Source organism: Ixodes scapularis, unplaced genomic scaffold, assembly GCF_016920785.2.
Source record: "Ixodes scapularis isolate PalLabHiFi unplaced genomic scaffold, ASM1692078v2 PGA_scaffold11__112_contigs__length_91849675, whole genome shotgun sequence".
Classification (NCBI taxonomy): domain Eukaryota; kingdom Metazoa; phylum Arthropoda; class Arachnida; order Ixodida; family Ixodidae; genus Ixodes; species Ixodes scapularis.
The window spans coordinates 74,842,991-74,915,079 of record NW_024609837.1 but is presented as its reverse complement, the minus strand read 5'-3'; the positions used below and the strand labels follow the sequence as shown (position 1 = coordinate 74,915,079).

General features: G+C 46.6%; 1 pseudogene; it reads right to left on the bottom strand.

Annotated features, from left to right (window-relative positions):
* Positions 1-25,469: 25,469 nt before the first annotated feature.
* LOC121046377 lies at positions 25,470-57,265 on the bottom strand (annotated as a pseudogene).
* Between the last annotated feature and the right edge of the window lie 14,824 nt (positions 57,266-72,089).

The window sequence follows — 72,089 nt, the reverse complement described above, 5'->3', positions numbered from 1 at the left end:
TTCCTAATTATGGTATAAGTTGGTGGTGTAATTTCACTCTCTAAAATATTGCAATGTAGCCACGTCTTTGAAATTACCATAGCGTAGGGTTCGTGTTCAAGAACAATGCTTTAAATTAGGTCAACTGGATTTACAATACTTCTGGCATTTATGTAAATTAGATTGAAGCATGCTTTGGTGTGACATCATTGATCCTTATTATGCGCACTCAAATATAATGCGCACCATTATCTTTCGTTTCTAACCTCGTCCCAGGCATAGGGAACGTTGTTCATTCCGACCTCATTCAAAACCAATCTAGTTTCTTCGCCTTCCTTTCTTTATCTCCAGTGGAGTTCCACAGCTTCTTTCATATTTGACAACCCTTTCTGTGAAATCCTCGTTATTGCTCATTTGGGCACACTTTAGTTTGGAGCAATTGTTACGAATTTTCATTTTATCCCGAACGTCAGTGAATTTCACAATAACAGGCCGAATTCTACCGGGTATGTGCCTCCCAAGTCTGTGAATTATTGCACTGTAATCAACCTAAAGTTTCAATATACCATCAAATATCTCACGGGTTACGCTTCTCACAAGGACTTCTTCTGTTTCTGGTGTTGCTTCACTGATAATTCTAATTATCAAATTATTTCTGTGGGATCGATTCTAGATATCGTCGATTTGTTTGTAGAAAGAAGTAATTTTGTAATCGTGACAAGTAAGCATGGTTTCAATTTGATCAAGCCTGCCACTGGTTTCGTCGACGATTTGTAATTTTTCGTCATTCGTGTCCAGCCTGTTTTGCAGCTTCTGCATATTAATTATTGAAGTGTCTTCTTTTACCTGAATTTCATTGACCTTTAAAACTAGTTGTTGGCCTAGTTGGTTCATGATGCAGTATAGAGGTTTTTTTGCGCCACACATGGGACAATTACAAGCGAGTAGACATGGACAAGCGCAAAAAACTTTTGCGCTTGTTCGTGTCTACTCGCTTGTAATTGTCGCCTGTGTCGCGCAAAAAACCTCTTATACTGTTTCATAGACCTTCTTAAGGATTACTTTATGGGTCCGAAACATCTCAGAAAACATCTTTTGAGTTATAGTCCAGGGGCTGTCTTCAACGTTGCCGCTTAGCTATTAAAACCTGAATAATTAATTAACAACTAAAATAATCGTAATATCGAGACAGAAGCCCCCATGTTACGAATAAAAAAAAAAAAAAGAAACCAAGGCGGGATGGCACAAAAAAAAAAAGAAACACTTTTGGAGTAAGGCTCGTTAAATTATGAGGCGCTGGACAAAAACATCCTTCTGCGTTATGTCCTTATTTTCAACTCCTTTGTTCCCGCTCGGCCTATTGCAAAGCATGCGGGAAGGGCCTCCGAACGCACCTGGTATCGATGCGCCGCAGCATTCTTCCGCAACATAAAGTCCGTCTGCTTTCATCGCCGTCACCATGGCAACGAACGCCATATGAATGGAAGCACGCACGGTACAGCCGCGTGAAGCCGCCAACAGCTGACGCCGTTTTACGAGCGCTGTCTGCAAGCCGAAACCGAACGCGGTGTGTCAAATCGGCCGCGTTCGCCGGTGCGCCGCTGGCAAAGACGACGAAGCTGAGACACGTCGACGGCGATTGAGCAAGCAAGAGCACAGCGGTACAACAACAATGGAGCATTTATTTAGATTAAAGGCGCGAAATACGCAAGATATTTTTTTATTTGAATCATATTATTCGAATAAACATTTATCTTGCTTATTTTGCGCCCTTGTTGGTCCCCAACTAGGATATCGCGACTTATAACCTGCGATGTCCTAGTTGAGGACCACACAACTTTGCTGGTTCTTTAATGTAAGCATTTTACAGAGACCCGGGATGCCGCTTTCAGAAAGTAGCTCCGTTTGCAAAATATGGGGTCCCTAAAAAGGATAGTTTAGACCGCTACCAGAACCTAACTGACGTAACGAGCACTTGACAAGCGGATGGCGCATAAGTCGTCTCTATGTACGCAGGCGTGCGACGGGCTCAGCGCAGCGGATCACTCGAAGTCACCGGGGCCGTCAGAATCCTCGTCGTCCGCACTATATGGAAGGTCCCTGTCTGCGTCGGGGCTGTAGATTTTGGCGGCAGCGGCGACGAACGACAGGAATCTATCAGTGTTTCCGCGCGCCTTCTCTCTCCTTCAAAACATGAACTTTGAAAGGTGACCAGTGAAATGGTGGCTCTCGTGCCGTCCGGATGGAAGAGTTTTTGACGTGTGCCGAGGTGCCTTCAGTCGTATTGGTGTGCGCACCAGTATTCGGGTCGACCAAGTTCAGCTTGTGGTTGACGGTGAAGTGCATGAAGCCACCGTCATTCGCAAGCTTGCGATAGCCAGCAAAACAGTCAGTGATAATTCTTGTTCCAGGGCGGACCCACTCGGCTAGTAGCCCTTCCAGTGTTTTAGCGTCACGGGTATGCACGGGTAAAAGAAGGCAGCACCCTCTGCAACACTCGCACAGTCGAAAACCCACTGGCCAGGCCTTAAAACCCGCGATGGTACTCTCGCCACCCGAACGTACTCTCGTCTAGTCCTACAGTCACACTTCACCTCGAATGATGTCTGGTTGCTTAGAGACAGTATTTACCATAAGCTCCCGACAGACTCGTCCAGTCAGCTATTGTCTTGCTTGCGACGTCAGTCGACATCAGTCTTTGGCTTAATCACGGCGCATGGTAGGTTCTGGCACCGGAGGTAGATGATGTTAAGGAAGCCTCAGGTACGATCCCTCGAAAAAGGAACCGCTCTGCACTGAGACCTCGCCCCGGCACTAAACCTTGACCGGCTTCATTTTGGGCACCTCACGAGTCATACACACACCGCAACTCCATGAGTAACCATCCGCAGATCTAGCGACAGTTGCAGCGTCATCGCAGCTTCGCACTCTGGACACATATAAGAACCCAGGAGCAGGCCCATGCCCTGATGCAAATTAATTGCTTCAAGAGGGTGTTTCATGGCGTCATGAAGATGGCACCGGTTAAATGCCATGGCACTGTGATGCTCGTCTCTGGAGGGAGAAAGCGCCGAGCGGGCTGAACGAGCAGAGCTGCGGGCTCCTTTGCATTTATTCTTTTCCTTTGATCTGCATTTTATACCTCGTGACACAATTCTAAAATACTTATTGCATGATCGGGTCGGACCACACCGTCACGTGAAAAAACAAACGCAAAACGTATGATCATAGACGGCATCGTCACAAAGAAGCGAGCAGTCGAACCCAAAAACAAAACAAAGTAACAAAGTTAAGAAAAATAAAAAAAAATAAGAAGGGAGCCGCTGGATTTTCCGACGGCGTCTTATTTGATGAGAGGAGAAGCAGACGTGGTGCCCTGCTCGCAATGTTCCCTTTTTTTTTTTTTTTTTTTTTTTTTTTTTTGTTCTAGAGCAGTGGTTGTCAAAGGGGGTACCGCGGACCCGCTTGGGTCCGCGAGGTCAATTTTGGGGTCAGTGAAACCCTCGCATCAACCTTCAACCTTCCCCTCTTTTCATGAAAAAAAAGGCTTTTTTTTGTTTGTTGAGCCTGGCAAGGTGTCGCAAGCTACTGCCCGTAATAATTACCATCTTTCTATCCATTCATCCTTTTACGTGATATTCCTCACTGGTCCTGTCTAAAACACTAAAGCATGCCCTTTTCACACTGAAATTAGTTGTATTTTTTTATATCTGCAACCCTGTCCTTTTCCCCCGCTGGCTCTTTGGCGGTCCCCAAAGGGCCTACTGCTACAGAGGATGTTACGACCCTTAATTGAAGCTGATATGTTAATTTAATACTCAACCACGGGTTGGAAAGATGGAGGGAGGGAGTCTTGACGTCAGAATTCGACGTGGTATGAAAATATAAAAAAGAGAGAGTGCACAATATTGCAAGACTTATACTTTGCACCCGGCGAGGTCTCATGACGCCGCCGACGACCGTTAGGATATTTATTTTCTTTTTTTAGATTTTTTGTAGTGATGACTACTCCAGTGTGTTTCGGTGTCTCCAGCGGAGATCCGGCAGGTTTTAGTAAATATTATGACTGCCGTTTGAAGGGCACTCTTACTATGCTGCTTTGCTCCTGATGCCACAAAAATGTGGGACTGGAATACGTAGCGCCAGGTATAATGCCTCCCGAACCACATTCCTCTGTTTCACGCCTAATTTGGACTTGCGAATAATGGACAAGGGAGTTTTTACCTCATTGATATCACGCACACAAGTCGATATACTGTCGACGCGAACACGACAACAAAGCACTTAAAACGTCATCCGTCGAGTTTTGATTTTTGCGAGCTGTTTTAGCGTGCAAATATTTTTTTGTTTTTGAGGGGGTGGCGGGTTAGGCTGTGCTTCATTGACAGAAAAAGTGACCCTACCCTGCACATATGTTTAAAAACTAAAAGGTTTCGTGATGAATTCTTAGCCTATTCCTTCACATCCCCCCCCCCCCCCCCCGCAACCAGCCTGCCCCAACGCCACCAACATAAGAACAAACGCACCTAATTTGAGCGACTTTTTCAGCATTAAACCAGATAGGAAGGTAGTTGGACGAAGTTATCCGCACGGGCTTGGGCAACACCCCCTAGATAGTACCATTACTTGACTAGTCTCCCCCAGGACGTGACACTGCTTGACCGAACAGCACAGTCCGGCTGTTCATTAGCTCCCTGCTGATTTCACGCCGCCATATTTGGCGCGAAATCAATGCAGATGCTCGGCCACCATCTACGTGCGGTTATTCAGACCCTAGTCCATGTGGATTTTTCGCGCTCATAATCGTCCCCACGTTTCTTGTGGGCTAAAAGACAGCCTCAGCTCACCAAATATCGAGATTGACAACGGTTTCAAACTTAATCGGTGTTAATTTTACCAAGAATGTGTTTTGTCACCGTCATATTACCTTATTTATTTCTAAGTTATCAAAATTGGTAAGTATGGTACACCGCCACCTCTATACATGTGAGCAACAAAAGTTATATCATTCTTATTATAAAATTCGTTATACTACTCTCAAATAAGTTGTAATTTAGTATGGAGTACAATAACATCTCCAAATTTAGAAAAGATACCTGATGCACACCATTTCAATCCCACACACATATTTTAAGTTAGGAGTTTCGCTCTATCAATGTGCACTCTAACGGAAGATTTTTCTCTAATCGAACAACAGGACAGACGCCTAATTTTTGATACTTGGGCAACTTTTCAGAAACGGTCACAGGTATTCTAACCGTATATCAAAATGCTGGGGCGTGTTCACTGCGAAAACGAGGAAGCACTTACTTGATCCAATGACGTTTTAGCGAACGCCAACGTTTCACCGATTGACACCTTAACGAATAGTCGGCCACCATGAAGCGGTGCTCATGGGTGGGCCAAGTGGGTTAACATTTTTGTAATGAGCCGCCGCAAACTGCCACCCCGAAGCGGTGTAAACACAGCGCGGGAAAGGGGGGGGGGGGGTGTTGTAAAATGCGCCCTCATTACTTGCTGAAACGTCGATTGGTAAAAACGTCGCTGTTCACTAAAACGTCATTCGCTCATGTGATATAGACCTGCAAAAAAGAGCTGTGACACGCCAAGTGCTCGGACCCTCCATTCTACAAAGAAATACTACAAAGAACTGCGAGTCTCTTGGCGGCCTACTGACGACGTTAAGTTTAAAATAAGCGTTTGCTATCAAAGCGTTTTGTTGCATGTTACCTAATTTGGTTTCTGGCTTCTTCGTTCGTGTAGTAGGGGTAGAGCCTCGTGAAGAAGGCAATCGAATAAAAGGAACGAAAGCAGAAGACAAGGTTGCTTATAAACGAAAGCTATAACCAATCGCGTGCTTCGTCATTCACAGTTCCCGCAAGTTATCTAGCATTTCACTGGTAGAAGTTTACTTTTATAAAAATGACACGTTCATTGATTTGTTATTTAAATGAAGAAAAGCACCGAGAAGCGGACACTAAACCACCTTCTGCGATTGTCCATTTATGGTCATAACTCAGTCTCCGGGTTCGAAACGTCTGAAGAAAAAGTTACGTTATTCCTTATTCGATTTTTTTTAAAATTAAAATTGGTATTCAAAGATCCACACCAGATGGCGTCATGGGACGAGGAGGGCTACAGTTTCTGAACAGCAAACTAAGGTAGCAGGATTGCACGTTCATCCTCGGGTCGTAGCGCCGTCTTTTCTGCATAACCCTGGATTCTTTGCTCGTCACGTGACTGAATTCGGCGAATAGCGGCAACGCGCGCGCCGCTGCTCATAAAAAGCAGGAAAGGAGAAGGAGTCAAAAGCAGAAGAACATGCCATGGTGCGCCTGCAACGTCGGCGAAACAACCATATCGGTGGCTTTCCTGCACGGCGCTGCATTCTTTGCTCTTCACGTGATCAATCTCGGTGAAAAGCGGCGCGGCGGCACATGGCAAACAGACGCGCAACTCTGGCTACCGTATAGGGAGCCTATACAAGAACTGTAAGGAGCGGAGAACTCTTCTTTTCCTCGTACAACGCCGCCACCATCTGGTGTCAGGGATAGTTCCAACGTCAACGATATTTCAACACAAATTTTAACAGAGAAATCCCATATGTAGAGTTATGACCCTAACTAGACCATGGCGGAAAGGTGGCTTAGTGCTCCTTCAAGAACCCAGACCCATAGAGCGGACCAGGACGTTGAAAACATAAAAATAATATTGCATGAATGTTCAGACATAGCCCAGGCAGCACCGAGTTCTGGACCAAAACTTGGCTTGCGTCTGGCAGTTTAGGGCATTAAAAAGCCCGAAGAAGTCAAGGTAGTGCCAAACTTGACCTCCCTTGGCAACAGTCTGGATATATTGGTCCTAATTCGCCAAGCAAACGCCAAACTTAGGCTTCGCTGCCGGGTATTTCGGCTGTCGTCTGGCATCTTCGGGCCTAAATCGCCTAACAAATGCCAGATTTAGGCTTACTGCCCGGTAGTTCGGCAGATCTTTGGCATTTTTGGGCCAAAATCGCCAAACTGATGCCAAAGTTAGGCTTCACATTTTGATAGTTCAACTATCACCTGGCACATTCGTGCCCAAATCGCCACAGATGTGCCAGAGTTAGGCTTACTACCTTGTAGTTCGGCAGAGCTTTGGCATTTTTGGGCCCAAATCGCCAAACTAATGCCAAAGTTAGGCTTCACTTTTTGACAGTTCGGCTGTCACCTGGCACATTCGGGCCAATATCGCCACAAATGTGCCAGAGTTAGGCTTACTACCATGTAGTTCGGTTGAGATCTGGCATCTTTGGGCCCAAGTCGCCAAACGAGCGCCCAAGTTAGGCTTCGCTTCCCGATAGTTTGGCTGCGATCTGGCAGCTGCGAGCCAAAGTTGCCAAACAAGTGCCAGAACTAGGCTTACTGCCTTGGAGTTCGGCTGATGAGGTATTTGATGTACGCGGGTGGTCTTCATCTTAATTAAATAGAAATCAAGTTTTATTCGGCTGGCAACTTTATCTTATTTTGGGTGTCTCTTGACTTCTGCAGTCCAAAGGTTGGCTGAATGTTTCGACGCGGCTGGAGCAGGCTTTTCAAACGCAAATTGTGCCAGATGTTGCACTCGCGCGTAGGTACACAAGCCAATATCGGGACGCGCCGTGAGACTGGTTCGACATTATGGCGCGTTCACACCGGCGATGCGATCTAGTCGCGCCATAACTTTCATCGCAAAAGCAACCGTCGCGGGCAAAAAGTGACGGGTTTTGAGCAGTTGCTTCCTGACCCGACTTTTTACGATGCACTCTAGTCGCGGAGAGGCCGAGCCAACCAACGGCGTTCGGAGCGAGAGTTCTTGAGGAGCGACTCGCCAACGAAGGCGTTGGACTCGCTCATCACGCACGCCAAATTGACCTACTAATTACTTTTTTTTTTTGCGATGCGATTTAGTTGGATCGCGCAACTGTTACATTCCCGGTGTGAATCCGCCTTTACAGAAAGTGCTGCCATTGAGCTAACACTGCGCAAGACGGATGTACGAACGTTTCGACAAGAGATATTATTATTAGGCGGCGCATTGCAAAAGCGAGCGTGGCTCTGTGCGTGTCTTGCATGTGATTGAGCACTGTCAAATCCTAGCGATAACAAAGAGCGGAAACGACCGGGGCTCCGTGGCGCGGCTCCCGCATAACACTTGGAGAATGAAAATAAAATCTCGGAAATTGTACTATTTTAGCGTGTTGATACTTTTTAAACATTAAAAAGTGGAGACACAAAAGGGACGATACAGACAGGACAATCTGAACTTTAAAGGCCGCTGTACAAACGGGACGTCCTGCAGAGAAGAACCTTCTCTGCCTAATCTCGGGGACGGGGAGGGAGAGGGCCAGCGTTTGATGGAAAGAGCGTCTAGAGAATGGGATTAGATTCCGGGCGAGCCATCCTCTCGAGAGGGAGTGGGGACGGAACAAAGCTGCCGTGGGGGTTCCGGCTAAAAGGTGGAAGAAAGTTAAGCTTGTCAAACGGCGACCTCGGATCCGAAAACGGGCAGGTCAGAGAATTTGAAAAAAGCTGCTTGATTAGCCGGACGACCCAGTGCGGTCTACTGGTTCTGGAAGGTGACTCGGAAGAAGAAAACTCGTTTTGCTCGAAAACTCTAAAAGCAGTCTGGACGCGAACTCTTGCCACAAATAAAAATAACACATGCATGAAAAACTACGAAGGCAACAAAGCTTTTTCCTATGATGGGAGAATGCGTGACCATTACAGGCAGAGTTATGTTGGCGCAACTTGCAATAAAGAAAGAAAAGTTATGTTGGCGCAAACGCGATAGGTATAGTAAGTGGGGTGAGTGGGAGTTGTCTATATTTACGCGCGCCACCGTCTGTAACATCTTTTAATTGCAAAAATTTGGTATGTGCTTCTAATCTTGGCGTGCGCGCGTTTAAATGTGCAAAAGCTGCACCGCGTTTTTGCTGAGTTCATCTGGCGGTCTGGATGGGAAAGGATTTGTCGGGACAATTTGTTTCGTCACGTCAAGAACGGCGGGTTGTCATTGTCACACATTTTTGTCAAGTTGTGTCACGCTCCATGTTTCTTAGGGACCAATCAAATCCATTTCTTCGAGCTGTAATACAGACCAGACTGCCAGAGGAAATTCCTTTGTTTGTCGTTTCATCGTGTTGTCGGAAACAGTGCCACATTGGTAGTTTTCTTAGAGAAGTGGTAGAGGCGTTCCATTTTCTGTCTGTTCATTTTTCTCTTGAATACATGTCGGGTGTCACGCGTAAGCGCTTAACGCGTGATATCATTGAAACTGTTTTCCCCGTCCCTTTGTACCGGTCCATTTTCCAGGCAAGTCCTGGGCAAGACGTGTTATCCCGGGTTAAAAAGATGCCAATCCCACCTGGTATAAAACCTTTTTTCTTTTACTTACACAAAAACACCCTCCCTGTGAAAGTTTGGCTTAAGCAGAAAAATATTTTTGTTCCATGAGGTGTTCATTGTTTTCTGTGCAAGAAATCTGAGACCATAGAGCATGTATTTTTAGACTGCTGGGACGCTTTGCTGTTCTGGGATGCCCTTTAGAGGACTATCAAAAAAGAGTTAACGTTAACGCCCCAAGGCATTAGATTCCTTCCTGATGACAAAGATGGTGAAACTCCTGTTGATTTTATTTTGGTTTCGGGCTTGCACGCGATGTGGCAAAGCAGAATGGCTGTGCGGCATGCGGATGTTGATGCACGTCCTGTGTGGATGTATTTCGTGGAAACGGTCCGCAGACTGAACTCAGTTTATGCCACGCTGAAGTGTCCACCTGACTGTGTGTCAGCTCTGAATGTGCTAGAAAATATGAGAAATTTTTAACCCTCATGCACGTCGGCCATCCGTCGTGCATGTGTTTTATCATGTGACTGTTTGTGTTCTTGTCTAAGCAGGCAATAAAAAAAAAAGCTATGTTGGCGCAACGGACAGCGCGCTAGTTTCACGATCAAGAGGGACTAGCTTCGAAACCGGGCAAGGGATGTTGTTTTTTTTTTTTTCTCGTGTTCTTTTTTTTTATTTTGTTATTTATTTTTTTGTTTGGTCACGTGACAAGAAAAATCACATGAACAGAATTTTTTTTTTGGCCACGTCACCAGAGATTTTTTTCTTATTTCTCCCTTCCTTCAGTCTTTCTTTCTTTCTTTTTTCCTTTTTTTTTGGTTTACGCTTTCTATCGCAAAACTCTTTGTACCTATTTCGCGTTACATTGGCGTTAGCCAAATCATTTTATTTATGGCAGGGAATTTTGCCGTACGTACCTTATGTTACTATTACCAACCCTGGCTTGGAATGTCCGCTATCCAAAGGACTGAACTATGCCCTTGCTCCACGGTACGTTCCAAAACGTGACTTCATAATTGAAATTGAAGAGAAACTCAGACATGTGCACGATGTCACAGGGGTAAATCTCGCGAGAAGCCGCGTTGTCAGTGTTTTGAACAATGCAAAACCGGCCGGGTCAAATTTAGATCAACAAGAACGCATTGCTCTTAATGAGTTGAAGTCAGATAGCTCCATCATGATTTTAAAGGCTGACAAAGGAAAAGGAACCGTTGTGCTTGATGGGGATGACTACATGAAGAAGATGTATGAAGTTATAAATGACAGTCGCTATTTCGTGAGGCTATCAAGAGATCCCGCTGCTAAGTCCGAAAGAGAGTTAGTTGACCACCTTCGAGAGCTGAAAAAGAAAGGACGCACCAGTGACGACCTATACCGTCGTCTCCTCTCCTTTGACGCCGCGACACCCAAGATGTGTGGACTCCCCAAAATTCACAAACCGGGTTGCCCCCTACGCCCGATTGTATATGTTATTGGTTCATCCACTTACAGCCTTTCCAAATATCTGGTTATAATTCTGAGCCCTCATCCGGGAAACAATGAGTTTAGCGTCCGGAATTCCCGTGACTTTGTTGAACTTATACGCGCTCAGACCCTGCTACCGCACGAGGCTATATGGTATCCTTTGATGTGATTTCATTATTTACGAATGTCCCCAACGCCCTGGCGGTTGATGTCGCCCGTGACCGGTTGTTGGCAGACCAGTCGTTGTCCACTCGCGCAACCCTCCTTGTTGATGACGTTATACTCCTTTTGCGTTTTTGTCTTAACCAGTGTAATTTTAGTTTTAATGGGGGCATATATCAACAGGTCAGCGGATGCCCCATGAGGAGTCCAGTTTCCGTAACCGTCTCGAATCTCGTCATGGAATATGTTGAGGAAAAGGTAATGTCTGGCGTTGATTTCCCCGTGAAGTTCTACCGTCGATATATGTCGATGACACTTTTGTAATAGTTAACAGAGAGAACGTAACCGATTTTCACCGCAATTTGAATAGTGTCCACGCCTCAATTCAGTTCGCCTGCGAACATGAAACCGATAGTACCTTGCCGTTCTTATATGTACGTGTCCATAGAACTAGTGAATCTTGCTTTAAGATGGAGACATCCGTATATGGTAAACCATGTGACAGACAAAACTTTTTTGACTACCACTCTCATCACCTTACTCAACACAAAAGCTCAGTTGTAAGATCGTTTCCTTCATCGTTCAGAAACAGTCCCATCTAACTCAACACTTAGCGATCAAGAACTTAGCCATGTGCGGAAGGCTTTGAAGAAATGTAACTACCCCGACCGGTTTTTCAATTGCGTTAAGAAACAAATGTCCCGTCTGCGCCCGGATCGAGCCGAACGAAGACGTGGCGTCGTGTGCATCCCGTACGTTAAGGGGGTTTCGGAGGCATTGGGACGCGCCCTTAGGCCGTTGGGAGTACGAACTGTATACAGACCCTACAGAACAATTGCCAATGTTATCTCCAAGCCAAAAGACCCGACCCCGCCAGAGGCAGAAAGGGTCGTGATCTACCAGGTTATAAAGGAATGTGACGTTTCCTACATTGAAGAGACGGAACGAAAAAGAAAAACAAGACTAAAAGAACACGCACGGGATGTCGCCAATTCCACGAACGCCACCCGCTTCAAGTCCGAACTCGTCGACCACGCATGGACGTCAAGACACCAATTTGACTTTGACAAGGCGAGGGATAAAAGGTGGGGACGGAGGAAGCTGCTGGAATCTTGATTCATCCAGAACGACAAACGCGGAAGTGATTCATCGCTGGTAAACAAGAACCGTGGCCCCCTGCCGGACGTGTGCACAAACTTTATGCCTGAATAGCCGAACTTTTTCGTGCGACTCTCACTCGCTCTGAGCTCTACTGAAGATGCCTCCCGCATGGGAAGTGAAACGTTTAATTAAATTGTTATTTTTGTTATGTCAAGCCGTTTTTGTTATTACATTTATCATGTCTTAGCCCGGCTTCTGGAGTATTTTTGCGCTCCTAATTTCACCGGCACGACAGCCATGGGAGGCCACTGCGAGCGAGTGAGGACAGAAATAATTGAGGCCTATCGGATGGCGACAAGCCCGAAAAACATAACCACCCCGTCCATTTCGCTCTCAAGAAAGGAGATTATCTTTCTGAAGCCCTCAATGGAAGCCGAACGCTGACAGACTAGGCAAGGCGACAAGGTCACCGGTAGAAGCGGCCTTTCCTTTTATGCGTTGTTGATTTCCCTTCGACCTCGCCTTTTGCAAATCCTTCCCACCTGCTTTTGTGTCTCCGTGTGGCTGCCAGCGAGCGCGACAGCCGCTTTAAGCAAATCAAAAGGGTTAAGCGAAACGCGTGACCCTGCGTGACCTCTCTACGTAGGACGCGTAGGACAAAAACGTTTGGACGAAAATTTTTCACGTGACTTTCTCTGTCGCGCTGATGGGATCTCTGGGGCTGTCGTTTTCGCCGTTTGCCTAGTTATAGAAATAAGCGGGCCACGTAGGTCCGGTTTTCGAACTGCTCTTCAGTGTTCTGTTGCTTTCGTGCGTTGCAGACGCGGCTGTGTTTTTTCGTCGTAAACGGTCGGAATACGTCCATGCCAATTTTTCGGTAACAGCCATTTTTTGCACCGGAGTTCGTGAAATACTTGTGATGTGTTTGTTGGACACGCTTCGACAAAAACTGCTCTTCGTCGACGACGAGACGTCAGTTCTCGAATCCTCGAATGTGTTTGTGGGGTGCCTGAGTTGGATTATGCATCTATCAAGGATTACATGATATCGCTCTTTTATTAGTAAGTGCACTGCAAGCATGATTCTGATAGTCGTCCTGCTTTCCTCTCAACCTCCGCGGTTTTTGTGTGATGTGTTTTGCTTGGCATGAGGACAGTGTTAATTGTATTTTATAATTTGCTTTTCGTTTGACAGAGAAGTGTGACCTTTGTAAATATGTTGAGAATACACTGTGTGTAATGATAGTTGTTTAATAAACTTCTGGGAGCGATCGAAAAATTTGTTTGTCCGTATAAGTGATTGGATATGCAACAAATGACATGCAACGTACACATACTTGCACGACGTTCGGCCAATAGGAAGCAGACGCATCGTAGACATTTCGCACAATATTGCGGCGGTGGTGGTGAAAAACTTTTATTTTATAAATGGAGAGTTTGCAGGCCAAAATGGCCCTTTACCTAGGTGGAGTCCTTAGTCCGGGACCCCGCTGGACAAAGCCGCTACCCGCGCCCTTTGGACTAGAGCCCTTTGAGACTCCAGCCCCGAGCAGTTGAGTAGGGCTGCCTCCCATGCCTCTCTAGTGGGGGAAGGATTAGGGGGAAGGGAAGGGTTCATCTGACATGCCCACACCATGTGAAAGTTATCGGAAACTTCCCCACAGTGAGGGCATCGCCCATCAACTTTGGAGTCAAAATGTTTTACTATTGCAGGACACAACAGGGTGTTGGTCTGCAGGCGCCTCAACGTTCGTTTATCGGCCCCACTCAGGCCCTTGGCTGAGACCGGGTAAAGCCGATGGCGTTCGCAATAGTCTGCCAGGATTTCCCTGAACCGCAGAAGCGGTTGTCTAATCTCCGAGCCGGAAGAGCCTGGATGAGGTACCCGGTGGGAAAGCGCTCGGGCGGCCGCGTCCGCAGCCTCGTTACCTCGAAGGCCCTGGTGGCCCGGAGTCCAAACGATGCGTTTAGGTGAGGGGTCCGAATTCATCACGGCTCGCTTTAAAATGCGGTAGGCTAAAGGTGAAACCACGCCTGCCAGGTAGTGCTCACAGGCTCTACGCGAATCTGTGATGATTATCTTCGAATTCGGGGCCGAGGCGGCAAGTGCTATAGCTACCTCCTCGGCCTGCGCGGAGTTGAAAGCTCTATAGGAGAGTCCGTCGACGCGTCGGCCATGGTGAACTACGGCGGCCGTATAGAAACCAGTAGGCGACGGCCCTGCCACATCAACGTGGTACACGCCCTGCTTAGATCCGTATTGGTGTTCGAGAGCCCGAACGCGCGCCTCTCGTCTGCCTTCGTGTGTCTGCGTACCCATGTTGCGCGGGAGTGGAGAAACCCAAAGCTTGTGACGCCACACTTCCGGGAGCCTGCATGTCTCCTCTGGAATGCATTCGTGTTGGATGTGCAAGCGGTCTAGCAGGCGGCGCCCGGAAACCGTTTGCGAGAGTCGCGTGTATTGGTTCACGAGGTTGGCCTCTTTCAGCTCCTGGTAGGTGTTGAGTACCCCCAGCGCCAACAACTTAGCGTTGGATGTAGTCACCGGGAGGTCTAAAGCTCGTTTAGTAGCCTTCCTAATAATGGCGTTGATGCGTTCGTCGTGTTGCTTCGTAGTGCGAAGATAGGGTACGGAGTAGAGGATTCTGCTGGTTACGAAGGCATGGACGAGCCGAAGCGCGTCCCCGCCCCGTAACCCCCCGCGTTTGTTAGAAACGCGGTGGATCATACGTCCGACCTGTTCACCAACACGTTTGAGTTTGGAAATAGTGGTTTCCGGTCTGAGCCTGTTATGAATAAACAGGCCCAGGATCCGGATCTCCTCGACTTCTCTGATAGGACCTCCCGTCAAGGAGATACGTAAACTCGTGTTGTCGTTCTGATTGGCTCTGACGTGTAGAAGTTCCGATTTTGCAGGAGCGCATTGAAGACCACAGCCGATACCATAGCTATCGACGATGGAAGCAGCCCGCTGAAGGCGGTCCTCCATTTCCCCAAGGCTCCCCTCGGTGGTCCAAATTGTTATATCATCCGCGTAAAGTGAGTGTTGGATGCCTTCCACGGGGGCCAATAAATGTGGAAGCCGCATCATGGCAATATTGAAAAGGAGCGGCGACAAGACCGCTCCTTGGGGAGTGCCCCGTGTGCCCATGGTGTATGGGCCGTATTCATCGTCCTCGATCTTGAGCAGAGCCTGACGCTTCGAGAGAAAGTCTCTTACGTAGGCGAAGGCCTTGTGTCCACAATCCGTGGTGCTCAGGTTAGCCAGAATGCTGCGATGGCGAACGTTGTCAAAGGCCCTCTTAAGATCGAGGGCAAGGATGACCTTATCGTTGTGGCGCATGACAGTGGGTTGTATTATGTCGCGGTGTATTTGGAGGAGAACGTCCTGTGCAGACATATGCGGGCGGAACCCAAACATACTGTCTGCAAAGAGGCCCTTAGCCTCCATGTACGGAGAAAGGCGATCCCGGACCATCGTCTCCATAAGTTTCCCCGCACATGAGGTCAGTGAGATGGGCCTCAGGTTGTCTGTATTTACCTTCTTGCCTGGCTTAGGAATGAATGTGACCAGGGAGGTCTTCCAGTCGGGGGGGAGTGGACGCCCATCCCAGATCTGATTAATGTACTCTAGCAAGTGGAGGTAAGCCGAGTCCGGAAGATTCGTAAGTAGTGTTACTGTTATGCGATCACGGCCCGGAGCCGTACCTCTGCGCATCTGAGCTAAAGCCACCCTAAGCTCGTGCAACGTAAAAGGGGCATCAATGTCTGGATTAGGCCCTCCCGCGTATTCGTACTCGGGCCCCATCGGGTCCTCTATGCGACAAAGATACTTGTCACACAGGGTGTCTGCGAGTTGAGCTGTCGTGCCTTGGTACCCGTGCAAAGCCCGCCGGAGCTGTCGTTGCGTCTCCCCTCTCGTCTGAGTGGGGTCAATGAGGCTGCGAAAGACGCGCCACGTCCCTCTCGAGCTCATCTGACGCGCTGCCGAATTACACTTTTCTATCCAATTTGAGTCAGTGAGCTGGGCAGCATACGCTGCAGCCTGCTCCGTGAGTTCGTTAATGCGAGCCTTAAGCTTGCGATTTAGCTTTTGCTTCTTCCACCTTTTGGTAAGACTCCGGCGTGCCTCCCACAGGTGCAGGAGGTGATTGTCAACGGCGGGGATCGCTTCTGTAGACTGAAGTGTCGTAACGAGTTGTTGCTGTATTGTGTCCAATTGCTTTGCCCACTTCGCATAGCCGCCAGAAAAGAGCACTGGAGGTATCTCCTGCGTCCTAAACTTAGGCCAATTTGTCAATTTGGCCTGGCCCCACTTTTTGCGAGCCGCCTTCGCCAGAAGAGTGATCCGGAGAAGGCAGTGATCGCTACCGAGAGTGTCCCCCAGGTTCTCCCAGGCGGCATCTTTAGCGTTCTTAACGAGGGACAGGTGAGGGCACGTGTCGCGAGTTACTGAATTGCCCATGCGTGTTGGACATGCCGGATCCGTGAGCAGCGATAGGCGAAGTGTGGAAATTAGCTCCGCCAGCTTGCGGCCTCTGGCCTTCTCAAAGTGGTATCCCCAATGCAGGCTGGGAGCATTAAAGTCCCCAACAATCACTAGAGGTTCCTTGTCAGCCGATTTTACTCCGCGGTAGAAAATTTCGTGGAAAGTTACGCTTGGCTTATGCGGGGGGCAGTAAATGTTGAGAATATGTATTGACGGGTCACGTCGGTTTAGTGGCAGGACCCTCACCATACTGTACTCCTGGTCAGTCGCCAAGTCTAAATCGACGGAGACTGCGGTATATGCGTTGTTCACCAGAAGGCACGTCGTAGGACCCCCTTGGAACGTGCTATACCCAGAATATTTAGCTTCCGAGCCAGGTTCCTGTAAAGCCAGGACCGCCGGCGCGGTACCAAGAGTCTGCAGGTAGAGCTGGAGGTGCGACCGTTTCTTCCAGCTCCGAAAGCCCCTACAGTTCCACTGTATGATCTCGAATTTCTCCACTGTAGCGTTGCTACGAGCTTTCCGATGGGGTCGGCTAGCCATAGTGAATGGTGTTCTTTTTTAATTTTGGGGGGCACGCCCGATCCCCGAAGACGATGGCGCCTCGGGCAGAGGCAACAGCGTCTCCGGGGAGGGTGCAGCCGGGTTGTGTTCTAAAGAGCCTGTGGTCTGACGAGGGATCACCTTTCGCCTACGCGAATCCGGTCGCAGGGAACGCGAGCGAGAGCGGCTATTGTCAACTTGGACTCCGGATCGTCTCTGTACTGTGGATAGGACAGAGTCTGACACTGCTGGGATTATGCTCTGCACCATATGTGGGAGCTCCAGTTTCCAGAGTTACTTGAAGGAAGCTCTGACGTTTTCCAAAATTTTGCCTGGCATGTCCGCAATTGTGCGTTCCAAATTTTCCAGACGGTGATCAATGAGGGGCATGTGCCCCACAGGTGTGCGGCCCGAGCACTGCGAAACGCTAGACGGTCCTGACGCGGCCGAGGCCCTGTCATCGTGGTCCGCCGGCTCAGCTTGCTGCATGGGCTCCGAAGACCCGGCCTGTGCCTGGGGCTCCGTCAGCCTGGCCAATTTTGCCTCTAGCTCTTGAATTTTGTTAGCTAGAATTTCGGTTTGGCGCCGGAGTTCAGCATTTTTCCTCTGTAGGGCGACTTCGGTTTGGGAGGGGGAGAGAGGCCCGGGGACAGCCCCAACCCAACCGCTCAACTTTGTTTGGGCGCTTTCCAAGGGAGGGAAATCCCCCGCGTTGAAGGTCGGCGCCTTTGTCCTGGTCCCGGACTTGGCGCCTCTCGTGCGTTGTCCGGGCTGTTCCTGCGTAGAGGTAGATGTCCTGGTGTTGCCCTTTGTGGTCGGAGCTTGCTTGGGAGATGACTTCCGCCTGGCGTTGGTCGGTAGAGTCCCCGGCTTGATCGGCTTCCGGTACTTGCCGGTACAGCCGGCAGCGCCGGTGAGGTGATTGCCTCCGCAGGGGAGGCAAGAAGGGGTGCAGTCGTGTTCAGCAGGGCCCTCGGAAGTGGGAGCTACTTGAGAGCCACAGCGGCCGCACCGTCCCGCCTGCGGCCGCGGGCAGATGTCAGCCCGGTGCCCCACCCTCCCACAGCGGTGACAAGCGGGGATCGTCTTCTTGTACAGTCTCACGGGGATGCCTTGATCGCTACAGTAGATTTGACGGGGCACCGTTTTTCCCTCGAAGGTGACCACTGCGACGTCGGTGTTGCCCAGTTTCCTCACGGAGAGAATTTCGCCGTGCTTCCATCTGAGTTTTTGTTTGAGGGAGACTGATGTATCATTGGGGTCAATGTTGATGACCCCCTTGCAGACGTCACCCGAGGCTTTGGCATGTCCACGGAACGGGAGCTGGCGGTCCCCGACTACCAGCATGATGTCACCGAGAAGCCTCTCGGCAGCGGGCACTGAGTTCAGTCCACACACTAACACATTTTGATCCCACACGGGCCACACAGAGAGTTCCACCTCTCCACAGTCACGTATGAGGTTGCGCACCGCAACTCCGGCTTGGCCTGGAACGAAGGTCGCCTTTAGATCCAGCGTTGTGCGTGGCTTGAGCACTACGATGAGTTCACCGCGCCCAATGCGGGGCGTCTGCTGCGGTCGCCATTTGAGCTTGTGGGCTCCGCCTTTCAAGGCCGCATTAGCTGCTCTCCGCGCAAAGCCTGCGCGGAACAAGCACCCGCCTGGTGCTTGTCGGCGGCGCCGGTGAGCTTAGGAGCCTTTGGCTTCTGCTTGCGTCGCCATATTCCAACCATGTCGTCCAAATATTCTTCTTCGGATGGTAGGAGGTCCTCGAGTTGAGCAGTATCCATGCGTACGACTTGCATAGAAGCAGGATCGTAGCCGGTCACAGTGTTCGGAGCCGCCATCGCCGGGAGATCCCCCGGCCGGGGCGAGCGGTCGTCCGCCGATAACCCACCCGCTGATAAGCCGCCGTTAAGCCGAGCGTCGCGGCGGAGCAGCGAAATCTTCCCACGCTCAGAAATTCGTCAAAAATGTGCCCACCGTGATGTAAGTGGTGTCCACTTGTGCCGCTGAACTTTGCGGAGACGATGGTCCCAAAATTTGCGGGGTACGGGTTGAATAACCGCAATTAGAGGCGATTTTTATCGGAGCCGAGGTGAAGCACGTTCGTCGCCGACGCGCGCCTGCAGCGACCCCCCCCCCCCCCCCCCCCCCCCACAATATTGCGCGAACGCTAGGCCGGGGCGAAACAGCTGTACGTCAATACCTGCCGGGTATCAAGCGGTGGTGCAAAACTGGACAGTTGAGCGATATTGGAACCGACTTTCGGCCGGCACTGGCACGATACTGCAAAGTATTGCCGTGCTGCTTCGGAACGGAGGTGATGACATCTTACCATAGTGTTTCGAACGCTTATTTAATTTATTTCTCTTCTGGGAGGCGTGAAGGAGCACTTCTGTGATACACCAGAGATATTCGAAACTTGGGCTGGCCTCTCGGCTTTCTTTGCCACTTTTGGCACTTATTTGGCACTTCAGTGGGTAGCCAGAGAAGAGCCAAACTTCGGCGTGCCCCGAATCGACAAATTAAGATTTACTGCGGCAGTTATGTCTCAAGTCTGGCACTTACTTTGGCACAACTGTGGCGGTCCAGAGAAAAGCCAAACTCGGCGAGGCCGAAATACCGAAATTAGGCGTTGCTTTGGTAGTTATGGCTCAAGTATGGCACACTTCGGCACTTTTGTGGCGTAACAGAGAAACGCCAAATTTTGGCGTGTCTGAAATACCCAAATTAGGCGTTGCTCTGGCAGTTATGGCTGAATTATGGCACCAACTTTGGCGCCCCTCTGGCGGACCAGAGAAACGCCAAACCTTGGCACGTCCCAAATACCGAAATTAGGCGTTGCTCTGGCGGCTATGGCTGAAGTATGGCACCAACTTTGGCGCTCCTCTGGCGGACCAGAGAAACGCCAAACCTTGGCACGTCCCAAATTCCGAAATTAGGCGTTGCTCTGGCAGTTATGGCTGAAGTGTGGCACCAACTTTGGCGCTCCTCTGGCGGACCAGAGAAACGTCAAACCTTGGCATGCCCCGAATTCCCAGATTAGGATTTACTATGGCAGTTATGGCTCAAGTATGGCACCAACTTTGGCACTCCTCTGGCGGACCCGAGAAAAGCCAAACTTTGAAACGTCCAAAATACCGAAATTAGGCGTTACTCTGGCAGCTATGGCTGAAGTAGGGCACCAACTTTGGCGCTCCTCTGGCGGACCAGAGAAACGCCAAACCTTGGCACGTCCCAAATACCGAAATTAGGCGTTGCTCTGGCAGTTATGGCAGAAGTATGGCACCAACTTTGGCGCTCTTCTGGCGGACCAGAGAAACACCAAACCTTGGCATGCCCCGCATTCCCAGATTAGGATTTACTATGGCAGTTATAACTCAAGTTTGGCACCAACTTTTGCACTCCTCTGGCGTACCAGAGAAGAGCCAAACTTTGGCATGCCCTAGGATCGCCCAACTAAGGCTATAGTTAGGCACCGTACTTTGGCACTGATGAGTGCCATGGTGCAAAAACCTAACTGCGCCAAAGTTGGGCCCTTATGTTTGCCAGACCTTTGCCCAAGTTGGGCATTCCTCTGGCGTGCTACCTGGGAGGGAACGCAGGGAGTTGCACATCTCTTAAAGGGGCACTGACACGCCGAAATCATTTTTTTTATCCGAAACGATTGAAAACGATGCCTGTACATTACACTTTAAATTTGAAACTTGGAAATTCATTATTTGTGAAGTAAACAAAAAACAAAGGATCCCAATACCGATTTTGAAGTTTTCGCGCGATGCGCGCAGGTGCAGTGACGTCATATATTGAGCCGCCCTGCAAATCGAGTTTCTCTCACGCCTGTGAGCGCCCGCTACCCGACGAGTGGTGTTCGCCAACGTCCCGCGAACAATCGGTTTGCTCCTTGCGTGCCGCCAATCGCTGCGAGCAGACGACGCTTGCCTTTCAAATTTGAAGTTCTTCAAAGGCCCTTCAGAGATTTTAAATTTTTTTTTAGTGCGAGGTCGGAGCGAATGCAGAGTAGACATTTGTGAGCGACGTGAAGGGCCACGTCGTGCCGGCTTCGAGTGAAAGGGTGCCCCGGCGGAGTCACAACTGTATCGCGTTTCGGTGTTGCCGACCCGCTCGCGCTTCAGCCAAGATAATGCGCGGGTTCAGGAAATAAATGCGCAAGCGGGTGTTCTCTTCTGGCTTAAGTTCTTACAAAAATAGTTCGAAAGATTGACCTCCTGCTTGGTGGGTCTTTCGGAAAACATTGGCACTCGAACGCCTCGTTGGCTTTCGGTGCATAGTGCTCCTGGAACTTGTGGATAACTTCGGCATAATTCTTATGGTTTTCTGTGAGTGTGAAGGTATTGAAGACGTTCACAGCTTCAGGACCCGCAACATGCAGCAAGAGAACCACCTTCTGCTTGTCTGTTCGAATCCTGGGGTCAGTCGCCGTCGCTTCGCAGAACAACTCTACGCGTTGAATGAAGCGCTTCCAGTTGTCTGCCATGGTGCCCTAAAACGATGAACCCTCGGGTGGTTTGAGCAGCTCCATATTATACGCAAAGGCTTGCGTGGTTCGAAAACCCATCGGATTTCGGCACCATGACAGCAACAGCAATCATGACGGCAACACCAATACACTATACAACAACAGAAATTACGATACACAGACATTAAGCCCATTTTTCGTTTTTTGGCGTTTAATGATTTCCTTCTCAAAGTCTGAGAAGTCGTGGGGCACCTAAAAAAGACAATTTCGTCGAATTCCTCGATTTACCGATCATCCCATGCTACATCTGTCGAGCGCCGCCATGTTTTCCGAGAGAGGATAAAAAGCCAGGAGGTGACATCACACCGGACTCCGATTTTCGGTATTTCTAAAAGGGCCGTAGTGCGTTCCCGATTGCGTTAAAAAAACATGGTTTACGAATGGCGTTATTAAATGTTATAAAACTGGCACTTACAAAGCTTGCAAATTTTATAATTTTAACATCACAATTAAAAAAATGCGAGGAGATGAGGAGTGGGGGATAAAAACGCCAAAAATAAAAATGCGCGCACGCGCGTAATGAAATTTTTTTTTGCGTTGTGGTATTTTCCTCTTTTTTTTGCGTGTCTATGACTACTGTTTGCATCGTCATAGACAAAAAAATACGACCTTTGGGGTTTCAGTGCACCTTTAAGGAAGATAATGCATTGCTTTTTCAGACTGAGAATGTAGAACTGGTTCACACAACAAAATGTCAGGAAGTGTAAGTTAACAAAAAAAAAAAAGAGAACTGGATCGGAGTAACCACTTTTAATTGTGGAGACTCGCACAATTCGACGTTGAAGTATCCGGAAAATCTGGAAGAAGTTCAGCGCGTCTAATGGATGGCGTCTAACTTCCCCTAGTACTTGCTATAAATCTGGGCTAACCGTCAGCTCTTCTCCTGCCTACTTTATGACTGTAATTATGCTCCGTTCCGGCTCAGATGGACAGCGCGGACGCGATCGCAAAACAAATTAAACACTTCTCTTTTATTACTTGAGCACGGTCACTGCGCGTGGGGCTGAGCGAGACCGTGACCCCGCGAAGGTTGAAAGATATCTGATTGGCCCAACAAGTTTCTAGCTTCCACCGCAGTGTCAACTTGGCTCAGCTGAGTACAGTTCGCCTACTTGCTAGGCTGCAACCTACGAAACCCGGAAAACCGTCATATCAACAAAGAAAACATAGTATAAAAGAGGCGGGACCGCGTTGAACGTCGGTCGAGAAGACGTCCTTACTTGGCCAAGCTTCCGCCCGTGAGCTCTTGACTTCAATGGCAGTCTGTCACGTCATGACACGTGCCTGTTAAGGCGGGGCCGGTCGCTGCGTGCTAGCACGGAGGAAGTTTTATCGCTGGTCGCGCACACTACGGCAGTAGACAGCGAAAAGAGGAGGTAGCGGCTCAAAAAGGAAGCCACATGACGAAAGAAATGGCTACTAAATAAAAGCAGTTAGCAGACCTCGAAAGATGACAGCAATCGCGAGGTGGTGTAAAAGGGAACTGTGACAACAAGGGGTTCGGAAGTATCGTTTTTACGACCGCGAATAAAGCGAGTAAAACAAACCAAACAATAAAGATTCTTGAATACATTGCGCTCCACGTCCAGGCGTCCGCAGTCATGGGATTAGGATACATTTATTAGGGCGAAGCATATTTTATGTGTGTATGGGCCGCTTCGATGTCCCCTATTAGCAACCCGATGCGCACGGTTATGGCTCAAGACATAATTAACTCTTCGTCGATTCGAGATGCGAATATACCACTTGCTATAAAAGATTAGTTAGAAAACCTTTATGTCTAGATGCGATAGCATGTAAAAAAAAGGACATCGCATAATGTGTTATTGGGAAAATGAGTCTGGCAGGTCATCACCACGAGCGTTACACTGCCAGGTGTTTGCCACTTTGCGGCGTACTCTAGTCTACCTTCGGCTTGTTTTTAAGTAGAATTACCTGTGGAACCGCCGTTCTTTACGACATGCACAGGCGTTCTCTTCTAGGTGGTATTGCCTATACAAGAACGCAAGCGGGGCTTCCGGCCGCCGCCATGTTCATCCGCCTGTAGATAAGCACGTGGAAATAGTTGTCCTGCCAAAGCTACGTTGACGCGGTTTCTGCATGTGCTTTCACAAAGAGAATAGGGAGTTTTAGAATAGCGCACGCTAAAGCTTTGCGTACGCAGAGATTAGCGTCGTCGCCACTGCGCATGCTCCGAACGCAAATCAGGTTTTGCGCTTTGCGTGCGCAGTTTTAGCGTGCGCTATTTCTCGGAAATAACGTGCGTACGCAAAGAGTCTCTGCGCTTCCCCAAGGATGATTCGTAATGAGAAGTTGTCTAAAGCCAAGACGAGCAGATCTAATTAAAATGGCGGCTTCCGGGATTATGTCAGCGGCTGCTTTGGCGGCGTCGTGAGTGCGACGTCGGCGGCATCCTCGCGACTGCGATTTTCAATAGGGGACGACATTGTACTCGGTTTGGCAACGATCACCGACAGCTTGATGCTTGTGACGAAGGTACGATGTGCGAAGGTACGATGTGCGAAGGTACGATGTGCGAAGGTCAGTACACGAGACCTCTCTTGCCGCGGCGACGAAAGCGGATACGACCGGTCAACCGCTCGCGTCGCATTCTCACGTTTAAGCAAATCGAAAATGTCACAACTCAGACTGCGTTTCAGACTGCGTTGGTCTAAACATAAGTTTCCGCATTGTCACTCGCTGAGCAGCCCCCGTAAGTTGTGGTTATTGGCTCTCCGAGGTGTTGTGCGTGAAAGTAGACGCACAAACTTTTTTAGAGTGTATTAGCTTCCATTACACAAAAAAAAGAACAGCTAATCTCAAGACAAAATTGTTTTACACTAAGCGGCACGCCCATCATATTAAATTTTTCTTTCAAGCGCAATAAAGTATTTGCTGAATTGAAGCTTTGGTTTGGGCTAATTGGTTCATTAAGATCTAAAAAAATTGAAAAGGGCAAAAAAAAGAGTAAGGACGAGACACGCACAACACGGACTGGCACCAACTTTCAGCTGATTTAATAAAGTCAGTCAAACCCAGCGAGCATCTGTGAAGTCTTGTCTATCACGCCAACCTTTCGTGACAAAAGCATCCCATACATAATAGACTATCGCGCTGGGTTTGACAGGCTTGATTGAATCCGTTGAAAGTTAGCACCAGTTCGTGGTGTATGTCCCTTCTTCGTCATTTTTTTTTTGCTTTTAAGTTGTTTAGAGCAATAAAGTATTAAGTAATTGTTAGCACAGCCCACACAGTCTGGTGAAGGGTGTATAATCCATTTATTGAAATTTAAACGAACGAACACATTAAGGACTCACACTACTATCTCAGTTAGCCATTTTTCGTTGTACGAAGCATGGAATAGCTGTACCCAAGCACTTTTCAACAAAGAATACAGTGCGATCAAGATTCTGCATTCCTAAGAATATTTATTACTGTTAAACAAAGTACTTATTACTCTTTTTACTGGAATAAATGTGGCCTAATGTAAGTAAGTTATGCAAGTCACACAAACTGTATTAGAGTACTCACTAAAAAAAGAGATCAGGAGCTGCTGTATTCCGCTTCTTTCTGGAAAATATCACAGCATCACTATCTGCGTTTTGCGCTAGCGTTCAGCAATCCGAACACATCTACTTGTGCCCATTACTGTATAATAAATACCAACATTGCAACATGTCATCATATACCACTGGGATCCGCAAAGAATGGCACAAGCATACTTTGATTTGTACGTCATGAGGCTGTTACATTAATCGTGCATTTGCAAAAAACTACTCTTTTTTATGCACATCCGTTGTAAGATGAACGAGTACTTTCTTACGTTAAAGCCAGGGATATTCTTCCTCTGTGAAATAACACCTGCAGTGACTTTGCCGCAGTAAACATATGTACATGTACGTAACGTCCATGCTCTCGAGAATCTTTACGAGCTTGCTGTTAGCCCAGCAGCGGGGAAATTTTTCATCATTGCTTATCGCACTTTGGACGAGCCCCAACGTTTGCGCAAATGCCGAGGGGTACGTTATGTCCTTGACATAATACACCGTTAGGCAAAGGAGTACAGCCTTCTCCAAAGTAGCGTCATTTAGCTTGATGATTTGGCCAGGCCCTCCACGAGAGACGATTTTTGTCGATATGCCCCAGAAGATCCTTGGGCCAGGAGATGCTGTGTCCTCAGCGGAGACGTCGCTCTCAAAAGGTGTTTCCTTTTTCAGAAAAAACGCTACACATTATACATATATAACATTGTATAACACTTTCCCCGGACACCTATTTAGGTTTCACTGGTACGTCTGTACAATGGTTTTGTAGTGCAGTTCCAAAAAAATGAACATAAGCGGTCTGTGCCCTTGGCCTGTCTAGCTAGTTCCCAGTGCTAAGATGCTGAAAGCATCCAAAAACCAAGGAATTTTCAGAAACTATTCACAGCTGCTTTATACAAATGAAGTGGAACCTTTTAAACTACATAAATAATAGCCAATGACAACACATGTTATTTGATTTGTTTGCACAAATATCTCGCTCACCAACCAGCTTACCAATGTTATGAGTGCACATTTAGCATGTCTTCCCCTAAGGTAATCGTCGATTTCGGCGAAGTCCACCTGCGGGTTACAGGTAGTAGATACCAGTTGCTTAACCTTCGATAGTCTCTGCAACAGATTAGCCACGTTGTCGCCAAACCTTAGCTCGGTCTCTAGAGTCATCTGCAATTAGAAAGTACATTGTGTGAATCAGTGCAACACCGTTTGGAACAGCATGCACTATTATCCAAGATACTCACAATATCTTCATTAAGAAAGTAGCACGGCAGACAAGCCACAGGACTGGTCTTGCGTTCCCCGAGCGTGGCATGCAGCAGCAAAAACAGCCTTTCTTTGTTGAACGGACCAGCTGGACCAAGAGCTTTACTAAGTGCCTAAAGAAATAAGGTATTATTAGTGTTCTTTCCACCTTTCCAGAAAATAAGTGTCTCAAGACTCACAAGTGTCTTTCAACTACTTGCAGTTAAGTCTACTGCTTAGTGTGCTTCTATGCCGTGTGGCCAGGAAAAGAACGCCTGGCATAAAGCTACAGATACATGGGCCGATATAGTGTGTTGCACCACCAGTGTCGTAGAACATGCTGCTTTACGCCTACATTTTTTCACAGTGGGTAATAAGCATATCGAGTGTAGCTACATGATGTGCACAGTTTTCAATACACAACTTACTGTCAGCTCGTTTGATGCAGATTCAGCATCCACTTCTGATGGCACAAGTGCATTCTGAACCACAGGAGTCTTAGCAGCCTCTCTAGCTGCCCACCTGTGAGCCCTGTGCCGTCTTTCCTCAGACAGTTTGGTCATGAATACACACTGAAAGTTTTATAAAAGGAAATTGCACAAATCACCGTAATAATCATTTAACAGAGTGTGAGTTGGCTGGCTTAAATAGCAAGATCCATTGAATGAACACTTTCAGGAAACGTATATTGAATGAAACAACAATTTATAATTCAGGACTTAAATCTATAGGCCATTTTAAGGAAATGTTTGATTCCTGAATTACTTCAATGTAGACTATTTTGTGGCACAATAATGTTTGTTTTGTGGAACCAGCTGCACTTAACAGAAATATAGAGCGATTGGGTGTCTTCTCCTATCTCTATATTTCTGTAAGTTCCCAGCTGGTTCCAGAAAACTAAATATGTATGGCCAAGTAGCTCAGGTGATTCCCCTCGCAAGTATATACCTGACTAGTGGAGCACATTGAAAGCTATCATAAAAGGTTGTGCATAAATCGGTGGAACAGGGAAAGGGGAAGCTTGTGACTCTTGCTTACATCGTGGTATGTCAATCGAGCATACCACAATTCGCCCCACAGTATGTCACGGGCGTCACGAGTGCCAATCACTTGGCTGTGATTTGGGGCTCCCCTTCTAAGCAGACAGGAAGGTAGAAGTTGAACGCAACGCTGCTTCATTAGGGACAGGGTGCATGACCGACCCATTGCGCTAGAGTTACAAGCTTTTTTTTTTTGTATGCCTGATGCTACCATTTCATGGTCCCTTAACACCTTTGAATATTGTTCACTTGGAAACTGCTATTGAAGTTACCTTCGGGGACTTAGTTCGCCCTTTCTTGTCTTTTCGGGCCTCCTCCCAGAGCATGTTTGGGTAAGTTGATCGGAGTGACTCTCCTAATACAAAGTACTTCCATCGCCGCATGGTACAATTCCCATCTTGAATTAGTTTATTCTGGCTGAAAAATAATTGAGACAGAAGCCTTATTAGCCTAACACTCTACCATGTTCTTCTGGCCAGGAGGAATACGATTCTGCCATCTTCTTGGTGAGGACCAATAGAAATAGAAGATATAGGAAAGGGCTTTGTTCTATATCCAAACGCTATGAATTGGCTTTAAGAGATATCCAAGATGACTGGATTGATTTTCACCTCCTGGTGACAATTATTCGAACTTTAGCACACAGGAATCTTTTAGTTTTGCTGCCATCAGTGTAGAATACACTGTACATCCCCTCTGAATGTTGCCAATGCAAACATCGAGGCAAAGAAAGAAAGCTAGGACAAAACAAATGCTTGAAATTCCACTGCTATAAAGGGCATGTGAAGCTGTACAGTAAAATAAACAAGCCCTCTTTGAAATAAGTAAAGAGTCTTTTGCAATAGAACTCGTGAAGTGGAATAAATAAGAAGCATAGAACAGAAGAAGCTGAGCCATACTTTTGGTATATTCCGTAAAATACTGAGCAAGTGCCCACTCAAAATTAGAAGATAATCACGAAAAAAAGGGGAAGGGCACATGTGAAGTCATCAATTTCATATATATATGTACTGTGCATATTTTTTCATGTGTTTAATATTTTGGGGGTAGGCACTTAGTGCGGATGCACGGTATTCTACGGTTGGTAAGAGCCGAGCATCCTTCTATGGTGAGCTGTACCGCATTCTGCCATACTGTTTATTACCAGTCTTCGTAAACGGCGCCACTTCTAAAAATAAATTTATCTTCCAAACTGGCAGATCTGCTTGAATATATTAACAGCCCTTACTATTTTTAATAAGCATATAATCGTGTTTAATTTTAGTACTTACATAAGAAAATGAATGAGCTCGTGGCGGAGCTGCTTGGAGTGTTGACGGTGGTCTTTTTTGCTGATATCCAATCTTTTCACTAATGGCTGAACCACTGATGAGAACTGGGGAGCAGATTATCAGAAGACCAGTGCATACTTGGAAGAGTTCTCTATATGAAGAAACAAAATATGAAAGTCCTAATTGTCAATTTATGTACAATAAAAATATAAGGTTTAAAAAAGAACAGCCTTTCACCAGTACCTTATTGTGCGTTGCCGAAAAACCGAAGTGACTTAAGACAGACGGTAATGATGCAAATTTACTACAAAACCATGCAGACATGTGATAAAGAGACATGTCACAACAGGAGGACCAGTAGCAACTAACAGCCTAACACAATCAGGTATTCTCTGACAACAGCCTGGTTTAAAACTTGCCTGCATAAAACTATACTGCATTTTTCTTTTTCATCTTCAAGAAACAAATAAGGGACATACAATAGTGCATTCGCGAGAACAACAAGCATACATGTGATTCGCATGTGAAAGCATTCTTCGCAGCTCATCACGCAATAATACCGCTATGTACAAGTAACTGCCCCTAAATACACACCCTAAGTTCTCTTTTGTGAACTGGTAATGGAGTGGTACCTTTTCTTACTAAACCATCGGTAAGTAGGAAGACCAGTTGTGGGACCACAAGATTAAATACATTGAGGAATGTGATAAAGGCTTCCTTCTTTGGAGTACCAACAAACAGACCACGGAAGAAGCAAACTTTCGGGTGTAAATATGGTCTCATGAAGAGTGTCACTTCCAACAAAAACATTTGCCTTTTCCATATAGGAAGTTGTGGTCTGGAGCTTGCACTTCAAGAAGACCTGACCTTCCAACAAAACTATGTCGCGTATCTTGCAAAAGCAGGGTGTTTCACCGGCAGCTCCAATGACAACAACATCGTCTACCCTAAGTAACACATTTTTAACAAGGAACTTTGGCATAGCAAGAGCAGTCTTCCCTATGCCACACTCAGGCAGTCCAGCACTACAAAAGCTTTGAGTAAGAGTGTAAGGCACACCAGCAATCGAAGGTAGCTTTGTAGTCGCATGTCTAGTTTTGGGACTCCCATCAGAATTCCAAAGAGCGTGAGACATGTTAGTTTGGAGAAATTCACTGACCGAAAATGGTATGTTCTTCAAATTAAACATCTTTTTCGATTTTGGAACAGCATTTTTGGCCTTCATACGCATGGTCCAGTGATGCCGCCCCGGTCCATGAGTTTTTATCTGTTCAACCACGTGAAGCAACATGTGGGGCTTAGGAAAGACTGCACTTTTCCCATAACACACAACAAATGTTTCGTGGTGGTTGGCAACCAATTCTTCAAGGTCTCCAACTGCCTCTGCAGTCTAAACTGGAGGCAAAACCAACTATGTAATCTGGGCTAACCGAACTAGACTTTTTAGAAGTGGAGAATTTTCAGGGAGGTAGCTGTCAAGGATCAAAGGGATGTGAAGGATCAACACAAGGGATGCACTTGCTGAAGAAACCACTTTTAAATCAGATTCGAACAGTCTTGGCTGGTCGCTTCTACTGACTGCACGATGAAACTTAAAATTTAAGATTGCGTCGTTCAATTCCTTGAGTGAAAACCAATGACTTTCCCTCACTGCAATGTTAAGGAAAAGAAAAATTTCTTTCGGTATAATACCTTCCAGCAGTATGTGCACCGGATCATACAAAATGTCTTTGGTCAAGAGAAAAAAAGGAAACAAGGTCAGAACGGACTTTCCATTGATGCCAAATTCCTTTGAAAGCTGTTTTCGCTCTGCAATTAACACAAGTACTTTCTTTAAGCTTCTGCACCTGTGCCTTGACTTCACTCTCCGACCTAAGAACACATTGTCCATGGTGAGTGTACTGTACATAGTCTGCTGTAGGTACAAGACAAGTACGGCATGAGCGGAACACTGTTGGGCGAAACGATTCTTTAAAACCTGCCAAAGAGTGAGTAGCAAGAGCGTCTCATGTGAAGGTCATTACAGCACCAAAAAACCTTTCTGGTCCTTTGTCTGTGTCAAAAACTAACCCTTCATCGGCCAGCGCTCTCAACACTTCTATGAAATCTTCAAAAAACTTCAGCCGTGCATCATACTTCTTCACATTTGCTGTGCGACCAGTTCCCAACAAGAAGATATTACTTAGCTTGGAGCGTTCATGAGGAGGCAAGTTCAACAGTGTCACATAAAAAATACCAAGTTTACCAAGGTTGCCTCTCTTTGTGCCGATAGGGTTTGCAAGTTCAATATCATCGTAGTATAAATTCAGTAAGATGATATTTTTCTGATGCTTTTCAAAAATGGGATGTGAATGAAACCTCGCTCCATCCCAAAAACCCCATAAGACAGAATCATTTTGAGGTCTGCATGGATTTCTCACATAAGCAACGATCTCTGGATGAGTCGGAAGGTTTTGAAGAAGATCTGATAGCTTTATAATACAGACTTTTGCATTCCCTAGCAGCTTCACTTGAGTAGGAGGCACAAAGACACCTGTATTTTGATAGTGCTGCTTTCGAAGGCGGTCAGTTTTTATATGTTCGGTATTAATAGGCACTCCAGCTATCGCGAACATTTCATGAACTCCCTCAACAACAATGTCGATGACTGTCTTGTGACACCTGTGTTGTCCTTCCAGGCACCTGCACAGACTTGACAGCCTATCAACTATAGTAGAACTTTGTGTGGCATCCTGCCCTTCAGGACAACTAAGTTCTAAAAGATTTCCATCATCCATTTCGTTGCTGCGGTTAGCACTCGAGAAAGCTGAAGTTTTCTTTTTGCCTATCTTGAAATGTTCTTTGCAATGCTTCAAAAATGCAAATGTGCAGCTGCACTTACTACACACAAAGACACTACTAGTGCCACGATGAAAAGTCGTCATGTGTTTGGCAAATGAAGTGTACGCTTCACAAAAAAAATTTACATTGAGAGCATACATGCTGTCCTTCCAAGCTGGCTGGCGTCCTGGTCCCGTCTGCAGTGTCACTTCGGCTCTGAGCGGCTTCCATGTTCGCAGTGTCACTTGGGCTCAGGGTGACTTCCATGTTATCGTCCCCATCGGTTGTTTCCACTGTATGATCTTCAGCATTGTTGACAGAGGCACAAAACAAATCAGCAGTGTTAAACATGCCAGCAAACTGGCCAAGCCTGAGACCAAGGGCTCTTTAAGTATATAACTCAAGTATTATAACTGTTCTAATTGCACTCATTATGAACGTATCACCTGTGTATTGCGAGTTCCAGTGGCCTTCACTTGAATGGAAAGCATGTTATTTACACTAACTGCCTTGTTGCTTTCTTCAAAATGTACTCTGTACAAAGAGTTGCTTTTTACATCTTGGTTAAGGGCAACCATACATGACTGATAAATGACAGTGGCATACATACATGACAGTGGGAATAATAATATTTGAGACATGTCGGAGTATTGATGTCGTTACGAACTTCTGTAAAACATATGTGCTTATAGCTATAAAAAGGCGTCTTTTTTTAAAATAACCTTTCAGACGTAACTCATGCAGTGTTGAATGTTCCATGCCAGTGCAATTAATGCAGGGGTACAGGCAAGCTGGATAAGAATAAACGATAAATTATCTCCGGAGAAGGGGAACGAGGGGACAAACGAGAAATGCAAAATCTCCAACAGCAGCTAGGTGACTGGTGTGCAGCTGAAAAAATCCGCCTGGTCCTGGTTTCAAACCAGGGACCTCTTCATTTCCAGTGGAGCCCTAAGACGTCAGTAGAGCCATGGCCTCCGAGATCCCGAAGCGCGCGCGCGAAGGCTTCTCCGGCCGTCCCATTCGTCTCGCTCCCCAGCAGAAGAGTGTAATTGCGCTAACTCCGTCACTCGCCGCGAGGCGGCGCTCCCAACCCAGTCATGGACAGCATGGCGCGAGGCTGAAGAGTTCAAGAAAAAGTCTTGTTACGTCGAGTTACTGCAACTTATACCTACAAATGTTTGTGTATTGTGGTAGAACGGTGAGCAGCTGCTCTGGGGACGCAGATAGAAAATTTGTTATGCTTATTTAATTATTTATTTTGAGATATTCATCTGGACATGTTGCGGCTAGCGCTACAAGCTCGACTTTTGGTATATTTTATTGCAATCTGTAGGGACCGGGCCGAGTACGGGCCTTGTATTCACATCTACAAGGGAGCCAAAGCAAGCCAAACCGAACATTACTTTTTTTTTTTTTTTTAACGGCTTGTTCTTTGGAATTATGTTCGGGGGTTGGGAGAGGAACTACAGTGGGGGATAAACAGATGCTGAAGCATGTGTGTGCGGGTATTAGTTTTTGTATGGTTCGGTGTGTGCAGCGAATGCTGTTCTAGAGGACTAGCGGCACGGCGTTTCTTTTTGTCCCCGGCGGCGCCGCCATCATACAAGCGCTTCTCACCACAAACACGCACATACACGCGCCTAAACAACGTGTGCACCCTCGCCGGCGTAAACCATCTCTACGTACGAGTGCTTGTATCCCCAATAGGGGTGAAGAGGTTCCCCGGAGGGGTACTTTTCCAGAACAATTTCTCGCACACCACCGCAAGCGATGGCGACATTGCAGCTTTTTTTTTTTTTATGGTTGTGCGCAGCGAAAGTGGCTAATTTAGAACTTTGCCCGTCTTTTGTCCAAACCCGTCGAGATGTGTCCCTTTCTTTCCAACTGTGACACGTGGTTTTGTTTACTTCTACTTGTCATTTTTGTTTTTCCGTTCTTTCCGCGCGTGTTTGGTCGCGGAACAGGAAGATCGGGTGATTTTTCTTAACAGCTGCCTACGTCTGCAGATTGGTCGAGTAATAATATCAGCAAAAATAAAATGCTTACAGTATTTATTGTAAGCATCGTAATCAATCTATGTGTAGCAGTTGCAAGCGAGCTGCCATGCCGCGCAATTTGTGAGCTATTCATACTGGGCTAAAATAAAGCGCAGCGTGCCCGTGAAAGTTAGCTTCGGGACGGGCTGCACCGGCTGTTGGAAATGAATAGCGGATAAACCAGAGTTCTTTTTCTTGAGATCCCATTGTTTGTTTGCATATCAATTAAGTTATATCACAAAGTGCATTACGGGATACGGTGCTCTGTGCTACATGTGCCAAAAACTAGATGTTTAGGAGAAAACGCCCCACCTTTTCAATGAGTACCTACAATTATCCCGAAGTTTATAAAAGAAATGGCGAAATCGTTGCGAGGTGGTTGTACCTCACCGCCAAAGATTTTTCCCCAAACCCGGGGTCACGCTGCTTGTACATCATACAAAAGACAGTCTGCGAACAGATTCACACTCGAGTCACCACGAGATCTGAGCTTCGAATGCCGCAAGGCAACGAGTTCAATTAGACAGTTGGCACGCAACATTTGAACCACGGATATCGTGGTGACTGATATCTGCAGACTGCCTTTTGTATAATGTATGAGCAGTGTGACCTCGGCTGAGAGGTACTTCTAGTAGAAGCAAACACCGCAATACGACCCGCAAAGATTGCGTAATAAATATTAAAAATTTTAAAGGAAGGACAACACAGACTTAGCTATATAGTATCAAACCTCGTGAGTCTCAAAAAGCTACGCCAAACAACGTGCGAAGGTAAAAAAAATATATATATATATATATTGCAGCATGAATATTTTTGTTTAGGGAAGTACTCATTTTTTTATATACGGAGCTTTCCTTTTTTTTTAGTTTTTTACGTGCTACAGATTGCAATCAAATATATCAAAAGACGCGCTTGTAGCGCTAGCCGCAACATGTCCAGATGAATATCTCAAATTAAATAATTAATTAACCATCACGAATTTTCTATCTACGTCCCCGGAGCAGCTATTCATCGTTCTACCACAATACGCAAATATTTTTAAGTATAAGTTGCAGTAACTCGACGTAACAAGACTTTTTCTTGGACTTTTCAGCCTCGCGCCATGCTGTCGATGACTGGGTTGGGAGCGCCTCCCCGCGGAGACACGCCGCCTCCTTCTCTTTTTTTCAATTACGCCCTCTCCGCACGAATGGGACGGCCGGAGAAGCGTTCGCGCGCTTAGGGATCTCGGAGGCCATGGTAGAGCAAACGGGTTTCAACAACTGCCAACAGGATTACGACCGACAAGTGTGAGGCCCACCCTTAGCGAAAAACCGGGGCTCTTAACGTATACTTTGTTTGCACTTCCAAAAGTATGCTTGATGCTCTAAATTGGCCGGTTTTTAGTATACTTCTGACCTACTTCGGAAGTAACATTTCGCCATACTTTTAAGATCCTTCTGGCATACCTTTAGGCGGCATTTTAGTATACTTCTGACATACTTCAAAGTAACATTTTGCCATCCTTTTAGAAACCTTCTGACGTACTTCAGAAGCAACATTTCCCCATACTTTTAGGATTCTTCTGTCGTACTTGTAAGAGGCGATTTAGTATGCTTTTAGGAATCCTTTCAGGACACTTCTGATCAGCATTTTAGTATGCTTTTAAGCAGGCCTTTAGTAATTATAATGTGTACCACAGATTAAACTTGGAAGCTTTCTTCCAAATATAATCGGGGGTACACTTAGTGGAGCTTTTAAAGTGTTTGATCTATTCCAGATGAGGTTATATACGAAATTATATTGATTTAGCAATTGTTTGCACTTATCGCAACTAAAATGCGTAACGGCTTTAATGTAGACGAAGAGTTCAAAGTGATGACAGATTAAAGAACTTTATTAAACAAACAGTTTTCAATGCAATGAACACATATTGGCTACGACAAATACACTTACAATGCAACAAAAACATAATACTTATACTGGCTTTCAAATATCACAGATGCACTTTAAGGGAAGCTAAAGAGGTTCTTGGAAAAAAAACGAGTTAGAGGTGAATTCCAGACAGTTTTATCTCGCGAACCTGAATATCACGTTTGTTTTTCCCAAAGATGTAACTAAACATGAAAACTTTCCGACCAGTCGTTGCATCATACATAGGCCTTTCACAAGCGCCAGGCACGTTCATGTAGACAGCGTGTCCAATTGCAAGCTTGCCAGGTATATTCCCTCGCACCGACACCAGTCACATCTTTTTCTGACCTTTTTGAAAATAGCAAGAGTTTGCGTACGTAGCCTTGATAGGCACCAAAGACGTGTGAGAGCGGAGATTCTGAAAACTGTATACGACGTCAAACTCTGGAAAGGATCTTCAACGGTGCTTTAAAAACTATTTTCTGCAGCTTCCGTGCACAAAATTGAAAAATAATCTCAATATTCGTGATTCTGGAGGCTAAAAAAAATGATTTAAGCGCTTTTTCTCAAATACAGAACCGCTTCAGTTTCCCTCTAAAGCTTTAAAGGGGCTCTTTAGAAAAAAATAAAATAATTACAAACCAATATGCTGAACAGAAACGAATAAAAAATGTATTGCATTTGTTAAAATAAAACCTGCAATAATTACCGTCTATCATGACTGAAGTAACATTCCCTTCACGAGTGAAGTAAAATAAATGGAAAAAAAGGTATTGCACCTGGTAAAAGAAAACCTACAATAATTACCATCTACCATGACCAAAGTAACATTCCCTTCATGAGTGAAGTAAAATAAATGGAAAAAAGGTGTTGCACCTGTTCAAATAAAACCCACAATAATTACCATCTATCATGACTGAAGTAACATTCCCTTCATGACTAAAGAAAAATAAATGGAAAAAAGGTATTGCACCCGTTCAAATAAAACCTACAATAATAATTACCTACCATGACTAAAGTAATGTTATGTACATGATTAAAGTAAAATTAATGAAAAAAATTATCGCTCTTGTCAAAATAAAATTTAAAATATTAATAATCCATCAGATTAAAGGGGAAAAAAAGCCAATGCACAAAATAAGTGAAAAACGAGAGCCAATTTCTTCATTCTGCCGTTATCTTCGCTGTGTTCGAAGCTTTCTTTTGACTGTAGGAAGTGTTGCTACACTTCCTACGCAAATATTCATTCACCGACTTCTGTGTTTCCCAGGGGAACTTGTCAATAACAAAAGCTGAAAAGAGAAGACAACAGACAATTAAAAAACTTGCCCTTACTACTTAATTATACTTCATGTCCAGATAATTTTAGCCAATTTCAATAAGAGGAAGCAACAAATAAAAAGCTAATCATCTAAGTATATTGAGCTCGGGGACCAATGACAATGTTTATTGGCAAGTGTGAAATATTGCTGCGGTGAAATAATCTAGAACAGGGATTGCCAAGCTGACCCGGCCTAAAAGCTGTAAACAAATCCACAAAACATCCGAGAGCCGCGGGGGGGGGGGGGGGGGGGGCAAACTTGTGTTTAGGGCAATAAACGATGCTTGAACTACTTTCAATCTATCCCAGTCAAAAGCAGTCCAACTGAACGTAAGGTAGCAGTAGCACAAGACTGCCAAACGGGAACCTGTCTTTTGATTTAAAACACATTCCATTTCTTTTTTTTTTTGGGGGGGGGGGGGGTGGGGGAAGTGCTCGTGTGACCGGGAGGGAGACGGAGAGTGTGTGTGTGCGTGAGAGGGGGAGAGGTAAGGGAAGGAGCGGCGAGCCGCACTTTAACACGCGAAGAGCCGCATGCGGCTCGCGAGCCGCAGCCTGGCCACCCCTGATCTAGAACAAGGCATTTCGTCAATTTGCAATGCATTAATTAAAGGGATCATGAAACAATTTCACTGCTGAAAGAGTCTGGAGCTTGTTACTTTTATTTCTTTTACCTTATCACAAGTATGAGAAAACACACCACGATCCCGGGAAATGTTGCGAGCGCGCTGTACAATCAGAAAGGAAAAAAAGCTAAATTTTCCATCATGCAGCTTATGGTGGCCACATGAACTACTGGCATGACGCCAATAGCGGTTGAGTTTGTGAGTTGAGCAGGTATCCGCCCAACCTGAAGCTAATGTTTTCATAAATGTTGTCATTCACACAAAAATAAATACATCAAAAAATGTATTTTTTTACACATAGTTTTAGTGGTGCAACCTACTCAAAGTCAACAAGGACTGGATGTCTCCAGCTCCCCCATCTGGCCCCCCATTCATGTCACATGCACGTGACATGGAAAGGACTTTAAAGGTTGAGGGGCCCCCAAACTTGAGTCTTTTTTAGTTTTCTAAATAATAACTAGTGCACCTTGGCAAAAATTGTTTGGTGGTCTTCACTGTACATGTGACGGAGAGCCAATGCCGCACTTATTTGGCCGAAGTCTAAAGATTTCATGACCCCTTTGAGAGCCTGCAAACATACATTTTTTTGCAACAGGAACTCTCAAACTTTCTGATATCAGCGAACACAAATTTTTTGTTATTGTTCGCCACTCTTGGCGTTGTTGCAATTGAGCAATGCACAAGCCTAGAGGTCTTCTAAACAATAATTTGCAAACTATGGAGTGTTTGGCACTGGTGTAGAAACAACTGAGGAAGCTCAGGTGCTAAGAGAACCTTAAGGATGCTCTTCTAGGAACATCGTTTGAGAAACTGTGCTTCAGAATATTTGGCTAGAAAGTCCAATTGATTGATTGATTGATTGGGGTTTAATGGCGCAGCAGCGACCAAGGCTATAATGCGCCAACAACTAGGACTATTGCTGAATCAAGGTTGGAGAGAAGAAAGAGCTATAGTAGCTTGTAATTTAATAAAACAATGATCATGAAAGTACAAGCACATAAGATGTGGCAATGAATACGATGAACTATTAAAATAATAGCTGGTCCAGGAGTCTTATATCCTTAAGAAAGTTGAAAACACACTTGTGTGGAATCAACGGCTCATCGCTGAGTAAAAGGGCGAGATGTAATGGTGTATGCTCTTGGTAAACCTTAGCAAAGTGTCTGTGGCGTTCTTGGTCATACAAAGGGCATACAAGTAAGATATGTAGGATGCTTAATGGAATGCAGCAGTGTTCACACTCCGGAGCATCCTCCCCACGCAAAAGATGCCCATGGGTAAGACGGGTATGACCAATTCGCAGTCGGCACAAAACCACCTCATAAAAACGCTCGCGGTGTCGTGCACTCTCCCATTCCTGAAGTAGTGGTTTTACTGCGCGCAACTTATTGTTTATTTCTCGGTCCCATTCCTCTTGCCACTTGCGTCTTATGGAAAATTTTAGAACATGCCTATAGACTCTGTAAGGTATTTTCCACAGGTCGACTTCTCGATCCTTGGCAGTACTTGCTGCTCTGTCAGCATCCTCATTTCCGGCAATTCCGACATGTGAAGGAACCCAGCATAGTAATATTTTCTTCCGTTTTGCGGCTGAAATTAGCCTGTTCCTTATTTCTATTACAAGTGGATTGCGATCATTTCCCACTCTGGCAAGAGCTCGTAAAGCACTAAGTGAGTCGGTATAAACAATTGACTTGTGAAGCTTTTGTTTGAGAATCTTATCTGTGGCGAGGAGTAAGCCATAGAGCACTGCCGTAAAACTACAGGCACTGTCATTTATTCTCCGGACAAGCTGCATCCCAGGCCCGATCACTGCGCAACCCACAGAGGAATCAGTTTTACTACCATCAGTGTAAAAACTTATAAAGTCGTGATACTGTACTTGGAGTTCAAGGAATTCTTGTCTCAGGACTTCGCGAGGAGTGTCTTTTTTGTTGAATTTCGTTAGCTCCAGTTCGCACTGAATGGGAACTAGGTCCCAAGGGGCTGCCAAACTCAAACACTGTACAACTGGAGGCAACACTTCCAGTCCTACAGACTCCGCAGAATTGCGAACCCTCATGGCAAGAGGTGGAACAACTGAAGGCTTGTTACTGAAGGTTCGCTCGTAGCGTATTCGTTCTATACAGTGTAAGGTTGGATGGTTAGGAACCGGTCTAATTCGCATAAAATATGTGAAGCCCAGTTCAGATCTTCTTTTCTCCAGAGAGAGCTCGTTTGCTTCTGCGTATAGACTGAGAACAGGAGATGTGGGAAAAGCACCGGTAGCAAGCCGCAACCCCTGATGATGAACAGGGTCCAGCATTTTGAGAACCGATGTCCGGGCAGAACCATACACAATACAACCGTAATCAAGTCGGGATCGAACGACCGACCGATAGATACGCAAGAGACAAAGACGGTCAGCACCCCAGGACACATGCGACAGGACCTCAAGTATATTAAGCGATTTGAAACACTTCATCTTCAGGCTCTTGACATGCGGAACAAAATTCAATATGGAATCAAATATAAGACCTAAAAACTTGTGTTCAGTTTTCACTGGGATAGGAACATCATACATAGTCAAAGAAGGTTCGTGCAAAACTCCGCGGCGACGTGAGAAACTCACACAGACGGTCTTCTCAGGAGAAAATTTAAAACCGTTGACATCAGCCCATTTGACCAAGTTGTTGATTGTGAGCTGGAGCCGACGTTCACATATGGATGGATTACAAGACGATACAGAAATCTGCAGATCATCGGCGTACAGTGAGTACTGAACAGATGGAGCTATTGCGCGGACAATTGAGTTCATCTTCACAATAAAAAGAGTGACGCTAAGTACACCAACTTGAGGTACTCCATTTTGCTGCGAAAATTCTCTAGAAAAAGTTGTCCCAAGCTTCACGCGAAAAGTCCGGTTTTGGAGATAACTCTGAATGCCACTTAACATTCGGCCCTGTACACCTAAGCTGAACAGATCCTGCAGTATGCCATGGCGCCAGGTTGTATCAAATGCCTTTTCCAGGTCAAAAAAGACAGAGACACAATGCTGCTTATTTACAAATGCCTCTCGCACGACAGTTTCAAAGCGAACTAGGTGGTCGACCGTGGATCGTCCTGAACGAAAGCCACATTGGTACCTGTCAAGAAGATTATCACTCTCCAAATAAAACATCAGCCTTTTGTTGATCATCCTTTCTAATGTCTTCAAAAGACAGCTAGTTAGTGCTATAGGCCTGAGGCTGGGGGCACAGGCAGGATCTTTTCCTGGCTTTAAAAGGGGGATAATGACGGCAGCCTTCCAGGACAATGGGAAAAGACCCTCGACCCAAACTCGGTTGAAAAGATACAAGATGAGCTCTAGAGTAGATGGATGAAGGTGCTGAAGCATTTGATAGTGGATACCGTCCGGTCCAGGGGCAGTCTGTCCGGATGAATCGAGAGCCATCTGCAGTTCGTGCAGCATGAAAAGAGAGTTATAAGGCTCTTGCAAACCACCGGTCGTAGGCACAATCTTTTTTAGAGCGCAGCTCTTAGGGGCCCGTTTCCGGCTTGAGCGGCGTCGCCGTCGGCGTCGCCGTCGCCGTCGGCGTCGGCGTAACCGCGCGGTGCATCATGGGAAATGTCCCATAATGCACCGCGCGAGCCCCCCACCGGGGTCACGTGACCTCGTGGGGGGCACGTGACCCCCCCGAGGTCACGTGACCCCGGTGCATCATGGGAAATGTCCCATAATGCACCGCGCGAGCCCCCACCGGGGTCACGTGACCTCGTGGGGGGCACGTGACCCCCCGAGGTCACGTGACCCCCGAAGTCACGTGACTCCCCTGAGGTCACGTGACCCCCTCCTCGAGGTCACGTGACCCCCTCCTCGAGGTCACGTGACCCCCCGAGGTCACGTGACCCCCGCCGATGTCGCGTGACCCCCAGATGACGTCATCCTCACTGATGACGTCACCGGCATCCACATCGTCATCATCACTGATGACGTCACCGGCATCCACATCGTCATCGTCATCATCACTGATGACGTCACCGGCATCCACATCGTCATCGTCATCATCACTGATGACGTCACCGGCATCCACATCGTCATCGTCATCATCACTGATGACGTCACCGGCATCCACATCGTCATCGTCATCATCACTGATGACGTCACCGACATCCACATCGTCATCGTCATCATCACTGATGACGTCACCGGCATCCACATCATCATCGTCATCATCACTGATGACGTCACCGGCATCCACATCGTCATCGTCATCATCACTGATGACGTCACCGGCATCCACATCGTCATCATCACTGATGACGTCACCGGCATCCGCATCGTCATCGTCATCATCACTGATGACGTCACCGGCATCCACATCGTCATCGTCATCATCACTGATGACGTCACCGGCATCCACATCGTCATCATCATTGATGACGTCACCGGCATCCGCATCGTTATCGTCATCATCACTGATGACATCATCAGTGGCGTCACTGATGTCACCGGCATCCACATCGTCATCATCACTCATCACTGGTGAAGTCATCAGTGACGTCACTAATGACGTCATCGGTACCCGCATCGTCATCGTCAGTGATGACGTCATCAGTGACGTCAGTGATGACATCATCGGCACTGGGGGTCACGTGACCCCCAAGGTCACGTGACCCCCCACTGGTTAGTTTAACCCCCCCCCAGTGCCCTTCCCTCCTCCTCCTCAAGAGCTGCGCTCTAATTCGGTGTTACAGGGAGTTGTAAGCGGCTTTCATTTTTTTCTGCATGTAGCTTATGCCGCCTAAATGATTGCGTATAGTGTTCGGAACTAGAAACAAATTCGAAGTGCTCACCAAGAATGTCAGCCTGTTCGTCAAGGCTTGCAGGACATATTCCATTCCGGCACAAGAGTGGGACAGAGAAAGCGCCGTAGGAACCCTCAATTTTATGCACGCGGTCCCAAACTTCCTTTATAGATGCACTGCTATTGATTGAAGAGGCATATCCTCTAAAGCTTTGCCGCTTGGCTTGTCTTCGAACAAACCTTGCCTGGGCCTTTTTTCTTTTAAAACCAATCAGATTACTTGGAGTAGGGTAACGCGTAAACATACCCCATGCACGATTCTGTTCCTTTTTTGCCTGGCGGCAGTCTTTATTCCACCATGCCTTCGGCCTTTTTGGGAGATGCGAGGACGTCATGGGAATGGCGATGATTGCGGCCTGTAATATGTGTCGAGTGATATGCAGAGTGACATCATCGATGGAAAGACCATCAAGTGATGAACAAGCTAAAACTGAAGAGCTGCTAAATGTTGCCCAGTCAGCCCTCTCAAACTTCCAACGAGGGGTGCGCGTTTGAAGACCAGCAGGAGGACTGTTAAACTCTAAAATAATTGGAAAATGGTCACTTCCATTTGGGTTTGCGATGACCCTCCATGAAAACAGCGAGTATAGTGAAGGATGGCAGATAGAAAGGTCGATGGAAGTAAAAGTCCTGGTCGCTGAACTAAAGTGTGTGGCTTCTTTAGTGTAAAGTAAGCACAGTCCCATGGTAAGAAGAAAACGTTCAACAAGTGCTCCTCTAGCATCCCGTTTACCACTCCCCCACAATGGGTTGTGTGCATTAAAATCGCCTAAAATTAAGTATGGAGCCGGGAGCTGACTGACAAGATCCTCTAGTTCTTCGTACTGCAGCTGGTATCCCGGTGATATGTACACTGAACTAACAGTAATCACCCGGTCTAGCAGTATTCGGGCAGCCACAGCCTCGAGAGTGGTGTAGAGAGCCACTTCGGCAGATGGGGTTGTGCGCTGGGCAACTACAGCAACACCACCAGACGCCACAGAGGAGTGCAACCTATCTTGTCTAAACAGTTGACAATGGCGGAGTACATTTGACCTAGTTTCTTTAAGATGCGGCTCCTGCAGACAGAAGGCAGCAGGGCGGTGTTCGTCTAATAAAAAAGTGACATCATCATAATTACAAAAAAGCCCACGACAGTTCCACTGTAAACACAGAGACAAAATGAAGATTGAAACTGAAATCAAAATTAAAATTATAACTGGCCTTTAGGACACCGCAAGATAACTAAGTGGACACTTGCTTATGATTCATTTCTAAAGGGACTACGATCTCTTTGGGGGCAAAATTCTAGGAAGTTTATTTTTTTTTCTTTTCTACGACCTGAAAAGGTACTGATGACTCAGCACCTGAAGGGACCAGGTCGTCGTCAGAGGGTGGCATGCTCTCATCCATCATTTCATCTACTGACTGCTGGCTTGAGGTCGAGTATGCCTCGTCCAGCTGGCCAGGCTTTCGAGAACTGGTCGAGGCGGGAGTGGGCAAAGCCCTGCCTCGGCCTGAAGAGAGAGCAGACGACGAGGGTGTCCGCTCCAGCTCCTTAGAGGAGGTGGTCTGCGACGGACCCTCTTTAGGGACTGAGGGTGGTGCGAGAGGCACCACCCCTGATGCCTTTGGAGGGGATATCTCCTTTGGTGCCATGGTGTCCATTGCCTCCTTTAAGAGAGGCGCGGCAGCACCATTCAGGCACTGTGCACCTTTTGGCTCCAACGACAAACGTGGTCGTGGAGCCGACCTTGGGGGGGCAGGGGGTGTCGGTGGGGCTGCCAGGTCTTTGGGACAGACCTGGGTTCCCACCAAGGTTTTCGGTGACACGCCCCCTGTGCGTGTTACCGTAGCGAAGGATCCTTTCTGTAGAAAAGAAAGTCGCTTCCTGGCCTCAGGAAACGAGATGTTTTCTTTTACTTTGAGAGTAACTACTTCCTTTTCTTCTTTCCATTTTTTACAAGAACGGGAGTAAGCGGCGTGTGGTTCGCCGCAGTTGATGCAGTGTGGTGGGTTTGCACAGTTGTCTGAGGGGTGATCGTTCTGACCGCACTTGGCGCACGTGGTCTTGCCCCTGCAGCTCTGGGCACTATGGCCGAACCTCTGGCACTGGAAACATCTTCTGGGGTTCGGCACATATGGCCGTACTCTACAGTTCAAGTACCCAGCCTTGATTGACTCGGGAACTTTGCTCAACTCGAAAGTCAAAATGACATGTTTTGTTTTGATCTCTTGCCCCTCTCGACGAAGGGAGATTCGCTTTGCAGCGACAACTCCTTGGTCACTGAGGCCATCTACGAGTTCATCTTCTGTACTTTCGAGGAGGTCATCTTCAGAAATCACACCTTTTACTGTGTTCAATGTACGGTGGGGAGTGACTGTCACTTTATAGTCAGAAACTGAATTTAGTGATAGGAGTGCTGTGCTCTGTTCACTGGTTTTAATCTCAACGAGCAGATCTCCGGATGTCATTTTTTTGGCAGAGAAGTTCTTTCCAACAATGGACTCAAGTGTTTTGGAAACAAGGAATGGTGACAGTTTCGCCAAAGGTTTCTCACTTTCAGAGTGCGTCACCAAGAATCTTGGAAATTTTTCTGCAGATCTAGTAGGATTAATCGCATGTACTTCGGTGCGGCCCCTTTTGGGGGGCCGATCAAGAAAGGTTTTTTGTCTGGTACCCATAAAGATGGGAGAGAATTTCGGTGCCCCGGGTGCACCACCCATCACGGAGCCCAACACGGGGGTAGGCAATGTGCCATAACAAATATGGCTTTGCTGACAACATTACACTACCAGTGCTGCCCAGGCACTATAACCTAGTGTGGATCCGGACAAGGGGTCTATCGCCACCCAAGGTTAGCCCTTGCCGCCAAAGAAGGTGAAAAGGAATAAAAGAAGAGCAGAGAAAAAAGGAAGATAAGAGGGGATAGTAGAAGATGTGGCGACTGACTGAATCATCCTGGTCGGGCCAAGCCAGAACACCCGTCTACAGGACGCAGGGGCCAAAGTGGTGTGTTGCCTCGCCCGGGGGGGCCCCGAAGGGTCCAAACCTACCCCGGGCTCAGCTCAACCACCAGGATGCCCTTTATCCTGGACACGGGCTCGCCACGCACAGCCAGACGTGGGTGGGTCTTAGCCACTTTTACTCAGGGTCTGTGGTGTCGCCAAAGTTGCTAGGGTCCGTGGTGACCCTACTCACCAAGCACCTAGCACCTAAGGTGCAGGCGCCCCCTGCGGAGCTCGGGGTCCGTGGAGACGCCACTCTCCAAACACCTGCTTTCACAGGGGCCCCCTCCGGGGTAGAAAGTCCGAGATAGCATAGGCTAGACAATAATTTTGAGCACACAGCTGACCACATTTTTTTAATCTTGATTCTGCCATCTATTTAATACGATAATTCAGGGTATACTGATGCAAAACCAACTGAAGCCATACTGTACTAAACAACAATTTAAGAACAACTAAATGATCTGATGGTTTCTAAATATTCAGCAGCCTAAAGCTTGGACAAAAAGTCACCTGCCTTCAGAAAATTATACACAAGAAAACAATACTGAAGGCTGATTAAATTTGATCGCTGATATACACAGCAATCAAACTTAAAGGAATAGTGCAACAATTTTGATGTTGAAAGAATTGGCAGTTTGTATTTTTTATATATTGTTTATCCAAGCAAAAGTGACTAAAAACATGTCACCTGGTCCCCAGAAACTGCTATTCCGCTGCATAATCACAAAGGAAAAACCAATTATTTGCGATCTGCAGCCTGGCGGTTACAGGAACTACGGTGACAGCGCCTCTGGGGCACACGCAGGAGTCAGCAAAAACCTGTCCCCCTCCGCTGCTATAGCCCGTTCCATTAGAAGGGAGGGTAATAGAGAAACAAGAAATGCCCTTCCCCTCTCACCCCCCTGTCGTCTGCTCCGCCGAGTTGGATGTACCTAGCATCCGGCTGGCATGCAAACTCTGTTTAAAATCGTGTCATTTTAGAAATTTCAAGCGCAGATTTAGTATGCCAGTTGTCGTGTAATACTATGCTAGATAAACAGGGTCCGATTGCGCTGTGACCTGCGTGCAAATTAAAAAAAAAATTGGGAAAACTATGTCAGATTGGCCGGTCTTCTCCGGCGAAAAGTGAATTCGGCTGCTGTACCTTTTTTTACTATACAAAGTTTGTACTAGTGTCGGCCTTTCGCAAGCATGAGTGGAGGTCTGAAATAATAAATAAAAACGTGCTCTCCTGCCGCAATAGACGCAGTAGTTGAGGGTAGTACTGCCGGCTGACTCAGCTGCTATTTAAGTAACGGAAAAAAGATATGCTCGTTGACCATTTACCAAAATAGAATAACAGAGAGCTATAGGCTGATTTTGGAGCAGCCATAACTATTCTAAGAACGCGAACCACTTCACAACGGCAGCCACGAGCGAGAGTTTGATGTTCCCTACAGCCCGCCGGTACAGCCCAAAGATGGAGAATGGCAACTTCCTGGTTTGTTGTCTGCTAGCGGAGTCAAGTGCATGCCCTGTCCTTCGTTTTAGCCGCCGAACTTCCCGGATGTACAGAGAGGGCACTGTTGTCGAACAAAATGCTGCCGCCCAGAGAGCGCTAAATGGAATGGTCTATACTCGCCGACAGCTCCGTGGCAAAACCACTTTTGTATTCATCGCTCGCCACGACCTTCGACGATGCTAATCCTTTAAAAGCGGCTGGGGTCTCCGAAGAGAGAACACAAGGGGAAACCACGTGATCCCCCAGAGTATGTCACTCGAAAGGCTATGTGGAGAGTTAAGAAGCCCTTCGACTGTCGATTTGTTTCATTATTTTTAAATAAAAACTAGAGCTCGCAAGAAATTACGGTTTCCTGTTCGTTCTATAGGTGACAACGATTACTTTCAGCAGTATATTGGCCATAGTCCGAAAATCGTTGCATGGCCCCTTTAAGCCGATTGAACATAAGAGTGATTTTTAATCTGGGCAAAAATTGAAGTATGCTAAAGCTGGAGCAGATTACCGGAAACCGGAGGTCTAGTACAGACGTAATGACACATAAAGAAGACATACCTGAACATTAGCTAAAAAGCCATCCATGAGCACCGAGACAAATCCAATATGTGTGAAGAGTATAACCTTAGCAGTTGTTCCAGTTAAGCTTGATTGCGATAGTGCCTTGCCATTTCTACTTTACAGCAATTTACTTACCTATCAAGTCCCTAACTCCCTCTTCGGGAAGCCTCCCCTTCACCGCAGAGCCAGTAAGGCAGCAGTTGGTCAGGGCCTCCGTCCCAAAGACAGCGACCGCAAGGTCCAGTGTGAAAATTGATGGCTGCTTGGTGTCCACCAGTTTCAGTCTTGCCTCAGGGACATTGATGTCTCCAAAGGATGTCTGAAACATAAAAATAGCACCGAATATGTTAATTACATCGATTTGAAAGCTTTTCAAATGAGCACATAAGCATAAATGGCTGTGACATGCTGGTGGTTAAAAAGCACTTGATGAACAGAGCTAGCTAACAGTGAGTGGTTAATTGGGCCAGCTGGTACATTGTATTAAAATGTTTAAAAGCCCCGAAAACAACAAGGACTAAGACAAAGCTAGACAACGCAAGGCACACTTGCAAAAGCTGGTTATTTGGGAAGAACATTAACTATATAGGCTCCATCGGCCAGCTTAGTCACCTTCACTTCGAGCAAAGCATTTTTGTTTAATAGGGTGATTGATGCCTCACCTATACACACTTTTTTCCTTTTGCCAAATTTTCGTATGCCTCGTGCAGTTCTCTGCTTGCCTTGTCATTGTATCTAGCAAGAATTTTAACATCATGTAACACCGGGGAGCAGGAGCACCTACTGCAGTGAATGGCAAGGTGGCCAGCTGGGCTAGCTCACATTGCAGCAGCGCGCTCACAGGCACGGTCATTCACATGCCTGCCCCTCTGGCCAATATCCACTGCTCCTCACAATAGTGGTATCTGATACACAATGCTCGAGGTACACTCAGCAAATTGATTCTTGTGTTTTATGCTGCAAGGCTCAGATGGCTGCTCGGGGCTCTTGACTCTGTGGCAGAGCCGAACCATCTTACTAAGAGCCAAGAACATGGCAGGAATGCGCTAGCACTGACCAACTTTCTTTTTGTGGGTGAGTGTAAGTATTGTGCCACAGCTGGTCTCACGAGCATGTTTGCTTATGCCTCTAAACTTTTTAACAGGCTTTTGGAGACCTGAATTAAGCGCCGTTTACACACTTGGAACCGAGTACGAACGAGAGAAAAGAGCGGTTTTTAAGCCTCTTGCGATGGCGTAGGACGCGATGCACTGCTGCGGAGCAGGTTGTACGCCGTCGCAAGAGGCTTAAAAACTGGACTTGTCTCTCTCAGTCATACTCAGGTGCAAGTGTGTGAACGGCGCTTTAGACGCATCTGCGGATAACCTGCTTTATCAGTCGTGCAATCTGTAGCGCAAAGCTATCTTGCACAGAGTGGCCACAAAATTTCTTGAGAGAGGTCTCCAAACACGTTAAGACTGCCACTTTTCTTTTTTCTTTTTTTGAGGGGCATTGCCAATGTTTTTGGAGGCCTCTCTCAAGCAATCTTGTGGCCATTCTGTCCGGAATAGATTGCGCGACAAAGAGAAGCAGCCTACACGCAGATATGTCTAATTCGGGTGGCCGAAAGCCTGTTAAAAAGGTTTAAAGGCATAAACAAACCCGCTCGTGGGAAGTCCAAGGTGAGGCCAGCTGTGACACCATACTGTCGAGACAGGTTATAATGAAGTCGGTTATAAAAAAATAGCGGCTACAGCGAAGGAATCACGATTTCCCCACTCCCTTTTGCACTTTGTTAACTGAATTCAGTTTAAAGGATATAGCGGATATAGCAAAGTGATTTCCGATTCCCATTGTCTTCGTTATAACCGGTCTCGACAGTACTTACATTCAGTATCACACAATTAAGGAAAGTTGGTCAGCGCTACCGCATTCCTGTGGTGTCCTCAACACTCGATAAGATGGTTCGGCTCTGCACAGAATCAACAGCCCCAAGCAGCCATCTGAGCTTTGCAGCATAAAACACAAGAATAAATTTGCTGAGTATGTCTTAGGCATCGTGTATCAGATACCACTATTGTGACGAGCAGTGTATATTGGCCAGATGGGCAGGTGTGTGAATGACCGTGCCCATGAGCGCGCGGCTACCATGCGCCATTCACTGCAATAGACGCCACTGTTCCCCGGTGTTGTATGATGTTAAGATTCTTGCTAGATACAATGACAAGACAAGCAGCGAACTGCAGGAGGCATACGAAATTTGGGCAAAAGGAAAACGGTGTAAGTGAGGCACCAATCGCCCAATTAAACAAAAATGCTTTGCACGACGTGTCAATGACTACGCTGACCGATGGGGCCAAGTAAGGAGCTATGGTTCTAATAGTTGCGAATCTCTAACAGGCACATTTTAACAGGCACATTTTTTGCTAGAACCTGTGGCTCCTTCACACTTCTAAAAAGCACTATAGCTGCCGATTGATTTTGCTCGTCAAAAAAAGACTTATCAACTGTTCAGGCTTTTTACCCCGCCGTGCCCGTGCAATGTACTCGGGAAATCCGTTTCCCAAGTACAACCCTGTTATATACCAGTGCTCGTCGGCGGATTAGAAAACCAGCTTTTAACAAATGCCGTGCCTTATTTCGAGTAGGTTACCTCTGCACATTGCTTGGCAAAGACCAAGAAATATGTGAGCATCGAACGGAAACTGTTCATAGCACCGGGGTCCGATTTTCGTCTCAACGAGAGTAAAGGAGCTAAAAGACTTTTTGCAAACACGTTGCTTTCCAGTGCGAGAAAAAGAAGAGTTTGGGGAGTCAATGCCACCCAGATACAAAGACTTAGCACTTAATTTTCTGTCACCAAAAAGGGGACCACCCAGAGCAGAGATTGAAAATGAGTGAAGCATCACCGTTCAGGTGCGACTCATGTTCTCACTTAATGGGTAGTCAAGGCTGACATGACACTCGTGTTCAATCCGTGCATCGCACAAACTCCTTTTAGGAGGCATAAGAAATCGGTGGTAATGCCTCGAGTTCATCTAGGTTGTGTTGGTTTTGTCCGCCATGAAGTGTCAATCCCCGACAAAAACAAAACAAAAGACGTTGATGTGTCATCTGTTAAGTGAGATTCAAAAAGCTGCACCTCCCTCCACTGGTGCCAAAGGGCAGCGTGCTGTCGCAAACCGGCTGTAGCTTACGACAGAAAGAGGGCAAGCGAGAGAAGGGAGGCAAGCGGCAAGGCCATTGCAATGCGAGGAGGCATGTGACAGAGCTTTGGACGAGACTTCCTTAAGTTTCTGAAAAAGTCCTGTCGACTTGCCGTGCTTTGTTTAGAAACGCCAAAATTTGTTTTGCTATTGTAGGTAAGCTGATATTCTCTGGTGTGACATCTGGGAATGCAATTCCTGCCTTCTGTTCTAATGGAAAAACTTTCTCCAGCAGAAAAAAAAAAATCTCAGACCAATCTGCTCGTCATCGGATATTTCACACACTTCTGATGCGCGGCGTCAAAAGCCTATGGTTGTGGTCCGAGCGTCAAAATAATCTGCTCAAATTTTGGCACCCAGAGTCAAAATTTGGGCAGATTATTCTGTAGACCCGCAGGTGTGAATGAGCCATTAGGGTTAGGAACAAGACAAGATAAAAGATGGACATGTTTAACTGCGATGCGAAGAGAGGAAATCGTTACATACCGTGTTCTCCACAACACTCCCTTGAACCACAGGGCCCGTCGCTCCACGAGCCTCCAGAGCTGCAACGAGGGTTGGCACACCTGCCAGTAGGAGGCATTCATCACAATGACATTACAATTAGGTATTCAAATTATGAAAAAAAATAATGGTTAACAACCGTCAACACTGGCATCATAGCCCCTTTAAAGCTACACATAAGTTACACCTGGTTTAACATTAAGGAAAATTTAGAGAAAGTGCACACGATTAAAGCAGACACTGCGCCTAACTTGCTCCTAGACTTCAAATTTTTTTAAATGAATGGTGAAAAAGCAGGAAGCTCTGAAATCCACGCCTACAATCCCATGCTTGACATGTGTACGCTCACCATAAAAAGACCATTTTTGAAATAATCCGAGCACTTTTAACTCACGCTAGAAATATCATGGAAACATATTTTCGTCTTCAGGCTGCTCTCCCTTCAGACAGCTTCGCACCCCAATATACCTTTTGCTACATTCCCGAGCGCCTCGGCCCGCACTCAAGGAATCATGAAAATGGTGTTCCTTTAGTGATTGCTAATTTCAACCAATTCCATGGTTACACAGGCTTTTGAGCATAATTCGGAGTCACCCTGAACAAGCGACTGATACACCCCGAGGACCTGTCATTTGACTTTTAAGCTTTTTTTGTCAATGTCAACATTATTGATACTGCGCATGCAGTCCACCTGTCAACCTGGCTAAGCTGCAGAAATCTCTTACAATGTTATCATTCTCATGATTGTTGTTTTAGCAGGAATTGCTTAAAAAGCAGAATTTACAACAACAAAAACCAGGATTTAGCTCGGAGTCAGCGGGGCTGTTTATAGCCTTTTTAGCGTTTCGAACTTAATATCAGCGTCTTCAAAGCTGTACGATAATGATAATAATGTAAGGGATTTCTGCAGCTCATCCAGGTTCAGGGGTACACAGCACGCACAGTATCAGAAACATTGAGGAGAAATTTTATAAGCGACACAATAGGTCCTTGGTGTATATCAGGCGCTTCTCCAGAGTGACTCCAAATTATGCTCAAAAGCTATGTAACCATGGATTGGGTCGAAATTACCGATCACTAAGGAGCTTAAAGGGGCCCTGCAATCATATTTAAGCGTCTACCTTTTTTACGGTTTCCACGTCTCTTGGGGTTGGGGCAAGCCAGCGGGCACGGAGACAGTAACTAAATATCAGTGCGTCATAGTTTAACCGGACGACGCGGAAACCTCCTCCACCGACGACGGCGACCCGCGGTACCGAAAGCGCGCAAAATGTGACGTCTTTGGTCCTGGGCTTGCCACTGGTCAAAGCCGCTAAAAGCTTTTTTTTAGTCGAGATACAAAATATAAGTGTCGCGAACCGTTTCAATTGTGTATGAAAGTAGTTTTTGTTCACTATTTTAGATCAGAAAAGAAACAAATGCAGTTTAGAAAGTACGGAAACGAGAAATGACCCGTCACCATACCCGCCACCAAGCGGCGGAAAAAAACGGCGCATACTAGAAAAGGCTAGTGGGATGAGGTAACGACAAACGAGAAGCGTAGAAAGGTCCCGGATGTACGCGGCGGCGCTGTGGTCGTAAACCAGCTCAAGAATTCGACCGGTTCCGAGCGTTCCGAAGGCCCTCGGCGCCAACGTTTGTTCGGCGCGGGCCCTGTTGGCGATTTGGCCATTTGGCGGTGCGTCAGCGCGAAGTGGCTCCCGTTCTGAACTGATCTTTACCCCGTGTTTGCTGTTGTTTGTGGCCAATGAAATGTTATGCCGAATTAGTGTTTAGTTGCGCTGCAAATGCAATACGAGCTGCCCTGGCCGCCCGCTTCATACAGCCTATCCAACATGTGCTTTAGTGGCGCCCTCTCGAGCCATCGACACGGAGTGCGGCAACCGTGTGCGCTCGATGAGCTCACTACTCCTCCTCTAGTTCAAGGCCACTCAAGGCAGGACCTACGACGTCATGCAGAAGGTTATATTTTGCTTGTTTTTGCAATTCTAATTTGCCTATAACTTTTAAAATAAAGCGAAATTTGAGAAAAGAAAAGTTGGATTAAGTTAGTACGTTCAGTACGCTCAGGTTCAGTGCAAATTAAGAACCAGTCAAAAAGTCATTGCAGGGCCCCTTTAAGGAACACCGTTCCCATGATTTCTCTAGCACGGGCCGGGGCACTTGGGGGATATTGCAAATGGTCTATACCCGTCAAGTCTCATTTCCTGACCTTAGTCAGCTCACTTATCTACTTCAGTGGCTGTCACTTTTGTCGTCAACATTGCACTTCTAGCGCACATTCAGTGTTTTTGTGCATATTTCTCTGCTTTCGACACGGGCACTCACTGTCAAGATGCCGCTTCACAAACAGTTCCCAAATTGAGACAGATCACTGCGGCCACTCCATATCACACCTTGAGCGGCCTCATTTCACCTATGTACAGCAGCAAGTTTAAACAGTGATGCACATGCTAGTCCTGTATGCAGAGCAGCAAATTAAAACATGCAAGTTGACACTGTGAGTCCAAACACAAGAAGGGTCCGCTCTCGCATCACAATTCAATGCTTCACCGTCACGGATATCCCCTACCCTGATGTCGAAAAAGTATTTCCTGTATCTGCATTTAGTTCAAATGAAAACAACTTATGGAATGACATAAAATAGTAGTAGCAGTAGTACTTATTTCGGGATATGAAGCGGCTTGGTAACCTTTTAACGCAAAAAATTAAGGGAATGCGTCCTTCAAAAAGTTTTTTGCTTTGTTTTGCACACATGTTTGCAAGAGTGGCCTCCGGCACCACCATCTTGCTTGCTGTGGTGCACGTAGGTGCGCTGTGGGTCGTGCCATAATCCGATTACGCCTACTCAAGGCATCATACCGTAATCATATTATGGCGCAGCCCACGTGCTCCCCAGCAAAGAAAATAGCGGCGCGCAGAGGACATGCCCTCAAACGTGTATATGTAATCAATTACTAAAGTCTCTTTTGGTGCAAATGGACTCCTAAACAAAAATAAAATATGCCGCGAATTCGCAACATCGGGCAGTTAGGCCTGGACAAATAGATTAGGCATGTCGAACCAAAAAAAAAAAAAAAAAAAGGTTTTTAAGAAAAACTTTTTGCAATAATGAGAAAAAAAATTCTTATTAGTTTGGTGCAAATTCAAAATATAAAAACTTTGAAAAGATAAGCCCACTGCTTTGATTCAGTTCCATGCGCGCTATGGCTGGCGGAGCTTTCTAAAGAAGGGGGGGGGGGGGGGTTGTGTCGTGGCAAGCTACAGCCCTGGGTGCCGCTGACCCTTGTGACGCCACTGCGCCTCAGCCTTATAGTAATCACAACAATTGGGAATATTCCACTCCATAGTTGGTGACAGGTCAAGAACAAAGTGGAAGTTCCTCCGTCCTCTTTCCACTTTAGCAGAGCGAATGGTGGAGAGGAGGCAACCTCCCCTCCAGCATTCGCTCTGCTAAAGTGGAAAGAGGTCGGAGGAACTTCCACTTTGTTCTTGACCTGTCACCATCTATAGCTAATCATAAGAGGACTGATGTAACCTGGGAGTTTCCAGATATTTGTAAATTCAGTCATACGTTCCAAAGCAGGGAGAAGGTCGTCCAGCATGAAAGCCATCGGTGCTTTTCCCTCGACGACCTTCGTCTCGGCCTCCTCCGCTCTGGCCTCGGCCTCCTCCGCCCTGGCTTCGGCCTCCTCCGCCCTGGTCGTGGCCTCCTCCGCTCTGGCCACGGCCACCTCGGCCCTGGCCTCCGCGTCCCCAGCCCTTGAAGTCCCTGGTCTGGAATCGGCCCCTGAGGCCCTGGCTTCAGCCTCGAAGGCCCTGGCTTCGGCCTCGAAGGCCCTGGCTTCGGCCTCGGAGGCCCTGGCTTCGGCCTCGGAGGCCCTGGCTTCGGCTTCGGAGGCCCTGGCTTCGGCCTCGGAGGCCCTAACTTCGGCTTCAGAGGCCCTGGCTTTGGCTTTGGAGGCCCTGGCTTCGGCTTCGGAGGCCCCTGCTTTGGCCTCGCTGGCCATGGTCTGGGCCTCGCTGGCCCTGGTCTCGGCCTCGCTGGCCCTCGTCTCGGCATCGCTAGCCCTGGTCTTGTCCTCGGCTCCAGGCTTGGCCTTTTCAGCGGGGCAGGCCTGGGCAGGTACCACGACATGAGCTTCTGGCGCGTGCCCAGAAGATGCACCGAGCTATAAACAGCAAATATAAGCAGTAATGATAGATTATCAGAGTTGCACAACAAAGTATAACATTGGAATTCTTAAGCAACTGCTCCCCAGGAGTCACACTCACAAAGTTGCATTCCTGCTGCCCACTGACTTTTTCTAATGCTTAGGGCAGCAACAACTATTGGTGTTTCACGGACTCCTTCTGGATCGGCGGAGATGATGGGTGACCCCGTTCATGGTGAATGGAAGGGAAAGTTTAGGTTGATGATGAAAGTAATTTAATAAACGAATATAATTGATGGCTAGTGTAAAGTGGACTTCTCTTACTGACACATACACGAGAAAACTAACCCGAAACTGTGAACGGTTCTCCCCAATCTGAGGAAAGACAAGTTGTATTTCAGGGCTTGACTGATGAGGCTGGGCTTCGCGGACCCCTAGAATGCCTTCGTGGACGCCAAAGGGTCGGCGGACCCCAAATGGTCCGTGGACCCCTATTTGAGAAACGCTGGCTTTGAAAAACAACAATGTATGTCATATGCCTTCACAGTGCAGAGGTCACTGAGCCAGTAAATCTATAATCTCCAGTTACCTGAGTGGTCTGAACAGCTTGTAGTGGGCCTGAATGAACAAATGACCAGTACACTTGAAAAAAAAAATTAATTACATTAAGAAAAATAAGTCTAACCAAACACCAAAACGGCAAGATCATATGAATACTGATATGCCATCAATAAAACTAACACTTTTATAACAAAACGGTTTGTATACGTAGCCCCCGACCTTTAAATTCCTGCCGCAGTCTTTTCAGCAACTTGTCCTCCACACAGTTCTTTCTCTTTGAGGACTGCTTCTTCTGCAACGAGTGATTTCAAGAATAAAATCAGTAAGCTTTAGCAAAATTCAAAACATAAATGGAAAGTTCAGAACTTGCTCTTGAATTTCTCATTGTTTTCACTTTTAACTAATATTTTCTGCACTTAATTTTTTTTTACACCGTTCCACTGATTTCGAAGAAAGCGAACTAAATAAAAGTTAATATTAAATTTTCTTATCGTAGTTAAGGCTCATGGACCATGCATCGCACGTGCACAAATTATATTTAGAGATAAGACATTGTTCAGCAGTTTTAAAAATATTATAAAGCCCTGCTATGCAGATGTAGTCTGGTGGACCTTGTTATAAGCCATTTCCAAGAGCAACCAGAAATTTTCCACGAGATTTGGATGCTAAAACAGCTCCTCAGTATACTATGTGTCTTTATGCAGCGGTTCCTCCTTAGAGTAGACGTAGAAGCTGGACTTTGGACTGATCATGTTACTCTGGCATTGCGGCACCAAGCGGCTCAGAAGCTGCTGAAGCAGATGAGGAAGCACAGAAAAAAATACTAAAAAAAGTAATGGATTCTGCAGAGAGCAAAGCAAGACGGAATACCCGGCCTCGTCATTTAATCCTGAACCCCATGTCAGAATCGACAGATCAGCACTCCCATCAGTTGCGCTCAAAGCCAGTGGTGCACAGCCAAAGGGGCATTGTAAAGCCTACAGATACCGTTCCCCAAAGTTTGCTTAGCTCACTGTCCTTTGAAGTGCCGTTCCGCTGATTCACATACTTGTCGAGCAGTTCCTTCAGCTCGGCCCGGCAGTCTGAAAAGCCACAAAATAAAATGTACCAAAATACAAGTTACAGCTAATTTCAACACCTGAAACACTTGACAGCCTATAGAGCTATAAAGCAGTACGTAAATCAGCCAGCCCAAACCTAGCAAGCCCGCCCCGCTCACAGAAACTTTGGAATAAACATAAAAAGAGAATAACGTACCTCCAAAACGGACGATCTGCGCTGGGTGCAGAGTCGTGGTTCCCGTAGCCCGACCGGCTTTGTCTGTATTGGGCCAATCGACATTCACCCAATGTTTCAGGGCTCCCTCCTTGTACTTCGGCCAAGCTTTTGAGTTGTGCGTTGCAGGGTCGTAACCCCTAATTAGTTTCACCGTCTCAACCGCCATTGAACCATCGTCAAAGCTAAATAGTGCTAGATTTTCCATCGCACTGTTGTGAGCGTTCTGAACCTTGTCGCGACCGGCCATCTTGCCTCTCGGTCTCTCGGTTTCGATCTGGATCTGGATGTTACCTTCAAACCGAAACTGTCTAACGGCTTCTTGACTTTCTTGGTTTGGTTGAATGCAAGGAAACGGCTGACGGCCATCGGCCATCTTCGAAGAAACACGGAACATGCAAACCATAAAGAATACCCGAAGCTGTGAAGCATGCCAAGTACAAATGTTAACAAAATTGCCGAAGTGTGGCTTTTCTGCCATTTCTTAGGAACTGAAAACGAGGCTGCGTTGGTTCCTGAGCACCATATATGTTAATCAATATACCCCTGTAATCAATGTTTTGCGACTGTTTTCCACTTAATGAAAAAGAAAGCGATACTGTTTCGTGATTTCGATGGTCAGGTGGGCTAGCGCACCACATAGTTGGTTCAGTGCTGCCAAAGCTTCTTACGAGTCGCGGCAGGCGCAGCTCGAGCTTCGACGGTTACCTGTCCGTTACGTGCAAAAGAAGAAAGAAAAAAAAAAGGATGAAAAAAACATTTGTGACCAACATGCTCAGTTTATCTTTCAGAAATACTAAGGAGTTTCATATAAGCATATATCAATAAAGCCTGCGGTGCTGCCAAGGGGCGCGGCTTACAAACAAAACCCCTTGCTCCTTTTCAGCAATATATGATATGTGCACTATGGGAGTGATTAAAAAAAATACTGATGGATAAGTTATGCAACCTGACCTAAAAGTCGGCAAAAAAAAAGGAAAAGGAGAAGAAATAATTGCATTTATTGGACCCAGTTTACTGATCGCTAGCGGTCTCTCTTGCATGCCATCAAAGGTCAATCGTCTACAAGCTAGAAATTCGCCTTAGTAATAAAAATCCAGTCATATTTTCTACACATCATTCCGTTAGTCACGAGAGTCTGGATGCTAAGCAGTTCGTGTTAATGATATTCCTATATCCTACCCGTCTATAGAGGAGACGTCTATGTCAAACCACGCTGTAAGCATCACATTGTTTTAACACATATTCGCAGATTAGAGAATACCAGTCATTCACCACTCATCTTGATGACCGTGATAACGCTGCCGACAACTCATCAAGTGCTATATTATCCACTGAAACCATTTTACTCGAGCACTTTGAGCGCGCACTAAGGGCGTGCACTAAGGGCGCTCGCATGGACCAATTTCAACGATTCTGTGAACAAACACATAAGCCTGAAGGAGAGATACAACAGGCGTCTTTCGTTCTTCTGTAGCCCGTCACTAACACAGTCAACTTCATGTATGCTGAACATACCTTTCAGAATTAAAAGTGAACACCACGCCGTGCTGAGATGCCTAAAACATCCTGTTTATGCGACCAGCTTTGTGCATCTTTTTCTCGCTACATATCTGAAACGCAGGGGCAAACGGGTACGAGACTCGTTTCAAACGCTACAGCTGTCCGCTTACTGGTGCATAAAAATACTGGGGATCGTAGGTGCAAGCTGGGAGGTCAAGACATTCCTTTCTCATTTCATGCGCCCGAACTGTTTGCAGTGGCTTTTTGTTGGGAAATAAGTAGCACTAGCGGATTCTGTTGCCACGTCGAAGATGGCGAAACTGGAGAGAAAATAGCGATTGAGTCACCGCAACCACACGGACCACAGTGTGATCACAGCAACGCGGTCGTCGAAAACGAAGGCTACACTCGGGTTTATGACCCGCAAGACATCCACGCGCCTACCTCCCTCCTTTGGTCACGAGCAACAGATCACCTCCGCTTTGTGTGAATAGTGACCACGAGTTTGGCCACAGACAACTTTTGCGAATCACGTCAGCATATTCGCTGCGCTGCGATCCCAACCGGCAGTGCAAGTGGATCTTCGAGGCAAGCGCGACTAATATGCACCCATTCTGAGCGAACGCATTGTGCAACGGACAGACGTACGGGCCCTGCTTTTAAGCGAAGTGCTCTTATGTCTTCTAAGTACAAACGCTATATCGAAGAAGATGTGCCGCTACCACCGCGAACGGCTAGAAGAAAAAGATCTCAAGCTTCTCAGGTAAGATATCACCTTGGACAAAATACAAGAAACACTAGCTATACTGAGAACTTTCCTCGGCCGGCGGTTGCGGTTTAGACTGCATGCTGCTCGTGGTTTTCGGGTGCGTGGTTCACGGGGGAATAGAAAGGAGGGGGCGGGGGCGCAGGGTTGGGTTAGGCCCGGTCTCAACTTCGGTTGTGCCACGTGCTGCGCGCAACACGTGGTGCGCAAACCTGAACCGAGCCAAGCCTGACACCCGCGCACCTCCCCTCCTCTCTCTACCCGAGTGAACCGTGCGGCGTCCGAAATCCACGAGACGTAAGTTAGTCAAAGGCCTGGATCGCCCCGAAACCCCGCGAGACAAACCGGTCAATGCGGCAAAGCCCACCCCGCAGGGAATAACTCCCGACCAGCAACAACAATACCAGGGGGGGGGGGGGGCCTTGGCTTATGAAGTTTCGCGCCCCCCCCCCCCCCGCTCCCCCCTCTGCACGCCACGAACAACATCCCAGCCACCTCAGCACCCCCCCCCCCGAAAAGATTCCTGGCTACGCTGATCAATACCAAACTTTTTCGGTTCTTCGACCAAAAAGAAAATCACTCAAAACCAATGTTTTATTCATGCTTAGAATTGTTTCGCACAAACAGCGTAACTTGTGTGCCGCAGAAAGCTGACAAGCGCCAGAATGCGTATGCAAATTTGTTGGCATAAAAAATATTGCTAATCTTTCCTAGTAAAACAATTATATACTGCATCAACAAGTGAATAACTGGGTGCTCACTGCTTGCCAAAGACCAAATGCACTGTGCATGTCGGATGGCGAAGGAGGCACCTCCATCGAAGACTCGATCGAAGGTATTGCAATATTGCAGTTTTGTCAATTCAAAATATTTTATTTCCCTGAGCTCTACATCGAAAGGAATCCCCAGGAATTAAAATTAGGGGGGGGGGGGGGGGGTAGGCATATTAGAGTATAGGAGTAGTTGCGAATGAATCCCTTTCGTAGAAAGATCGGTTCGAGAGTAAATGGTTCCAGTACCCTCTCTTGCTTCCTTCTGGCCAATTAGAGAGGGAAAGTGGTTTCTTTCTGTCGACTTCAGGGCAGAAGTTTATGCATGATGGGTATGAAGGCGAGTTTGGGGGAGCCGTTAGGTCACAGCACCTCATTGGGAGAACAGGATGTAGCCGACGTTTTGGGTGTAGAATGGGTTGGAGAGGCCTTGCGCGCGCATTGTTTTCTCGCCACTTAGTCTCAAACCCAGTCGCGTGTCTAGGTGGCGGCACATATTTGTCAGAAGGTCCATTAAGGTTGTGCCTTCAGAAAAAACAAGAGAGGTACGTACACCCACCCTACAGGGTGTGTAGGGAAATCACTGCCTACACTGCAAGATTATTCCTGCCTTCAATGTACTAAACCTGGTTGACACATAACCTGCCAGAAAATCTGGGCAATTGGAGCGGGTTTCAAACGGTGTTTTGACTGTATTCAAAAGTATCGAAACATTAATGGGGGTGGAGCTTAATTGCTCTTCTGATGTTGGGGAATACCTTCCAATTTGATGCAGGGCTCACAGCGACTGCTGGGCGTCTCTCAGATGCCACAGCCAACTCCAGTACCCCCGTTGAAAGGCATCGATGACCCATCCATCGAAGACGCTGCTGCTCCACAGGTGAGCCTTTGCACCGGTCATTAAGCCTGGCTGACATGTTAGCGAGCTTCCCTGTCCCAAAATCTAAGCAATTGCAGGGGACGTTTCTGACGGTGTTTGTAGGGATGACTGCATTCAAATGCGATCGAAACATTAATGAGTGTGGCGTTGCTCGTCTAATTTTAGGGAATAACCTCCAATCCGATGCAGGGCTCACAGCGACTGCTGGGCGTCTCTCAGATGCCACAGCCAACTCCAGTACCCCTGTTGGAAGGCATCGATGACCCATCCATTGAAGACGCTGCTGCTCCACAGGTGAGCCTTTGCACCGGTCCTCAAGCCTGGCTGACATGTTAGCGAGCTTCCCTGCCCCAAAATCTAAGCAATTGCAGGGGACGTTTCTGACGGTGTTTGTAGGGATGACTGCATTCAAATGCGATCGAAACATTAATGAGTGTGGCGTTGCTCGTCTAATTTTAGGGAATAATTTCCAATCCGATGCAGGGCTCACAGCGACTGCTGGGCATCTCTCAGATGCCACAGCCAACTCCAGTACCCCTGTTGGAAGGCATCGATGACCCATCCATCGAAGACGCTGCTGCTCCACAGGTGAGCCTTTGCACCGGTCCTTAAGCCTGGTTAATATGTTAGCGAGCTTCCCTAGCCTCAAGATTTAAGAAATTGCAGGAGGTTTCTGAAGGCGTTTGTTAGAACTGACTGCATTCAAGTGCCTCGGAATATTAGTGGGGCTGGATGTGCTCGTCTCATTGTAGGGAATTACTTCCAATTCGATGCAGGGCTCACAGCGACTGCTGGGCGTCTCTCAGATGCCACAGCCAACTCCAGTACCCTTGTTGGAAGGCACCGACGACACATCCATCGAAGACGCAGTTGCTCCACAGGTGAGCCTTTGCGTCGGTTCTTAAGCCTGGTTGATATGTTAGCGAGCTTTCCTAGCCTCAAGATTTAAGAAATTGCAGGAGGTTTCTGAAGGCGCTTGTTAGAACTGACTGCATTCAAGTGCCTTGGAATATTAGTGGGGCTGGATGTGCTTGTCTCATTGTAGGGAATTACTTCCAATTCGATGCAGGGTTCTCAGCGACTGCTCGGCGTCTCTCGGATGCCACGACCAACTCCAGTGCCCCTGTTGGATGGCATCGCTGACACATCTATCGAAGACGCTGCTGCTTCGCAGGTGATCCTTCGAGTCACTTCTTAAAGAGGCCCTGCAACAACTTTTAGAGCGCAACTCTTAAGCGCCTGTTTCTGGTTTGAGTGGCGTCGCCGTCGCTGTCATTGTCGGCATAATTAGCGCGGTGCATTGAAATGTCCCATAGTGCACCGCACGGGGGAGGGGGAGGAGGAGGAGGTGGAGGTGGAAAGGGAGGAGGGGTATACCCTCCCCTCCTTCTCCTCAAGAGCTGCGCTCTAATTTGGCGTTACAGGGTGTTGTAAACGTCTTTCATTTTTGACAGGTTTTTAATTTGCACCGAACCTGAGCGTACTGAACGTACTTAGTAAAACTTTCCTCAAATTTTGTTTTATTTTAAGTTATAGGCAGATTAGAATTACAAAAAAAAGCAAAAAATAACCTCCCGCATGACCTCCCTGGTCCTCGCTCACGAATGCTGCACTCTATGGCGTCGGCTCGAGAGGGCACCACAAAAGCACGCGCTGGATAGGCTGGATGAAGCGGGCAGCCAGGGTGGCTCGCATTGCATTTGCTGCGTGACTAAACTCTAATTCTGCATAACACTTCATTGACCACAAACGACAGCAAACACGGGGTAAAGATGAGTTCAGAACAAGAGCCACTTCGCACTGCCAAATCGCCAAACGGCGAAACCGCGCAAGCCAAACCTGCTCGCCGAAGGCCTTTGGAATGCTCGGAACTGAACAAAAACTACTTCATATATAATAGAAACAGTTTGCGCCACTTATATTTTGTATTTCGACTAAAAGAAAGCTTTTAGAGGCTCTGACCAGTCGTAAGGCGGGAGCTGGCCAGGACCGACGTCACAATGTCGTCACATGCTGAGCGCGTTTGGTACTATGGGTCGGTCACCCACGTAGGTGGAGGAGGCTTCGGCGTCGTCCGGTTAAAATATGAGGCACTGATATTTAGTTACTCTCTCCGTGGACGCAGAGTTCCTCCTACAACCAGAGATGGGGAAGCCGCAAAAAAGGTAGACACTTAAGTAGGATTGCAGGGCCCCTTTAAGCCTGGCTGACATGTTAGCGAGCTTCCCTGTCCCAAAATCTAAGCAATAGCAGGAGACGTTTCTGACGGTGTTTGTAGGGATGACTGCATTCAAATGCCCCGAAACATTAATGTGTGTGGCGTTGCTCGTCTAATTTTAGGGAATAACTTCTAATCCGATGCAGGGCTCACAGCGACTGCTGGGCGTCTTTCAGATGCCACAGCCAACTACAGTACCCCTGTTGGAAGGCATCGATGACCCATCCATCGAAGACGCTGCTGCTCCACAGGTGAGCCTTTGAACCGGTCGTTAAGTCTTGCTGACACGTTAGCGAGCTTCTCCGTCTCAAAATCTAAGCAATTGCAGGGGGTTTCTGACGGTGTTTGTAAGAATGACTGCATTCAAATGCCTTGAAACATTAATGGGGGTGATCTTGCTCTCCTAAAGTCGAGAATACCTTCCAATTCATGCAGGGCTCACAGCGACTGCTGGGTGACTCTCCGGTGCCGCAGCCAACTGCAGCGCCCATGTTGGATGGTATCGAAGGCACATCAGTCGGAGATGGCCCGTCTTCACAGGTGAGCCTTGCGTTCATTCCCAAGCATGTCTGACACATTGGAGAGCTTCCCTGCCAGAAAGTCTAATTGCAGGGGGGTTTCTAACTGTGTTTGGAAGCATGATGGGATTCAAATGCCTTAAAATAATATTGGGGGATGTCTTGCGATTTTCAATCTTGGGGGTTTCTATCAGCTTCCAGTTCCCCTCTCAATAGTTCTACGTCTAAAATATCAATGTTAGGATATAAAATCTAGTTAGGTCTGCTAGCAATTTAATAATATTATTTTTCTAGTGAACCGAAAACTTCCGAATCTTATCTTGAAATTGAGGTTGTAGGGGGAGGGGGGGACCATATGATTGTTCACTGAATGTCAGATAAAAATAACTTAATTTCCATTCTTGTAAATTTCACGGTGCAAAACCAATAAATGAAAAACATAGCGAAATCAAATATATATATATATATATATATATATATATTTCTATTTCTTCTATAGGGATCGCAGCAAGACTTATCTGCAAATAGCGGAGAGGAGTCGGATGATGCAGCCGAGTTAGCTGCCCTTGTCATGTCGTACATACTGCGCCACAAAGATTGTGACAAGGCAACTGCTGACCTTCTTAGGATGATTAACATCATTGCCCCTGGAAGTGTACCCCAGTCAAAGTACTTGTTACTGAAAGCTGTAGATGCTCATGCGGTAGAAGCAGAAAAACATCACTACTGCCCTGTCTGCCAAGGGTACTTGGGTCTTCCTGGCGACATCTCAAAATGTGAGAATTGTGATACTGAGCCAGATCCCGAGTCATGTCCGCTCTTTTTAGTGTTGACGATAAAACAGCAGCTGCAGCGGATTCTTGTGCAGCCAGATCTTAAGTGGATGGCGGCAACACCAACAGGGCCCGATATATCAGACATTGTTGACGGTCAAGAACATGCAAGGCTATGCAGCGACTTTTCAAGTGACGACTTGTCACTCATCTGGAATACAGATGGCATTAGAGTGTTTGAAAAGTCGACGTATAATATTTGGCCCATACAGTGCCAAATACTCCAACTGGACCCAACCATACGCAAACAGAACATGCTAATGCCAGCTATTTGGTTTGGGTTCACCAAGCCAAATATGACAACACTGCTAACACCATTCGCAAGGGAGCTGCAGGAACTAGAAGCCGGGTTTCCTTGCATCAGGGATGGGAAAACAGTAAACATCCGTGTGTTTGCTGTGGTTTGCTGTGTGGATGCTGTCGCAAGATCGGCAGTAAAAAACTGCAAACAGTTTAATGGATTTTTTGGATGTGGATGGTGTTATCACCCAGGGGGTTCCCATTACCCGTACCTAGACCCTGCACCTGAGAAGCGCTCAGAGAATGCCCACATGATAGAAGCAGTGGAGGGAACTCCTGAAACACCAGTTCATGGCGTGAAGGGTCCCTCAATCATCATGACCTTTCCAGGGTTTAACCCTGTTGATGGGTTTATCCCAGACTACCAACACTGCATTTGTCTCGGTGTCATGCGGCAGCTGCTGAAGCTGTGGCTTGACACCGAGAACCATGATCAGCCATGGTATGCTGGGACTAGACTAGTGACCATGAATGCCATTTTCCTGGGCATCCTGCCACCCACAGAGGTCACCTGCACACCCAAGAGGTTTGAGGACAGAGCCTTCTGGAAGGCTTCAGAGTTCAGGATGTTACTTCTTTTTTATGGCTATGTTGTTCTCCAGCCTGTTTTGCTAGCACCGTACTTCCAGCACTTTACATTGTTGGCATATGCCACATACCTGCTACTCCAACAGAGCGTATCAACCTCCGACATCTGTGAAGCTCGGGTTCTGCTGAGCAAGTTTGTGTTACAAATGGGAAGACTGTACGGTGCAGAACACATGTCATACAATGTGCACCAGCTTCTGCATCTGGCAGATGCAGTTGCTGCGTGGGGACCTCTGTGGGCAAACTCTTGCTTCCCATTTGAGGGAAGCAACGCAGTTCTGCTTAGTTACTTCTGGGCACACAGTGTGTGGGCCAGCAGATTGCAAGGACTTTTCTTCAGTAGCAGCAGCTGGCCCCATTGATAACCAGGATGAGCCTCCCACAGGCAGTAGTGTTTTTTGAAGAAATGATGGGCCGAAAGACCACGGGGCGCACAGGTACCCAAATTCCAGGCGACGTAGTCGTGTACACACGCCACAACACAAGTGCCCAGAATGTAAGATTTGAGGTGGCAGTAGAGAAGGCTTTAGATGCACCGCCATCAAGCCTGACTTATTACCACCGCTTCCAGTGCAATGGCATTGTCTGGAACTCTGAGTCCTACCCAATGCCAAAAAAAGCCAACTGTGTTGCTCAACTCAGTGATGGATCTTTTGGCATTGTGCAGGCACTCGCAGTGTTTAAGCTTGCAAATACTACGTCTGACATCCAACGCATTGTGCTTATGGAGAAACTGCAGCTGACTCCTACGGTAGTTTTTAAAGACGTACAGCTAGGACTGCCATTTTTGTCCGTGCGTGAAGGTGCAAGATCGGGTGTTGTCACTGCTTGCAGTTCCAAGCAGCTAATGACCAAAATGTGTCATTATGGACCGCACCGAAGACACTTTCCTTCTTGTGCCCCTACCGAACAAGGTAGAGCGCGATTAAGCTCAGGCTCAATCATACTCAGTCCTTATTTGCTCCATTTTTAGTTCTTTTTCTCTTGGCTTGTTGCCATGGCATGAATTTGGATGGCCTATCGAACCTGCCTTGGCTGTCATATGTTGTTTTGCATCCTCTTGTTCAATGAGAACAAGTCGCCGTCGCCGAGTGTATGTGGATCTGATATTCGGATGTCTAGTGCATAAATGCCTGTTAATCCGAACACTTCTCCCACCACCACTTTTGTATGTGATCACGGGCTGTGGCAGTGCTCCAACATCGTACTATGCCATTTATGATTCTGTTGGCTTCGGCGCTTAGTACAGCCGAAAGATCCGTTTGTGTCCCGTGTGCGGCAATCCCTTCAACCTCAAATCTCTCTGCCTCGCTCGTTCTAGCGGAAGTGATGCTCTCTCACCGGTGGCCCACTTGTGTGTTGCTCGTGCCCGTTGTACAACTTTTTGTCAACCTCCTGCCGAGTCCTGATTTGTGGATGACCACCAGCATCCTTTTATTTGAGTTGTGGTGCCAAAGAATAAAAATATAAAAGCGCTTAGAGACAAGGACTAACATGAAGTGAGAGAACACAAGACGCACTCGCAACTGTTGTCTATAGGAAAGTACATACAAATAGAGGCCCCAACAGCCCGTCAGGTTGTAATGTGTTTGTGCAACGCTTGGTCTAATATATTCTAACTCTTTCTTTGATAGAGCGGCTGATGCTTCACTTATGCAATATGCACCGTTATCCCGAATTTCATATGCCTCATGCACCTCTCTCTTAGTTTTATCCTACGCGCCAAAATCGAGCATAAGTGAAGCGTCAATCACCCTATCAAAGAAAAAGGTTTTATATATAAGGGTGTTGCACCGACAATTGGTGACCGACAGGTTGTTGGGGCCTATATGATGTATGTACTTTCCAATAAACAACAGTTGCGAGTGCGTCTAGATTTGTCTCTCTTCATCTTGGTCCTTATCTCTTATCGGCGCTTTTATATTTTTAAACTATGAACCAACTGGCCCGAAAAACCACTTTGGAGCCAAAGAATCGTATATCCATACCTCATTGATGAGCTGGGCACTAGCAACACCATAAAGGCATAGCTTGAAAAACGGCTTATATCTTGACACCAAGGGCTTCATAAAGGGGGCAGTCTTGTCATCGTGCACTGCACCAGAGAACTGTTCCCAAAAACTCTGCCATTCTGCAATGAAGCTTGACTTCATGGGGCGATCTTCCTCTGTTCTAAACTGCTGAATGCATCGGCATCGGTGCTGTACTTCTAGAATATGTGCATTTTTATGGGCAAAAGAGTTCTAAGTTTTGAGCATCTCAGTGTCCGTAAGAGACCCAATAGCGTTGAATACTTGAAGCTATTTTTTGTTAACTTTTAGTGGTGAATTGCTATATTGTATTTAGATATTTTGTAATTTTTGTCTAATTGAAGAAAAAAAAGAAGTCGCGCTTTGTATTCTGTATTTTCTTTTTTTCTGTTTATATTTAACTGAGCATCTGTATACAGATGTTATAGTTGCTGTCCAACGCATGAAGTAACGTGTTTTTCTCTTATCCTACTTTGTTTTGGAAGAGCACATTGTAAATATTATGAATGTCAGTGTACCGGAATCGAGACCCTGCTGTTGTTTCTGAGCATCGATATAAACAAGTCTTGATTTGTATATTCTTGGCTGCTCTTATTACTATTAAAACATCACACCGTCGCAACCTCCGACCTTTTAAAATGAATTTTCCAGGGAACAGCACCACACCGATTATTACAAATTATTTTGTTATTCCAAGCTTTGATTTATACCAGGCATGGCTGCATTTAAAACAAATTTTGAGTGCAATGGCAAAAAAATGTTCTACTGTTCGATCAAGCGTTTTAGCACCTTGTCCTGTTCCGATTAACCAGAAGTATTGTTAAAAAATATTTGCCCGTTAGGAACCTGTTTTGACAAATTTACATGCAGACAAGGAAAGCCGATCCGTCTAGGGGAGCCGACATGTATTAATTTTTTTCCTACATAAGGAAGTGATGAAATGATGTTCAGCGAGTTAACTGCATTTTCCCCAGCCGACAAGGGACTTTTGGATTTACATTTAGGGCAGGCAACAGAGAGTCGACACAGCTACAATACCTTCTAGAGTACTGACAATTAATCACTTTCGGCTGCAATAACAGTTGTAGAGGAGGGCAGTGAAGGGAAAGAGTCGAGTGTGCCATTTTCTCTTAGTCTTCGACACAAATTTCTGGAAATGATGTGGCAACTGCGACTGCTTTGATGCCAGCCTTCATTGCCTCGCATATCATATCAACCAATGGTGTTCCTCTGTCTGGCATGCCCCTCATTCCCCAATCATAGTTCGCCGCTTGTATCACCTAGGCGTGACTGGGGAATAAGGGTAGGCATAGGATGGACATGAATGCCAATAGAGACAAGATCTGTAAACTGACCGGTGACTACAGTAGCAGGTTGCAGAACTGAGATAGGATTACAGGTGCACAACAAAGCAACAACAAAAAAAGTACATTTAGGAGTCTGTGAGTATGTTTGCCCATCAAGAGACCGAAATTCCGGCTTCCAGAAATCACAAGAGTTAGTTGCTGCGAATATGTGCCTTGTGCTCCATTTGCGCACCGGGCCAACGAAAATTAACTGGAGGAGTCTGCTCGATCCAAGCAGGCAAGTCTCAATTTAATCATGACGCCAAGAGACACATCACTGCCTGCACCGTACACAAGTCAAGCGCGGACTCGAATCACAGCGATGTGCTTTTTTTCTTTTTCTGCGCTAAAGCTTAATAGGGATCCCGTACACCAATAAACAAACTACATAGCGTCATATTCGCAACTCCAGCGCGCCGCTCGCCCTCCCGCGGACGAACGGAGAACCAGAGGAGCGGGGACGGCGGCGGCGGCGGCGGCGCGGAAACGGTGGCAGGGACTGTCGGCCTTGATGGGTAAAGCCGTTTTAACGAAAAAAGTGAGCGCGTTAAAAAAGGAATTCTTGTGCTCCGCCTTGCAATTCGCGACTCCAACTAACTATAGGTGGCGCCACTCATTTTCTAAGATGGCGGGTTTAGTGAGGGTCAGAGATGCATGCAGCTGTTGAGCCTGTCTAGTGTGCTGGCTTCAGCGAGCGACATAAATTATTTGTGGTAATACGAGGAAGCTAATGTTTTATGAGCGCAGGTCACCTCTTTAACCTGAAAACAAGAGCGGTGTTCAGCGTATTAATTACGGAAGGATGCGCGTTTTAATTCTGGAGCGAAACCGAAACTTACCTCTATTTTGGATTTAATTTCTCGATAGAGGTCTTAATTTCGGATTCTTTCATGACTCAAGATATGTCTCACATCGTAATTATTTACTTAGAAAAGTTGTTCGCGGAAACTTTATTTTGTGACATACTATTCAATCCAGGCTGATATTCGTAGTTGTTGAAAAAATCAGTGCTGATATCTGTGAGTTCTCGCTGCCTTTTTCTTGCTCAGATAATTGTCATGGGAAATAATGACAATTATCCCAGCACAAGAATATGAGAATAATTTCAATTTTTACAATATTTCCACGAAACGCATAAACTAATAAACGCTGCTCTCACTGCAACAACCCAAGACGGAATCCGAGTCAGACAACTGAAGTGTGTGTGTGTGTTTATAACACCGCGTGACGCGTAGGACTTCATATTACATCCAGCGTTTAACTGTTTGTCTATCCTGATAACTATGTCAGAGTTTTTCATATGCTAAAAGGAAAACAGAATTATACCTTTCTGGAAAGACTATTATGGTTAAACAGACTATTCTCGTGATCTTGGCGTTTATTAGAGGCATACATTGCCGCGATTTCTATTAATAATAATAATATTAAAATTCACATATTTGAGTAGGCAATTCTTCAAGCTCCAATATAAGTTGTTGCTTATGATCTAATTTTAAACGCGTGAAGAAATATGACAATGAAAACTGTGCTAATTATCATCACTGGTTCCAATTGCTGCATTTTAATTACAAATAAAATAAAAATAGTCTAAAATCAATGAAAACATTCTAGATAATGTGAGAAATCCATGTACAATTACATTAATTATAGATAAAGTATATTGTGCTATCAAAGTCGCGACTTTTGCCAATCGGCGAAACGTTCAAAGTCGCCGCCAATATGCTTCCAGACCAAATGCCAAAAATAAAAGAAAGAGAAAAGTTTTTTTTTATTATTATTAGTTTTTTCATAACATTTCTTTACATTTGTATTTGCTCGTCGTCGTTTTGCCAATCTCAGCCTTTCCAGTTCGAAGGAACACCTACCTGCTTGCACGTCTGCTCACTGCAGCACGTTTCGTTGGCATTGGAAGCCGGTGAAACAGTAGTGAGTTTTAATAGTGCGTATACGAGCGAACTCAAGCCCTGTGTGTTTGCGTTAGCTTTGCGCGTTCCACACTCCGCGTGCGCGGAGCCCGAATTTGCGGTCTTGGATGGCGCATGGCGATGAGGCGTACGCACAACGTGGGGCACGCAAACGCACACCGCTTGCGTTTGCTTCTATGCGCAATACTAAAACTCTCCAGTAAAGTACAATCCCATACCGGCTGCAGCACCGCGTTGGGACAGTGAGGAGTGTTGTTTGCATTCGAAAACAACATTTCGCGAGCCATGATCGCGAGCAGTTCCGCCATGCCCGCTGAGCAGGAGAGTCGGGGGACCCTCACTAGAGCGCTTCCCGTTTCCGCGCGGGAGGGCGAGCGTCGAGCTGGAGACGCGAATAGCCTTGCACGAAGGACCGGGATGTCTATTTTCTTTAGGGACTTTTCGTGTATCGCATACGCTGCGGATTTCTGGTCTTGCGTATGGCCGCCAGCTTAATCTGTACTCAACGTGACGGAAAACGCTCCCGCTAATAATGAAGAACTCTATAGTACGGTCTACGGAAAGTCTATTCTTTGCCATAAGTAGGAGAAAACTCGTCGCGAAACGGTATGTCGAGACTCGAGCAAAATAAATCGGGAATGGGTTCGCGTTTTAAGGCCGTTACAAGGAACATGACCACTAATTCCAAGCACTTCAAAAAGACAGAATGCCAGTACTTGCTTACAAGTGATTACAAAGCAAATAGAGAAATGCTCGAAGCATTTTAAGCGGGTCTGTGTTAGCCAGCCGTTTGTGACGAGGTCTTACAACGCGCAGTTTTGGCCAGAGGGACCGCAATGTTGCAAATAACACGGTACAAAAAAATTACGGTATATTAAAATATTAATTTTTGATAGAGCAATAAATGAAACCGCTAAACACGCCGGTTATGGTAATAGGCATTTGTTTTTGTAGAGCGTACGTACGACACCCCTATACTTCAGTTGGACGTACAGAGCAGTGCGCACTGACGTTCAACCAGTGCTACCAACTTTCACGGGTGGTTTGATAGCCGAGTTGTGCAACTTTTTAAAATAGCCTAAGTAAGTGTAAATGACCGTAAAAAAAAATAATAATCGGGGTTTTCTTGGCCCTACTGAAAAACCGCGTTTTTTTTTTTTGGTTCCCTTTGATGCGCACTGTAGCTATTTAATATCTTATATTGCGCCGTCATCAAGCCTCTCGTAAAAGTTGGGGCCGTCAGTTTGACGTCAGCGGGCTGCAGGGCGAACTGAAGTTTTGGAGTGTCGTATATGTGACAAGGGGTACGTAGGACTACAACATTTCTTTTTGATAATGAGTACGGCAACGCTCCTGGTGCGCACTGAAAATTGTGCTTCGCAGACGCAGCGCCAGCT